At 29.5% G+C, this 60,092-nt stretch overlaps 5 protein-coding genes and 1 pseudogene across 8 annotated transcripts; 2 read left to right on the top strand and 4 right to left on the bottom strand.

The window, feature by feature from the left end:
- Positions 1–962: 962 nt before the first annotated feature.
- LOC145186040 (C-1-tetrahydrofolate synthase, cytoplasmic-like) lies at positions 963–7,699 on the bottom strand. Its single transcript, XM_090098506.1, has 10 exons — positions 7,119–7,699; positions 6,882–6,966; positions 5,321–5,380; positions 4,068–4,258; positions 3,653–3,806; positions 2,125–2,208; positions 1,851–1,962; positions 1,619–1,711; positions 1,237–1,316; positions 963–1,161 (listed from the first exon to the last, which is right to left on the bottom strand). The coding sequence occupies exons 1-9, from the start codon at positions 7,181–7,183 to the stop codon at positions 1,246–1,248; spliced, it is 915 nt and encodes a 304-aa protein (XP_089954632.1). The 5' UTR covers positions 7,184–7,699; the 3' UTR covers positions 963–1,161; positions 1,237–1,245.
- Positions 7,700–11,971: 4,272 nt separating this feature from the next.
- On the top strand, positions 11,972–15,031 carry LOC149884110 (uncharacterized). Its single transcript, XM_090098692.1, has 3 exons — positions 11,972–12,594; positions 13,046–13,581; positions 13,653–15,031. Exons 1-3 carry the CDS (start codon positions 11,972–11,974, stop codon positions 15,029–15,031), a joined length of 2,538 nt encoding a protein of 845 aa, XP_089954818.1.
- Positions 15,032–17,018: 1,987 nt separating this feature from the next.
- On the bottom strand, positions 17,019–20,457 carry LOC149884109 (uncharacterized; annotated as a pseudogene).
- Positions 20,458–22,003: 1,546 nt separating this feature from the next.
- On the bottom strand, positions 22,004–34,826 carry LOC145185734 (rho GTPase-activating protein 11A-like). 3 transcript variants are annotated; one of them, XM_090098478.1, is made up of 11 exons: positions 33,949–34,826; positions 33,535–33,632; positions 33,167–33,263; positions 32,052–32,622; positions 31,565–31,708; positions 29,188–29,281; positions 24,343–24,464; positions 23,564–23,864; positions 23,064–23,118; positions 22,417–22,721; positions 22,004–22,148 (listed from the first exon to the last, which is right to left on the bottom strand). In XM_090098478.1, the coding sequence occupies exons 1-10, from the start codon at positions 34,063–34,065 to the stop codon at positions 22,434–22,436; spliced, it is 1,887 nt and encodes a 628-aa protein (XP_089954604.1). In that variant the 5' UTR covers positions 34,066–34,826; the 3' UTR covers positions 22,004–22,148; positions 22,417–22,433. The 3 variants fall into 3 exon arrangements, with proteins under 3 accessions (XP_089954604.1, XP_089954603.1, XP_089954605.1); XM_090098477.1 differs by lacking the exon at positions 22,004–22,148 and having other exon boundaries at positions 22,316–22,721; XM_090098479.1 differs by lacking the exon at positions 22,004–22,148 and having other exon boundaries at positions 22,408–22,721; positions 23,683–23,864.
- Positions 34,827–35,783: 957 nt separating this feature from the next.
- LOC149884108 (uncharacterized) lies at positions 35,784–38,353 on the bottom strand. The gene has a single exon (XM_090098691.1). It carries the CDS (start codon positions 38,235–38,237, stop codon positions 35,784–35,786), a length of 2,454 nt encoding a protein of 817 aa, XP_089954817.1. The 5' UTR covers positions 38,238–38,353.
- Positions 38,354–39,999: 1,646 nt separating this feature from the next.
- Positions 40,000–55,226, top strand: LOC145185629 (striatin-interacting protein 1-like). 2 transcript variants are annotated; one of them, XM_090097567.1, is made up of 23 exons: positions 40,000–40,430; positions 40,935–41,007; positions 43,136–43,219; positions 43,433–43,564; positions 43,650–43,693; positions 43,841–43,917; positions 44,033–44,101; positions 44,280–44,383; positions 44,582–44,715; positions 45,125–45,402; positions 45,594–45,659; positions 50,834–50,897; positions 51,013–51,084; positions 51,190–51,264; positions 51,378–51,475; positions 51,813–51,864; positions 51,947–52,021; positions 52,246–52,346; positions 52,722–52,788; positions 53,177–53,284; positions 53,430–53,513; positions 53,609–53,729; positions 54,911–55,226. In XM_090097567.1, the coding sequence occupies exons 1-23, from the start codon at positions 40,281–40,283 to the stop codon at positions 55,171–55,173; spliced, it is 2,391 nt and encodes a 796-aa protein (XP_089953693.1). In that variant the 5' UTR covers positions 40,000–40,280; the 3' UTR covers positions 55,174–55,226. The 2 variants fall into 2 exon arrangements, with proteins under 2 accessions (XP_089953693.1, XP_089953694.1); XM_090097568.1 differs by lacking the exon at positions 54,911–55,226 and adding an exon at positions 53,830–53,987 and having other exon boundaries at positions 40,166–40,430.
- The last annotated feature ends 4,866 nt before the right edge of the window (positions 55,227–60,092 follow it).

Below are 60,092 nucleotides of genomic sequence, written 5' to 3'. Positions count from 1 at the left end.
ATTTCGATACATTTTTCAAACTCCAGTCATGTTGGTTGCTGAAAAGTTTAAGATTTCGATATTTAACCAAAAAAAAAGCGTTACAATAAGTTAATAAAATAATTAATTTAAAGGTTAAAAAGTCCCCTAACATCCCTATCATCTACAAAACATTCGTTACCATGAACGAAATGCAGATTGATAATTTTAATTGACACTGAGATCAACTTAATGTGATAGTATCTAAAACTGGTAACAGGTATATGAACTAAAACTGCTACAGCAAGTGAGCTTCTTATTTAAACTTTTGTTTCGTTGTTACAAACAAAAACGCTAGAAATAATACATAAAGTACTTGAATGAAACGTAACACTAAATCAACGCAAACAATTTTTTTGATAATATTATAGAAAAATATGATTAGGAGAAAGTTTAACAGAAATTTATGCAATTGTATTTCCCTTTTTTTTTTACCAGTTAATTAAGGAGGTCTCGGCTCTAAATGGTAATCTCAAAGCTTCCTCTTTGTCTTAACAACAGAATATTTATTTAACAATAATAATTCAAAAAAAAATAAATTTTTCAAAAAAGCAAATGATGGCTTATAAGCTGCATTATAAGTTTTTATGAGTTTGTATAAGAATTGCATTCAAAAAATAGGAAATTAAAAGAAATTACGCGAATGAGGAAATATTTTGTTTAGTATTTGACATCGAGACGTGAAAAGGTCGTAAGAAAAAGTTTTTTTGAAACAATAGAGACGTGAACGCTCGAGAGAATTTCACGCAAACACCGACGAATTCGCCATTGAAACATTTTAAACTTTTCTTTATATCAAGGATAGTGAGACAAATCACAAAATTCTATTTATCATTGACGACAGCGTAAATTCTTGAGTCATAATCAAGTCATAACAAGATAATCAAGTCATAACCAGATAGGAAAAAAGCAGGGGTAAAAAAAAAAAAAAAAAAACGACGGAATAAAGTAAACGCATAAGTATCTGTATAAGATTTTTTTATAATTACGTTAGTCAGCAGAAAAATAAAATGCAAACATAATATGATATTAAAATTTTCAATTAATAAACATCAGCAAAGAGAATAAATTAAAATCCTGAAAAAAAGTTTCCACAAGCACGTGATGCAAGGATTATTTTCGCTATAACTTTCGTTTTAACATCTATGATACAAATTTTTATTAATTTATAACAACTTGAGGGTATTAATCTGAATATAAATAAAGCTAAAAACGCACCGCATTTATTTAACAAAGATGACTTTTGGCACTTTCCAATGTGTTTTTCATTAACATTGCTACAGTCATTGGACCAACACCTAACCAAACATCAAATTATAAACTTTATTAAGGTAGCAGATTCATATTCAAATACGTTTACAAAAAAAGCCTTCTGATCTAACAAAAGTTAAAAAGTAATTTCATAGCAATAAGAAGTTGTGAACCATTAAACGTTTCATGTTTTTTATTTTTATAATTTTTTTTTGTTTACTCAAAAAACAGTCATTTATAAAAAACATTTATTTTAAAATCACTAAGTAACTTCAGTTTACTCATATTAAAATAGTACTAAAAACATATTTTAAAAAAGATAATCATATTTAATAACGAAAAACTTTACCTCCTGGCACAGGCGTTATCCATGCTGCTCTTTTCTTAGCTTCAGAAAATTCTACATCGCCCAGTAAACGATAACCTGATTTCTTTGTAGTATCTGTAATATGAAAACTGTATATAAATTTTTTGTTTAAAAATTAATATATAAGCATTAAAAAAATTTTTTTAGCTGATGATTTTGGTTAAGAAGTCATTAATACTTAATTAAAATTTTGAGTAAGAAACATGAATAATACCTGGTATTACATTGATTCCACAGTCAATAACAATGGCACCAGGTTTAATCCACTTTCCTTTAATCATTTCTGCTTGGCCACATGCAGCAACAACAATATCTCCAAGTAATATCTAAAAATTATGTAAACAAAGTAGAAAAAAATATTGAGCTTCATGCCTTATTACATTTCTTAATTATGTGCATCAAATAAAAATAATACAAACATGTATTGTATTTAATTAACTACATATTCATATATACATTAAATTCAAGAACTTTGTTACATTACTAACCACTTCATTTAGATTCTTTGTTCGAGAATGGCAAATTGTGACTGTAGCATTTGCCCATGTTAACAAATTTGCCATAGGTGAGCCCTAAATAAGGAAAAAAATAATTATTAAATGTTAAACACTTAAAGCGGAAAAACTAACATTTTAACGCAGCAGATTACTGTTAGACACTTTTTGTCATCTATAATTGGATATTTAAACTTTCAGAATTTATCAAAAACTGACATCGCGCTCTTTAAGTTTTCTCAGGTTTATATTGATTACCAATAAAACCTAAAAATCATTTTAAGTGGTTACAGACCTCCTATTGGTAGCCTGTTTAGATCACCCATTACATATAAAGGGTGTTTCAAATTCTGCATTTATTTTCAAGAAGAAATAAAATATAGATTGCGCACTGAATTCATCTGGGTAATTTTACATTTTGCGCACTGAATTCATCTGGGTAATTTTAAGAAGTGTAATGTATGACATTTACAAAAATGGCTTTATACAAGATACAACAATGTGTTCAAGTATAAGAACTAATCCCATTAGGTCATTGAAAATGTTGTTCATTTGTCATTTTCATCAATGAACAATAAGCTGATTTTTCTCACAGAACCATGTTTTCCAATGAAGCCTTTTTTTGAACTTGGTGGCTATGTAACTAAACAAAATTACAGTATCTGGGGTGAAGAAAATCCAAAAAAATATTTATAAGAAACCTATGCATCCTAAATGATTCACTGTTTGGTGTGCGTTAAGTGGTGTAATTAGACTTCTTTGAAAATGCTGCTGGTGAAGCTGTAACTGTTAATGATGATCAATATTGTCAGATGATAGCTGAATTTTTGTACCCTGAAGTAATAAATATGGAGGACATTTGATTTCAACAGGATGGCACCTCCTTTTTTCGAATGAAAAAATCACTTAAATGCTTTCTAAATTTCCTGTACATGTTATCAGCAGAAATGGTGATGTTAATTGGTCACCAAGATCATATTATTTATCACTGTTGGACTACTTTCTTTAAGGTTATGTGAAAAGCCAGGTTATAAGAGTAACCCACAGTCAATTCATGAACTTAAGGATGAAAATATTTGTGTCATTGGTGAGATAGAACCTTTATTATGTCAAAATGTCTTTGAAAATTTTAACAATAGTGGATGCTGTAAGAGGAGGACATTTGGCAGATATTATTTTACATATGTAGTTGTTATAACTGATACTTCAATTACCAATAAAAAGTTTTTGAAAATAGATAGAAGTTATATGTATGTATATATTTACATACATGTATATATCTATATATATAAACATGTATATATATATATATATATATATATATATATATATATATATATATATATATATATATATATATATATATATATATATATATATATATATATAAAAAACAAAATTGCAACTTTCTGAGAACCTCATTTGTAAGTAAAAGATTCTTTTTATAAATCATCATCCCAGTTAAAACTTACAAATAAATCCCTTTTTTCTAGGTAACATTCAACTAAAAACAACAAATTACCAAAAGTTTACTTCTTCCCACAACAACTGCATGCTTTCCTTCAATTTCAATGCCAGTATTTTGAAGAAGCTCCATACAACCAAGAGGTGTGCACGGATGAAAACAAGTTTTTAATTCTCCCCGTGACAGACGACCAGCATTTACCTCATTAAGTCTTCAGAAATAAATAGCTGTCAATAAGTTGTTAACCACTTTCCTACTTAGGCATAAGACAATTAGAATTGGTTTTAACAAGGTAGTCAATTACTATCAAAGTTATGTATATAATCATTATTTATACTTATCAAATTTAATTTTATATATATATTAAAGTTATAGTTATGCACAACAAAATATTTTTATGCACTTTAATAACTTTGTTTTAAAAATATGGGAAACAAAAAATTTTAACCAAATATTTTCAATAATTACAAACCCATCCACATCTTTACTTGGTAGAACAGCATTTGTACACTTAGCAGAATCAATTTTTTCTATAGAATCTAATGGAAGCTGTACAATTATACCATGAACAGAAGGATTTTTGTTCAAATCCTCTATACTTTTCAAAACTTCTATCTCTGTGACAGTACTTTCAAACTTTATGTGATTTACACAAAATCCAAGCTGAAATCAAAGAGCGTATGTCACCATACTATTATTTTTAACTACACTGCTGTGCAAAAGTTTCCTGACACTTCAAAGCACATTTTCAAATTTAAAAACTATTTTTAAAACTTAAAGGGTATTAAAAAATGATTTGAAAAATGACTGAATAACAACATAAGACTTTGAATGTGCATTAGATTATTAACAGTATAATGATATCTAGATAACTTCAACAAACTTAAATTATCTTTAATGGTTAGAAAGCACCATCATTATAGTTTGGGAGACATTTTACTTTAATTAGCATTTTTAAAATGTAAAAAAGTTGGCTTTTAGTTAAAGAAAATGCCATTAAATTTTCATTAATCAAGTTGTTCCTACCAGAACAAAACTGATTGATCCAGGTATCATGATGATATCAAGAAAAATGATCAAAAACACTCATCCAAACTTTGAAATAGCAATCAGACTTCTCTAGAGCAATTTGAAGGTAAAAAAAAGTACTTAATAAAAGAAGTTGTGTTAAAAAGTTCCTGGGAGCAGGATGAACCTATTGCGCTTAAACAGGATACAAAAAAAGACATAACTTTAAAAAGAAAAGTTGGATTCTCTAATGAAATGAAGTTTGATCACTTCTACCATATATCATATTATCTTGAAATCTTGAACTATATATATATATATATATATATATATATATATATATATATATATATATATATATATATATATATATATATATATATATATATATATATATATATATATATATATATATATATATATATATAAACATAATAGATATCAATTCTTATAGAAAAAAGGTTCTGGGTAATGTGACTTTTGTAACTATTAATTTCCAAAATAATAGTTACAATGGTTAATTTTACAAAAAAGTGTATGGAAACTTTTGCAATCAGTGTACCAACCAATATGTTATATGGTATATGATATATATGTTATATGATATATGATATATGTAACCTAAAAACAATATTTTAAATTGTTATGCAAAAAATAAAAGAAAGTAACAATCAAGCAATCAAAAACTTAATTGTTAATTTTTAATAAAAATCTTACACTGGTTCCAGTTTTTACTTTCATGCCAACATAAACAGTTGAATCTTCACGATTACCAACCTGAAACATTCATAAACATTTTGAAAACTGCTAAATATTTAGAGTTCTTATAAAATTGCAATAACTAAATTTATGTAATATAAATAAACTTAAGCAACAAATTTTTCATAATGAAATTTTTTTATTTTAATGTTTTGAGTACTGAGGTGATAAAACATCCCTTGCTTTTACAAAACTCTTTGTTTACTAACAACATTTATTTAAGGAAAATATTTTTTAACAACTGTAAAACTAGAGACTGGCCAATTTTAAGCTGGAATGAAGACACTATTTCATTCACTAAGATATATTATTGTAGTGACCTAAGGAAGTGGATAAGTTAATGTAGGGGCTTGTGTCAGTTGCAAAGAGTTTTGGGACACAAGCAATTTGGTTAAATGTAAATCTAGTACTTCTATACATATACACCAAAAAGGTTTTGAAGAAAATAAATATTGATCCAATATCTGTAAACGGTGAACAGAAAGAGGAATAATAGAGATTTTTTTCATATATGTAAAAAAGTATTAGCATGATTTTTTTGATGGTTTGGTGAAGAGGTTATTCAGTTTTAAACAGATATTAATGTATCTTTTACAGCAATTAAATTATTTTGAAAGAGAAAGTCTTAATAATGGATAAAAAAAACAAAAAACTAATGGATAAAAAAAAAAAAAAAAAAAAGGCACAATAGTGCATTTTGCAATCAAATTTTGATTGGCCTTAAGAGTCAGTATGCAAATTTTTTTTTTAAACAGCATTAACTAAAATTATTTAGCAAAGGTATAAAAACAATTTATTACCTATCTTTAAAAAGTAAAACAAGCAAATAATATTTTTTCATTAACTAAAGTAAACATAAATTATTGATTTGGAAGTAAATATTCTTTTCGAGGAATTTCAATGACTTAAAAAAGAAAAGTGATCAATTGGAAATATCTTTTTTTTCTACACAAATGAAGACAGCAAACATGTAAGCCCAATACTTCAAATGACACAGACAGTAAAGGGCGCTCTTGTAAAAAATGAAAATGACATTAGAATCAGAATTTAATCTTTCAGGGAAATTTTTATTTAGGTTTTTCAAATTGAAATGTGGAATATGGTCTACAACAATGAACAGAAATATCCCAGAAACAAATAGGCAGACATCTTGAATTAGAAGATAGCAGTTGTGGTTTTAAAGTAAAAATGATATGCCAACAAAAATGATAAAATTTATTCCCAAAAACAACAATAATGGGATATCTCAGAAGGCCCTAACTGAAAATATTTTCCTAGAATGATTGCCTTTTAATATCAAAAGCTGTTAACTTTTTTTAAAACTCTTCAAAGACTGTTGATGATCTTCAAAGACTGTTGTCCTCAACATATTCTACAAAACTTGTTCAAAGTTTTGATAAAAAGTGACTAAAACAATACAAACTATAAATATATTTGAAAACTGCTTTTTAAAAAAATTTTAATCATATGTAAAAAACAAAGTAAAATAATTATACTTAAAAGAATTCTAAAAAAAAACCTGCAATATCGCCAGTCCTGGTGTAAATGAAGGGTGCTTTTCCTTAATTAATGTAATTTCCGCACTTGCATTTTTCAAAATTTCACTAAAAAAAACAACCTGAAATCTCTCAATTACAGAGTCAAAACTTAAAGTATTTTTTGCTTCATCTCTCCATCTTCACTCCATCTTCACTTCATCTCACATGTAAACTGACTAGCTATATATAAGCTATATGCAAAATAATTAACTACTCACTCTGAAATTTTTTTGCCATTTAGAATTTGAGCTTCATGTTCATGATCTATATGTTCATCAACCATTTTTTTACTCAAGATAAATTAAAATTATATCCAGATATTACATATAATTAGTATTGAAAACTCATATTATTAACCTATATATACCCAACAAAGAAATGCTGTTATTTTTTGAGTACATTATTTTGAAACATCTATTTTACAAATTTAACCGAAGGTTTTAAGCTAAAAGTTTAAAAATTGCGATATCAGACGTGATGCAGCTCTTTTCAAATATAACATCTGAATTGATAATAAATTTTGCATAAATACATAAAATGCATGTATATATTTTTCTTATCTATAAAAGCTGCAAAGGTAAGGCTTTTTTTTTTTTCTTTCACGTGTGCAGAAAAAGCTCGATGGGGAATCAATTAAAAGAATTCAGCCTATAAATGTTACAGTTACAAAGAAAAAAAATTTGCTGTTTAATTAAATAATTACGCATTTTTTTTGGCAATTTAAAAACTTGGAACGCTTTATGTTAAAAAACTTAAGTACGGAATAAAAAATGCATTAACAAAAAATCGGTGTTGTAATAAGAAAGTCAAGTACAACATTTAACACAACGTAAGTTGTCCAATAAAATTCTTAGATACTATTATAGTTGTTTTTTTTATATAAAAAGTAAATACATAAATATATAAATAAGAAAACAATAATCATAACTTTCAAATTATAATAGCTAAATATAATTTAGATTATAGAAGAGGATTAAATCAGCAAATTATACTAAAAACTCAAAAATTATCATCACAAGACTCCTTTTCAAATCTCACAATCAGACGAATCGGAGTACTAAGTAATCTTCATTGCCACACAGAAAATCACTTATTACTGAATTTATTAGTCTGCTTTTAACACCAACACATCAGATTGGTATTAAAAGCGAACAATAAAATTTTCGGCTGTTTTGCAACCGAAACCCTTTGACTAAAGCTGCATAATGAATACAGTTTAAGTTAAAGGGTTTTGGTTGCAGAACAAAGTTTTTCAAATTTGATTAAATGTATAAGGCAAGTTTCACGGTAATTTAAGATTCGCCAACTCTTAAAAGTGTTGTTCCGCCTTCAATCGCTTTAGCAGACATTTTCACATCAGTTTATGGGTAACTAGTACATTTAGAGTACGTAATAAGGCTAACGACTCATCAATGTTCAAAAACCTGCCACTATAAACAATATGATCAGAAGACAAGCAAGCACAGGGATAATGTATACATATTTTAAATTCTATATCTGCGCCATCTAACCATCTTTTGTTTTGATTTAAAAAACGGTCCATCATCATAATGGTTGCAGACCATTTTGCCAATTTTAACAAAAAACATTTTATCTGCAAGGAATATTACCCCCTTAACTTAACATAAAAAAATATAAATAATAGATGATAAAAATAATATTTCAAATTGCTTTCTTTATCTACTACATCAATTTTTTTTAACATCATTATTCATGCCAATATTATTGAGTTGACCCCGTGTTGATCCAAAAAGTCCAGTTTTCTAAAACAATACTTTATTCTGCATCGTAACTCATTGAGCTTTTTGTAAACCAATTATGCTCTTATATCTCTCCTTTTAGTATACTCTAAAAATCTTTAATTGGGCGTATTTCTGGCAAGTTTGCCGGATTATCGCTTTTCTTCACGAAATTAGCATTCTTGTCGTCTATATCTGCTCGGGCAGAATGTGAAGTGGCGAGGTCAGTCTAAATTATTTTACGTCACTTTAACCGCCAATGATTCATCGCTTTGAAATGTTTGCCAGAATTATCATCTCAAATTGTAACCTATTAGGAATTGTCATGAGATTATCAAATGAATGATTCTTTGAAATGACTTTTATCCACCTAGCTTGTATTAGGTGATTCACTGATTGGCACCACAAAATTGTTTGTGTGGCAGCTAAAATCACAACTTTTGTTTTAAACTAAGGAAAAAGCTTAAAATGCTGCCATTCGGTAAACTAACTGTAAACTAACTAAGAAATACTAAAAACTGTTGTTTAAAATAAAAAAAAGTTTATTAAACTAAAGGTCATGAAAAATAATGAGTTTGAGCAGGTATCTGGTTAACCTTTATTAAACTTACTCATAAAATGCAGGAGGTTGCTCCAGTTTTTAATAGAATTTAATGGAAAAAGTTTAATAGAAAAGTTACTAAAAAATTTATTAGAAATAACTACAAGCTCTGGCTTAGAATAACTTATGCATGGGGAGCGAGGAGAGGAAAGGTTTGAAGGAAATTCACTGGTTTAGAAAGTGCAGCATGCATTTATAAGAAAAACTCAGGTTTTAAGAGATACAGCAGGATTAAAAAAAAAATGTCTTTTTTTAGTAAGTAACATCTGTTGGAGCAAAAAGATGCCACCAACTGAGCAGCTCCCGTGCGAGGTAAATCTCCGCAAAAAACGAGAATATGTAACTTTAATTTTCGCCTCCTATGATTCCTCCGATTAAAACCCTAACAGTGACTTCACTGCTTGAGAAACATAGATACGTGTTTTAAAAGCTCATAACAAATAGAGAGAATTATTTACTAATCAAATCACAGTGTTATAAAATGGGTTCTAACCTTGACTTTCTGACCCGAGAAAACCCTTTTGTGGAATGATAGCCCACACTATGGGGATCACTTGGATATAAGTATTAAAATCAGATTACAACGTCCTGGCAAGTTATTGATGTTTAAATTTTCTGAATTTATTGATTACACACACATTCGAAATGACAGCTTGTTTTGCATTTTTACAGTAAGATATAATTTTAAATTCAAGTAAACAAACATACTGTAGCATAAAGAGCATTATGTTTTATGAAAACATAAAAAAAAGTTGAAAAATTAAAAGATATCAAGAAGATAAGCTTCCTTTATTACCAAACAAATATAATATTTTTTTATTCTTCTGTTTTTCTGTTTAACTTTTCATAAAAATTATTTTTAACTGTGAAAATAAGACAGTTTTTGAATTTCGGGAAAATTTCGGGAAAATAAAAATTTCGGGAAAAGGCATGATTTATTTACTTTATTCACGAGAGCAAAACTGCGCACATCTAATTTTACAAAGAAATGCCGAATACCGCAAAAAACCACCAAGACTGCAGGAAAACTGTCTGTTTTCTTTGCTTCACTGTTGTAAAAAATGACCAAAAACTACTTTGAGCTGACCCGAGAAAACCGCTTTGACAGGGTGAAACTACAATGTTTCCTGACTCCAAAAATGTAAAATTTGAAATCTAACTATTTCGTCCAAGAAAATAATTTTGATTTTTAGTTTTTATTACTTTGCACAATAGGGCAAAATGACAGCTTTTCAAATTTTGCATTTTTACAGCATTCAAAAACTCTCCAAAATTAGCATTTATTACTCTAAAACATAACAGTCTATATAGCAAGTATAATTTGTATTTATTTTAACTCAGAAGATAAAATTTTACCTACAATTTCATGGTTGAACTATATTATAAACATTTTGTTGCATCAAAATTGTAAATAAGCTAAAAATTCCGGGAATAGGCAGTGAACATGTTTGTTTTAAGTTTTGCATCAAAATTGTAAACAAGCTAAAAATTCCGGGAATTGGCAGTGAACATGTTTATTTAAAGTGTTTCACTTATCAGTTGTGTGAGAAAAATTTCAAAATGCCAAATTTTTCAAAAAATCATGAAGATTGTCGGAAATCTGTCTGTGTCTTGTGTCTGAAGAAGTGCTCTCGAGAGTTGACACAGTTCCTTGTTGAAAAGATCCTCAAGCATTACCATACAAGTCTTGATTTGACTGATACCAGAATCATGTCGAACAATTCTTCGGAGAAAAGATGAAGAAAAAGATGTTAACCTGCCACCTTTGTTTCCTTTCTCATCTATAAAAGTTAGACCACCAACAAGAGATCAAGGTTGCAACTGTCTTATTTGTCAAGTTGGACATTTGAAGTTGAATGAGAAGAGCCCAGTGGACTGTTCTAAACCTGTGGAAGATTGTACCCCTCAAAGATTTGGTGATTGTTTGAGTCTAGTTGGAAGAGGTCTGCCACATCAGTGCACTCCATTCACTTTTAGAGAGAATCTCAAGCAGCTAGCTACAGCTGATCCACTCGCTGCAGAGCAAATAGCTACTCAAGTCATCTCTACTAAACCTTCCACACCTGGTGGTACTGCCAAAATATCGCATCCTAAAGGCGGCCCACCACTTAGAGTTAAAACAGGTGATACCAGTTTTGATGCTGGGTTCAGGAAAAAGTGCAAGAGCTCTTTTTCCTGAACCCAGCATCAAAACTGAAGATCTTGTACAAGTTCAGCTAAACACAGGACTGTCCAACCTTGGCATGAAGAAATTGGCATCAACCATCAACAGAGTCAGTGACACCAAGATTGTGGAGACTAGTTTTCTAGCTAAGTTTGAAGCCATTGGCAAAGTTTCTCTTGGCATCATGGAGTTGGATTCTCACTGTGATTCAAGGTCACCACCACGGAAAAAACTTTTAACTCAGAGGACTGCCAAAGACAGTAGTGTAAAGCGTCAAATGCTTGTGGCTTTATCAGAAGGACTGCCAGAAAACTTTGAAAATTTGAGGCAGATCTTGTCTTTAATCAAGTTAGACAAAGTCAACTTTGTTGTCTCATGCGACATGAAACTTGCCAACATCCTTTGTGGCCTTCAGAGCCATGCAAGTACTCACCCTTGCTCTTGGTGCAACACAGAATCAAAGCATCTTTCTCAATCAGGATCTTTGAGGACACTAGGCTCACTTGTTGCCTGTTATCAAGAGTTTGCTAAGTCTGGTGGTGATATCAAAAAGGCAAGATGTAGTGCATGAGCAATGTAGTGCATGAGCCTTTGCTATCTGGTTCTGAAAACAAACTCATCTTGGAGCTCATACCACCAATGGAACTCCATCTTCTCCTTGGTGTGGTCAATCACATGTACAAAGCCATGACAGAAGTTTGGCCCAATGTTGTCAAGTGGCTCTCAGCTCTCCACATTCAACAAGAACCATACCATGGTGGGCAGTTTGCAGGGAATGCCTGTCACAAGCTTCTCAGCAATCTTGACCTCCTTCAAAGAATTGCAGAGACTGAGTCTGCTTTTCAAGTCTTTGGAATCATTGATGCCCTTCGAAAGTTTAAGTCTGCGGTGACAGCATGTTTTGGTATGGTTCTGGAGGATGACTTTTCTGAAAAAATTGATCGCTTCAGAGACTCATATTTGGCAATCATGAACATCAGTGTGACTCCAAAAGTTCATGCTGTTTTCTTCCATGTGAAGCAATTCATTGAGATCAAAAGGGCTCCCTTGGGGATCTTTAGTGAGCAGGCAACAGAATCAATGCATCATAATTTCAGCTCACATTGGCAGAGATACAAAAGAGACCGCAATCATCTTGAGTATGCAAAGAGGCTTCTTTCATGTGTTGTGGACTACAACAGCAAGCATTTGTGAAGAATCAAATATTGAGAAGAATTTATTTTATGTACCATTTGCTCTTTATGTGTTTAGAATCAAGAGGTTGTTTTTGTGTTTTGGCTTAGAATAACTAAAAGAATTATTTAAGAAAGTGTTTATTATTTCCATCTTGTTAATGAAAAACTATATCAGTTGTGTCAGAATAAACTATTATTCAAGTGAATTTTAGACAGTTATGTTTTGGAGTAATAAATGCTTATTTTGAAGAGTTTTTGAATGCTGTAAAAATGCAAAATTTGAAAAGCTGTCATTTCGCCCTATTGTGCAAAGTACTAAAAACTAAAAATCGAAATTATTTTCTCGGACGAAATAGTTAGATTTCAAATTTTACATTTTTGGAGTCAGGAAACATTGTAGTTTCACCCTGTCAAAGCAGTTTTCTCGGGTCAGCTCAAAGTAGTTTTTGGTCATTTTTTACAATAGTGGCTTCAGTAAATGTCAGAGGGAACTGACACCTTTCCTAAAAGAAAAATCCCAAACAATACTCAATGAGAGGATCGATTTTAGTAATGACAAAGTTCCACTTGGAATTTGTGAAAAGTGTCGTTCTTGTTTAAGAAGAAAGGATTCTGGAGAACACATCAATCTCCCATCACTTTACAATTTTGAGACTATAAAAATTCGACCTCAAACTAGAGACACACAATGTGACTGTTTGATTTGTTCTGTTGGAAAACTGAGAAATAAGAAAACTCAGCTTTTGCAGAGCTCAGCACAAAATACTCCATCTTCAACTGTCCAAAAACGATGCTCTGACTGTTTTTCAATTATTGGAAGAGGATTACCTCATCATTGCACAAAGGGCACTTTGCGAAATAACCTTGTTGCTGTTGCAACCAAGGATCCTGTTGCATCTGAACAAGTTGCTGCTCTTGCTGTTTCAAGTAAGGATTCTTCTCCACATGGCACTGTTCGATTGAGTCAACCACAAGGTGGAAGAATGCTTCCAATAATGCCAGGTAAAAGTTTAACTTTCATGAAAAGATATTTTAGAAATTTCGAAATTAAACAATATCTGCATTTATTTTAGGTTCCTCATCAACTAGAAAACTATTTCCTCCAAACCCATCAATTAGTATAAAAGAACTTGTTCAAGTTCAGGCAAACACAGGGCTTTCAAACAATGGCATCAAGAGACTAGCTGCTACAATTAATCAGTCAACTTCACAACATATTGTTGAGAAAAACTATGCTGTAAAATTTGATGCAGTTAGTAAGCAGCTTTCTCACCATTTCACGAGTTCATTGATTAAAGATCATGCTGGATGTGGAAGGACTGTCATTCATTGCAAGGACTTCAAAGAGCTTAAAAATGAACTCATTTCTATGAGAAGCACATCAAACAATCATATTGTGAAAGTTGGAATTGACGGTGGGGGAGGATTCCTGAAAGTAAGCCTTGGAATTATTGAATTAAATCGTGAACCTAACACTCCCACAACAAAACTCAATTGCACAAACAAGTTTTTCAAGGACACTGGAGTTAAGCGGCAACTTATTATTGCTGTCTCTGAGGACCTGCAAGAAAACTACTCAAATGTGTCTCAAATTTTCGAATTGATCAATATGAGAGACCAAGATTTTGTTTTGTCCTGTGACCTAAAACTGGCAAATATAATTTGTGGTCTCCAAGCACACTCAAGTGCACACCCCTGCACCTGGTGTGAGTCAAGTGCAACGGACCTTTTAAATCAAGGAAAATTAAGAACTTTCCAATCTCTTGATCAGAATGTCGCACTTTTCAGTGCAGCAGGATCAAACATCAAAAGAGCTCGTGATTACATGAATGTTGTTCATTCTCCTGTATTTGATCTTGCTGGTGGCACATTAGTTTTGGACTTCATACCGCCAATGGAGTTGCATCTCCTTATTGGTGTTTTCAATCACCTCTTTGCTGCCCTACTAAAAGTTTTCCCTCAAGGAACTCTTTGGACTGATTCACTGCACATTAAACAACAGCCTTATCATGGAGGGCATTTTGCAGGAAATGAGTGCAGGAAGCTGCTAAAAAATATTGATCTTCTTCAATCTATTGTCGAGAAACACTCATGCTATGCTGCAATACCATTAGTTGATGTATTTCGAAAATTCAATGCAGTAGTGTCTGCCTGTTTTGGATGCGTTCTTGATCCAAGTTATGTACAAAAAATTGAAGCTTTCAGAGTGGCTTATGTGGCACTGCAAAATGTTTCTGTGACACCCAAGGTTCATGCTGTATTTTTTCATGTGAAAGATTTCATTGACAAACACGCCCAAGCTCTCGGACTTTACTCAGAACAAGCAACAGAGGCAATGCATCACAACTTTCAAGTGCATTGGCAAAGGTACAAACGACCTAACCATCATCCTGAATACAGTAAAAAATTGCAATGCTGCCTTGTGGACTTTAATAGTAAACATTGCTTGTGAAAAGAGCCATTTTAGAATGATTTTTTCTTGTATTAGAATATTTATTTTAAAGCATAATTTTCATTTTAGATATACGATAAACTCTCAGAATGTCTTTTTGTTTCCCTAGTTCATATTTATTGGAATAACCTATATTTTGTACTATATTCTGTCGGTTTTTGACGGAAAACTCGAAAATTATGGTTTATGTCGGTTAAAACTGAAATTTGGGTTCTAAAAAAAAAAAAAAAAATCTTGTCGGTAAAATTTGTTTTTTTCATTTTCACCCCACCCCCCACCCCCACGTCTTTGTCGTTCGGTACGGCCCTGTCAATAACTTGCCAGGACGTTTTAATCTGATTTTAATACTTATATCCAAGTGATCCCCATAGTGTGGGCTATTATTCCACAAAAGGGTTTTCTCGGGTCAGAAAGTCAAGGTTAGAACCCGTTTTATAACACTGTGAAATATATAAGAATTGTATCTGAGGTATCTTTACCCTGAGCAGACTAGCTTCAGGATAGTTCTTAGCTTGATGATGATATCGACCTCTACTCTAGTTACGTTAGAAAACAGATCTGTTTTTTATTCCTTCTAGAATTACTACTAGAACATAAAAAGTATTTGAGAAAAAACATTAACATTAAGCAATAAGGGAACGAGTTGTGAGCAGAACATGAAAAAAGTAAGTAAAAACTGCAGAATTTAACTCCACATTCTTTACGAGTTTTAGCCCTATTCAGTGCTAAAGAAGCATTTGAATACAACAGCAAAAAAAAGCATTTGACTACAACAGCAAAACTGAGAGAAAGAAAACAAAACTGATAGAAAGGTATTCAAGACTCCAAGGTATTCAAAGGTATTCAAAGATGAAATATGAAGATGATTCCAAGATGAAATAGGCAAAGTGTTTTTCAGGTAAAGCAAACACAGACCCAGAGTTGTTACTCTTTAAAAATATGAAAAATGTAAAAGAAACAGAAACTAAAATTACAAAAAAGAAAGATAGAATTGGTTAAAGAGAGGAAATTGATGTTAAGAAAATTTGATTAAGGTGGTACTAAAGCTATTATTAAAATGTTAAATACTGTATTAAAAAATTGCAAATAAGAAGTTTTATATATAAAAAACTAAAATATACAAATTTTGAAATAATTTGTAACAAAAATTTTTTTTTGCCTCGCTTACCCAAATCTAAAAACACATAAAAAGAAAAATACGCAGAATGCTATATCTCAAGATAGGGTCGTTTATTTGCTCCAAAACTTTACAATAACATTGGTCCCATATTGATGTAGGAGTTGTACTAGAATTATCTACTGTATCCATATAGTTTAGGAGTAAAGGCAATTTTACCATATTGAACCAGCCGCGGGTGCCAGGTGGGGGACATATCAGACATTATTTCATGAACTACTTTGTATTAGAACCTAATTCTAGTACAACTCCTGCATATGAATATAATGAATATATCCTGAAAATTTCATTGTAATTTCACCTTTAGATCTTGAGATATTTAATTCTGCGTAGATCTTGAGATATTTAATTCAAAATATGAGAAGTTTTAATCAAACCGTTTTTGAAATATCTTTGCCACAGTCAGGCAAAGTTAGGAAAATGTGGAAATCTTAGAAAAAAAGGTTTAAAAAAAAAAATTATGTTAACTCTATTGTTAATAATAATTATATTTATCTAGAGCCTTTTTATCTATTAAGTATTGTACTGTAGACTATATTCAAACAATAGATGTACTTTATTTATCAAAAGTCTTATATAATAACCCTTTTCTACTTGCGAATGAATAAAAAGCTAAAATGGTAAAAAATATTTACTTTTCCCTGTTAAATGCCATGTTCATATAAACTGCAAGTATTACAAAACAAGTATGATAAAACTAATTTGATATAAACATTAAAAACTTCCTGCTCCATCCCTGCTAGCACACAACGTTGAAAAAACGTTGAAATAACGTTGATCGACGTTGATCAACGTTGTTACAACGTTGTTTCAACGTTGTTTCAACGTTATGTGCTTGCTGGGATATGACAAACCCTCATTATTTTTATTTTCACTTCCCTTACTCTTTTTCGCTCCACGCAGAAACTTGCGACGCATCCTATACTTCTCACCATTTTTTTAGACTTGCATTTTTTAATCGTGAACGATTTCTGTCTTTGCAACCAAGCTCAGTATAGCTGCCTCTCTCCATCTGCATTTTATCATATATTTTTAATGTGGCTAAATTTCCAATATTAAAATGAGCAACTGCATCATAAGCAGCAATTTCCAACTGTACTAGTTTTACAAATGTATCTTTTGGAACACGATTCCATATTGTTGGATTGAAAGACTCATTTTGATTCTGAGTTTTGCCATGGAGGCATTTGCTGAGTAAATTTTCATCTTGTAAAACTGTAAAGATTGGTTTAACAAACTTTATAACACTCATGGGTAGTCCTGGTCCTGGTTTATAATTTTGGGTAGTATTCAACTTGTCAAGATGATATTGACACCATGTACCTGGCTCCTTTGGACAAAATGTGTGATAATTATGTTCTTTTGATGATGCCACATGAAAAAGTGCAGCCATCACAGCAATCTGCATTCCTTTTAGATTTCCTATATTTGAACGTATTGCAATACCATAATAGTTTTGCAGCTTATCAATAACAGCATCAGTTAACTTTCCTTTCCCTCCTAGTCCCTTCTCTCTCTTTTTTAATTCACGTAATCGTGTTCCAACGCGCTTCTGGACATGGCCAATGCATTCTTGTTTAACCACTTTTGTGCCATCATAAACATTTTCAATAGACAAAAAACTTTTTGAATCCCCATCCCCATAAAACTCAGTGTATCGCATTTTATTTAATTCTATAGATCGATTAAAAATTTTTTCTGTGCCAACCAATTCCATTGATGGTGCAGATCCATGATGATTGTTTGTACAAGTATGGTCTGCTATAAAACTTGCATATTTCGTTTCCAAATTCTGGCATTAATACAAGCCTGGCAATATTTACTCATTACCTCAATATCTAGTACTCGACCTGTGTCAATAGAAATTGCTGCAACAATACCGTTATTTGAACTAAATCCACGCCGCTGCCAAGTACCATCAACAGATATACCTGCATCACATAATATATCTGCTTGACTATCTAAATGAGGCAAAATAGATTGCTGCTGTCTGACGATTGGATCTAGTTTTTTCAATGTTCGTATTTCTTTAACAGCTTGATGCATTATATTTTTGGCAACTTTTTTGATTACAACTTGATAATTAGAAGCAATATTATTGTAACTTTTTTCTGTCATAGGGGGAGGATGATTTAGTATCTGTACAAACAAAAAGCCAAAATCAACTTTGAAAAAGGGCTTAAAAAGATGAAAAACAACATTTAAAAACGGTTGCTATGCGCGTTGCTAGGGTAATTTAAATAATGAACATCTAAATAAATGAAATTTTGACCAATATCAGCATAGATAGCAAAAATTTAAAAATCAGCAATAGTTTCTACGATAAATTTGAGTTAAAATAAGTGTATTTTTGAAAAAATAATTTTTTCAATAATTTACACTTTTTTAATAGGGTTGTGCCCCCTTAAGAAAATTTGACTAAATTAAAAAAATTTGATTAAATGAAGAAAATTTGACTAAATGAAGAAAATTTGACTAAATGAAGAAAATTTGACTAAATGAAGAAAATTTGACTAAATTAAGAAAATTTGATTAAATTAAGAAAATTTGCTTGAATTAAGAAAATTTGTAAGCGAAGGTTTTTTTCTCCCAGGTTTTTAATCATTTTTTGATTGTGTAATTTTTTTTTTAAGTTTCTAATTTAATTTTTTTTAAACTTTAAATTTCATTTTCTTACCAAATCTTTATGTTTAATGTGATGCAAATTTAACTTAGCACATTTTAAAGTTTTTGATAACTTAAATTTATTTTATGCTGTAAATTATTTTGTATTCTTATTCACTTTCATTGTGATTTCTCTTATTTTAGACTGGCTTTTTTTTTTTTTTTTTTTTTTTTTTTTTCATTTTTATGCAAGTTTCATTTCGTAAAGAAATTTAAATTATAAAGAAAAGGTTTTTTTTTTATTGGTAAGTATGCATTAATTCACAAATTTCTCTACTGCATTTTCATGTTCCAAAAGAATCAAATCATCTTTTATTCTTAAAATGTGTAAAAAAAGTTTTACATACCAATTCTGGTATGTAGATTGTATAAAATAAACATAACCCATTTTAATTACTCATTTTGATACGTAACTTTAAATTTTGTACTTTAAATTTTCACAGCAATTTTCCATTGCATAGCGACATTAAGGAAATTGTAAATTTGCGTGAAAAACATGAGAATCGTGAAAATGTGAGAAGAGCAGCGAAAGAAAAACAATTGTGGAGTTAGAAGAGAAACAAAACATTTTGACTATTTCTTTCATCTTTGCATATAGCTTGCAATTTAAAAAAAAAACTATTTTTACAACCAAAGTTTTCAAACATAAGTAACATAACACAAATTTAGTTAACTAAAACATACTTCAATTTAGAAAACATACCTCAATTGAAATATACTGTATATATAGGAACTCGGATCGTTATTTGATTTAAATATTCTAATATGGGTCCCATCAGTTACATCAATAAATTCTGAATAGCCTTTTCTCATAAATGCTATTTCATCATTTCGCCTTCTTCCTCATGAGATGGCCAGGTAAAATTTTGATTGACTCAATTTCTGGCGAAATGGCTTCCTTTTCAAAACGTATTGGAAATAATCAATGCCTCGGAATCTCGTTAATATAACTATAAAAAACTTGAAGCCACTCATCAGATTTATTGTATTTTAAACAAATGATTTGTCAAAAAACAAGTTTCTTTTTATTAATTAATTTGAAGGATTTTCCTCAGAACGAAAAGTTCTGGGTTTTTGCTACATGCCGAACCCTAAATGCAAAAAATTTTTGCTGAACATCGAACGGTTTAGCCGCTGAACCTTTGCAATTTCAAAATAGAATTTTGAATACTTATTTTAAAACTTTTTAAAAAGTTAAAGCAATATATATAAGACGTTTAAAAATTTTCTGTTTGGAAATATTTTGAAGTTTCAAAGAAAGGCATTCATTTTTCTACTTGCCTGCTATGCAAAATATTTGTTTCCAGAGGTAAGAATCGTCCAAAAACATTCATACTAATGCAATTATAATTTTTTAAAAAAAAACACTCAGTAGAACATATAGAAAGAAAGGTATGAGAAATAAATTTGATTTAAGCTAGTAATGAATTTTCCCAACAAAGAGCTGTGCTCAGAGTTATGTAATTTCCAAAAAGTCATACAAAACAAAACGGTATTTGCATAAAATTACAAACGACAAAAGTATAAGTGAGTAAGCATCAGAGTCTCGGTACGGAAAGTATCGTATAGTTACTGGATTGGTCATTTTTTTACGATACCCATCCTACGATATCGAATTGGCATCGGCCTCGGTAGGAAGGATTTTTGATTACCAACTTCTTAGTATTGTCGATGGTTGTATCATACATACGAGACTTCCGAGACTCTGATGCTTATTAGTGAGTATTTATATAAGATCACACGTGACAAAACATTTTTATTTTCATTAAAGTTTAGTAAATTTTGAAATTCCAAGCAGAAAAAAATGATATTATTTTACGAGATAACGCAGCCAATATAGTAGTTGTTGTTAGAGACAGTGGTTTTAAGTCAAAATCATGCTTTATACCATTAATTTATGTTTACATAACTCAATTTTTTTCAAAAAAATCTGTAAAGTATATCTTAGCTTGTTGCAGAGCTCAAGCAACTTATTTCAAACATTTTTTAACAGCAGCAGCAAAATTAGAAGTAATCCAGGAGCAAATTATTTCAACCATTCATCAACAGCAGCAGCAATATTAGAAATAATCAAAAAACTTACTAATAGGAATTGATTAATACAAGATATTGCTACAAGATGGAATAGTTCTTGCAATATGATTAAAAAGGTGATTGTTCAAAGAGTACTTTTGACAACTTACGCAGCTGATCCTGCTACCCAATCAATATTAGGTTTATTCTAATGAGATTTTTAAGTTTATTTTAATGACAGAAAAAATCATTCATAAATTGGTAACATTTAAAACTAAAACCTTAAATTTCTGCAAACGCTAAGCATATTTGTTACATGTTATTTCTTCGATTATGACACTGAAAGAATTTTAAAATTAAGCATTCGAGGCTATAATTAATACTATTCGTCTCATTAAACAAGTGAGTGGTAGACAAAAAGAGATTTTTACATGATGAATATTTTTATCTCTACTTTATACTCTACTTTTGTTAAAATGTAAATTAACATATCAGAAAGACAAGGATAAAATAAAAAATTAAATGTCCGAATGCAAGAAATGCAAAAACGTAATGAAGTACCTAAATCCTCCTATTTCAAAAGATAAAAGCATTTGAAAAGCTAGTTTATCTAAACTTTAAAGAATGTGAACATCTGTAAATGAATATGATTCCAGTTTTGTAATTGTTGAAGAAAGCAAAAGGTCTAAAAGATCAAACTGACCCACAAACCCTGGCGCCCTAAAATATTTATTCCAATTTAATCCTATGTAATTTTATGTACAGCTAAGACGCGTTTGCCGTACTACGGTACTTAAGGTGTAAAAAAGTCCTTTAAATATTTTAAAGCAAAAAGTATGATGGTTTTAAAACTGCAATCTTTAACCAAGCATAAATTTTAAATTGCTGATTACTGTATCTTTCAAAACCATTGACATTGTCGATCAATCTTAAATTAGAGAAAATATTTTGGTTTATCAATGGAATCAATTTCTTTTCGCACATCTTTTAAAATGTCACTTGCATTATTGCTATGTTACTTAAATAGCCGAACACATAACATTCATAAAGGATCCTAAGGTTGAAGGTGCAGGCTCAGTAGAGTCGTAAAGGATAAATGACTTGATGATCAAACAAACTTTAAAGCAAACATTTATTTCAAAATTCATGAATAACATATACAACTTCTTTCTTTTTAAGTGGGGTTGTTAAGGTGATCACTACATAAACATCAGTTTTTATAACAAAACAGCAATATTTGTAATTAATATTTTTTTTTTGAAACTTTAAAACGATTTTTTGTTAAATAAAAAAATAAATAAAAAAGGATTAATTTTACACATCAGATTTTAAAAGTATTGAGGGGGTTAATTATTTAAAAGTATTGAGGAGGTTAATTAGTTAAAAGTATTAAGGGGGTTAATAATTTAGACGGTAAGAACATCCTAAAGTGATAAAATTCACATTTAATTGCTCTTCTCGCACCGTTCTCATACAACTGTGCAAATAAATTAGTTTTCGAGAAAGAAAATCTATAAAAACATTTTGATACTGTATGTTATGAATAAGTTAAATAAAGTCTAAGACTGGTCTTCTAACTCTCACTTGAGGTGTTATTGAATATGGAGTAGCAGGTTTCTTGTTATCTGTGGAAATTGAGCGACGCATCGTGCGAGCAACAGGCGTCAATGACCATCTGTCGTTTCGACTTTTAGAAAGATCTGTAGCTGATTTGTTCACTGGTGAAAACTTCGCTGAGAGCGATGTTGGTGAGTGTTCACTGGACAGAGAACTAGTGCCACTTAAGTCCATTATGGTCTCACTTGCCACTAAAGCTATGTTACCTCCAACCCTAGCCTGAGAATATTTGTTATTAAAAGATTTAGAAAGAGCATCATCAAAATAAAAAAACTTTCAACTTGAAATGTCATTTCTTTTAATTTAAGTTCAGAACAGAAGCATTACAAATAATTGGGAAATACAAAGTCTAGGTAAGAAAAATAAATAAATTTAAATGATAATCAAGTAAATGAAATATAAGCATTTTAGTTAGTTGAAGATTTGTGCAAGAAAATAGATTTCACTGAAAGTTCCAAAATCACTTTTTTTTTTAAAATTTTTTTTAAATCTTCAATGCATTTAAACGAAAGCCACCTTAAGTTCTCATAAATTTCCTTCATACAAGAAAAAGGAACTTACAATAGTACTTCTTGAGCTCATATGATCTGGTGTCTTTGGTAATTGTCGGCGAGGCCTGAAATCAAAAAACCATTTGATATTTAAGGATTGAGGAATTTTGCACAAAAATATGTAAAACTACGAGAAGTTTTACTGTAAAAATCATATATTCTAATAGAAGCTGAACATCTGAATAATGTGAGTTTAAAATCAAACTATTAATTATCAACATTATTAAATAGACCTGAACATAATCAGAACTCTAATTACAGTTTTTATCAACATCAATAAAAAAACAATATTTTGTTAGTCAAAGCTAAGTAGTAAGCACTTATGCTAAAAGAAGTTTATTGTAAATCCATAGTTCATTCTTTTTTTTAATACTTTGATGTTTTTTTCCAATAATTATCTGTTATAATAATAGAAGTGTAAACATAACTTTTAAAAATTACTTATTGGTAACAATGTATGCTATACTCTGAAAAGTTATGGGCAGATGAGGCCTGTATTGCTGACCTCACCTGGCATATTTCTCACGCCTTTTTTCCAAAGACGAATTTCTCCTTGACACCCTTACATGTGGTTTTTGTGTGGAACGACTTAGCTTTGGCTGCGGTAATAATCTAGCCACATCCCTAACCTCATGATGCTGATTTGATATGACACCAGTAATGCTTGATTTGGATCGAGACAAACAAGGTTTAGCAACAGCAGGCATAGGCCTTCGAATTTCTTTTGATTTTACTTGAGAGAAATCAAACTTTGATGGGAGAGCATTAGCAATATCAGTACCTCGAACACGTTCATTCTTCGAAGAAACAGCTTAAAAGCAAATATAATTAAAGTATTATATAAAGAAAATTCCTGAGAAAATCATTTAATAGAAAAAGACATTTAAAAAATCATTTAAAAGAAAAGCTTGATGAAATAAAAAATACTTCTAATATTAACTTTTTAAAAGATTTTCTTAATCGTAAGTCCAAACACTTATAGTATCTAATTTAAAGAAGAACTTTTAAGCTAAAGCTCAATAATTCACTTTCTTTTTATGAACTAAAAAAATTTACAAATGATAAAATGGTGCAATAATTTAGAAAATAATGCTTTATTATTTTCTAAATTATCGCACCAAAATGGTGTATGGGAGGGGAAAATCTAGTAATCTAATGATAAAAGTTATGCAAGAAGACTTTTAGAAAGAAAAAAAAGAAACCAATACTTATTTTAAAGTAAACATGGTGAATTTAAACAATTATATAAGATAAGCTACAGAAATGTAAGAATATTGCTATTAACTTACTTTGTTCAACTTGGATAGGATGTAAATGACGCCTTGGTGTAACTGCTACTTGGTTGGACATTGACTTGAATGTAGGTGAAGATATTTCAATAGCACCACAGGCTTTTTTTGATAATCGCGGACTAATAAAAAAAAATTGTGATAAGTTATTAGTTTTTTTGTTTCTCACTTTGTAGCTACAAAACTGCATTTTTTCAAACATTCATCTTTTATTTCTAATAAGTCTCATTGGAATAAAAAAGAAAAATTGTTCAGGCCATACTTTTAGTATGGCTTGAGCAGTTTTTCTTTATAATGATAATAAGCTTTAGTTATCTAAGCAATAAGGTCAATCAAAACAGACCTCATTATTGCTTAGATAACTAAAACTTATTTTGATCAAAAAACTTTGATAGAACAAGATTACAAATAATGAACCTAAATCAAGCTCATTAAATTCAGGCTAAACATTTTTTGAAAAAACAATTTAAACAGTGTTGCTGATAGAAAAATAATTTAATTGCTAAATTATTAACAACATTTTTAAAAAATAGTTTTTAAAGTTTAAGTTATAAAAATATTTTCAACAAATTTTGACCCCAAATTAACTGGAAAATATTAAGTGAGCAAAATATGCTTTGTTAACAACTTTTTAATCTATTGCCAGTACAATCAGAATGTTTTCTTTATTTATGAATTGATAACACATAAGTAACAAAAAGAGAGAAAAGTACAATGAGAAAGTAAAGTGATAAAAGTATAGCCTGAACATTTTAAAATAATAGTATAAAATTTATTTCAATTATTCTAAAAACTAACTATAGGGGAGACCGGGGTTTATTTGTCACACTTTTTACATTTTAGACTGCTCAGCTTTTATTTTTCATCAAATCAATGCCAAACTTTGCACAAAAGTAGTTTAACTATTTCCGGTAACTATTAGAATATTTTTATGACATTGAGTGAAATATTTTTTGCTGTAAAATCATTTATCAAAGACCTCTTCCGTGTGACAACCAACCCCACCCACGGGGTTGGTTGTCACATATTATGGGACTGATTGTCACATTTCTTGGTATGTTTTGATTATATTTAAAACTGGTACCAATAAATTTTGTTTATATAATACCAAGAATAAATCTGAATAAACTTGATAAAAAGGCTATATACTGAAAAAAAGAAAATACTATATACTGAAAAATATTTTTTTTTTAACATAACTAACTAACTATATATATATATATATATATATATATATATATATATATATATATATATATATATATATATATATATATATATATATATATATATATATAACTCTATAAATAGATGCATAGATACTCTTCATCTTTGGATAATTTAAGACTGTAGAAGTTTTTTTTTGGCAAAATTTGACTTTACAAAATCTTTTTTACTTCCATTTATAAATGATTTACGATTCTTATTAATATTTTTTTAACTAGTTTTCTTCTTTTTATAATTAGCAAGCCTTTCTTTGACAGGTGCGATAGTAAGAATCATAGATGAACACTTTTTCCTACCTTTTTTTGACGCTAACCTTGGACCTGCTTTAGGCAGAGGTTTAATACTCTCAGGTAGTATGATTGAACTTTTTTAAAACTAATGGAGTGATTGGGTCCTGATTAGAGGTTTTATTTGATACAATTGGATCTTCTATTGCTATGTCTACTTGATTATCTGGTATCTGAATAGATTCTTTAAACCTTTTATTTGCTGGTTCTGGTTGCATTGAATAAGGTTTACAGTTTTTTTTATTTAAATCAAGCTGTGAACAAGGTGGGTCAGGGCAATCAGTTACATAATTAGGACAATAATCAATTTCAGTAAAAATATCAGGATTTAATGGGTAAATACCTGTTGAAGCAAAGCCACTTAAAATATTGTGGGGAGATACAGCCTTTGGAAATGCAGTGTTTACTATTTTTGGAATATCATATAATGTAACGGTTTTTCCAGGATTCATTACTAACCATGAAGTCATAGCAGTATTTATATAGTTTTTGAGGGGACCGTAAACTGCCCTGTCCAAGGGCTGCAACTTATGCGTGCAGTGCGGTGGAAAGGTAAGCATTACTATTACATTTTTTTTTTGCCACATATAAACCTTCAATACTAAGATGGGTTTCATGATTGTCAAGCAACAATAAACAAGGTTTTTCTTTAGTGCATTTTGTATTGTCTACAAAATGTTGTAGATATTTTACAAAGTTTTCTTTTTTTATCCAACCACTTGCATTGGCATCTCCTGCACTTCCTGTTGGTGCTCCTATTAGGAAATTAGTTTTAAAGTTTTTACAAGGAAAAATAAAAAAAGGTGGAATGCTATTTCCAATAGCATTTATTGTGCATGCTAATGTTACAAGATTTTCTCTTTCAGCTGACGTGATGGCTCCTACTTGTTTTATTCATTTTTTGGCAACAACTTTTTTAGGTCTTTGTACAGTAGTTACAGCAGTTTCGTCCATGTTCCAAATGTCATTTGGTGAGAACAAGTAGTTTTGCATACAGTGCTGCAAATTGCTAAAAAATAATGCAACATTCTGCTTATTGAAACTTGTTGCTCAACTTAAACTAGTAGCTTCAGGTTGCCTAATGGAAATATTTGGGTGGCGCTTTATAAATCCTGTAAACCTATCCTTACCAGCTTGTTCCTTTATAACCCAAGAATTGAGAACTTTAATATTATTTTTAACTGCAAGCTGGAAAGCAAGCTTTTTTACTTCGGTAGGAGTTAAACCAAAAAAAATTTCTGCTGCTTGCAACAGGTACGTGATTTTAAAATACTTTGTCTGGCATTATCTGTTGACTTTTGTATCCTATAATGTTCATGCAGGTGGAGTTTTGATTTTTGTCAATTAGATCTGTTACATAACCATGTGATGGGTTAGTAATAATAACATTTTTAACAATAACATGTTAATGCTCTGTAATTAATGCCATGGTTTTTTGCTACTGATCTAATAGAAATGTTGTCAAGCTTTACATCTTTAATAGCACACATAATGATATCTCCAGAAGTATAACCTCTATTAATTTTTCTTTTAAAATTTCGTACCATGTTTTACTAAGCAAAGAAAAATATTTGCAAATAATGTATGCACAAGACATTATATATTTGTACACACACACACACACACACACACACACACACACACACACACACACACACACACACACACACACACACACACACACACACACACACACACACACACACACACACACACACACACACACACACACACACACACACACACACACACACACACACACACACACACACACACACACACACACACACACACACACACACACACACACACACACACACACACACACACACACACACACACACACACACACACACACACACACACACACACACACACACACACACACACACACACACACACACACACACACACACACACACACACACACACACACACACACACACACACACACACACACACACACACACACACACACACACACACACACACACACACACACACACACACACACACACACACACACACACACACACACACACACACACACACACACACACACACACACACACACACACACACACACACACACACACACACACACACACACACACACACACACACACACACACACACACACACACACACACACACACACACACACACACACACACACACACACACACACACACACACACACACACACACACACACACACACACACACACACACACACACACACACACACACACACACACACACACACACACACACACACACACACACACACACACACACACACACACACACACACACACACACACACACACACACACACACACACACACACACACACACACACACACACACACACACACACACACACACACACACACACACACACACACACACACACACACACACACACACACACACACACACACACACACACACACACACACACACACACACACACACACACACACACACACACACACACACACACAAAATCTAAACAATGTACAAACAGTTGAACTTCTGTATTCCTTTTTCTATAATTATTTTAAACATTGGATCACAATTTAAAATTATACACATTGAAATAAAAATTATTTAGATTATAGATTTTTAGTTAAACAAATATAACACATTGACTTTAGATTTTTAAATAATATCTTTAACATTAAAATATTCCTCAATAATACAGACAAATAAACAAGGAATATCTAAAAGCGGCGTTTAGTTTGCTGCAGCACGGAGTCAAGGCAATTGTGACAACCATCCCCATATATTTTGTGACAAGCAACCCCTTTTATGTAAGTTGCAAGACACCTCTAATTTTACCTAAAAGCGTGTGAATTTCATGAGAATTTTTTGTGGATTAAGTTACTCAAATGAATAAAAAACTTTAAAAATGTACATTCAAAGCACAATAAAATAATTTTTGTTTGGTAAAAGAAACTTTCTAAGTGAGCAAAATTTAACTTTTTCATATCAAAAACCTATAAAAACAAATAACTTGTTTTCTACACGCTAAAAAAAGCTAAAAATTACAGTGAAAATGTCTTTTTTTATGTAATATTTTGATTGAATGATTTTAAAATTCTAAATCTTATCTACATTTCCTGTAATAAACTTTGTGACAACCAACCCCGCGTGACAACCAACCCCGCTCTCCCCTATACTTAAGAGTTTAAGAAGTTTATAACTTAATAAAAACCCACTTTTCTAACCATGTACATATTTATGCTATTTCATGTATATATTCTTGTACATATTTATGCTATTTCTTGTATATATTTTGTAAGATAAATTTTGCTAAATTATATACCTTTTTCTTACTGGACTCATGCCTTCTTTGTAACTATTTCTTCTTTTCATTGGTTTTCCATCAGACACTGTAAAACTTTGAAGATTGCTTTTGCCTTTAAAAGAAAACAATCAAAAGAAATTATTTTTTGAACACCTAGATAAGTACTCAGATCAGAATAATTCTGATTCACTTCTGTAATCTCAATTCAGCATCTTTCTTTTTAAAATCTTACTATGAAAAACTAAGTGTTGAGACTTCAAGTATTTTTTACATTCTATGCCAAGTGGACTCAAAGGGTGGTCCTCAAAAAAAATTTTATTACTTATTCTATGGTACCTTCTTGTTCAGTGACATATTAGTTATGTATAATTATGAAATTCAAGCTTGATTAATTGATATCTAGAGGTTGCTAAATAACTTTCACTTTCATAATTATACACTTACTCACTTCAAAATTGGATTTAAAAATAAAAAAGGTAAACAAAATTAAAAGAGTATTAAATCATCAAACAGAAGTATTACTTCATAAACATACACTTAAAAACAAAGTGAAAACAATTCAAAGCTAGACATTAAAGAACATAACTTTCAAAATCATAATAACCTAAGACTGAATATTAAGTAAGGTCTTTGAATGCTCTCCAAGACCCTGCAACAGCATAAATTTGGGATCTGGGAATTCATGTTTGTGTTACAGATACATCTTGAAGCAGGTACTGTTTCTGTTCCTCAATTCTAGTAATAGACATTTTAAATCTTGAACCAATGTGATGCCATGTTTAGCAATGTCATTCACAAACTATAGACTCTAAATACACTGATAGGCCTTCTGGAATCCATCATTCTATTCCCATTCAGCAGGGTCAAGTACTGTCAAGAACTTGCTAGTAAGTTGCAGTATTTGGCTGTTACAAAATCTTCCAACCTTTTGCTGTCAACATTGGTCATCTAATTGCCCTTTGGTGGTTCTAGCCATATTCTACATTAATCACATCCCTGATAGCATGTCTTATACTCTTTTCTCACTGTGTGCTTCAAAACTTTGGGTTGATTGAAGAAGTGACAACACATAGCATGATGTTGGCAGATTCATCCACTTTGCAGTAGTATCAAATAACAAAAATTTGTATTAAAATTAAGCCTGGTATTTGATTCAGTTTCATTCAGTAATTTTGCATACTTTGGGGTTTAGTAATTACTTATGACAATTATAAACAATTAATATAAATGTAAACAGGGCTTTTTTGAAATACGTTAACCACCATGCTGCATATAACATTAATTTAAAATCAAAACATGTCACTAAAAAACTTTCCATACACTAACCAAATTTTACATTGAGCAACCTCCAAACCTTACCCAATTACACTGAAACTTTTTTTCATCAAAAAGTACAGGACAAAGGGGTACTATGCTACTCTTTAGGAGTAAAAAAAAAATTTTTAAATACATTAAAGACCGCTCCACTAATGCCTTATCAATTAGATAAGCATGTCCTAAAAATTTTTACAAAATATCTTATATGGTTCTTAAAAAGTGGCTAATTAAAAAAAGAGCTATATTTTTTTACATAAAATCTACCCTTTCTAGCAAAGAACTACATTTTCAGAGTTTAATAACTTGTTATGTTTCAAAAGAATGCATTATATTTTCTTTTCTTTATGAAAATTTCCCTGACATTTGTTACCCATTTGAAAGGATTATAAGAGCCCCCACTCAATTTTTTTTTTTGCTTTTTCCAATAGTGCACACTTAGATTGATGTGTTAAAAAAAGTTTTGAGAAAAAAATTAATGCAATCACAGGTGACAATCCTTTTGACTCAGAGACAAAAAATTTTAAAATTAGTGCAGGAAACTTTTTGATGAGTCATAAATTCTGAATAAATAGCTTTAATCACCTGAATTATTCCAAAATGTCTATCTAGCATGAGTAGATCAACATCCAATTTGACCAATTTAATTTGTAGCATTTTGATATCTTCCTTTTAAGAATCAGCTCTTTAAAATGGAAAAAAGTCAAAAGTGTCAGATTTTCAATTTTTTCTGAAACTCTGAAAGTACCCATAGAGTACTTATTAGATTGGAAAAATTGTGGTATGTAAACATTTTCTTCAACAGTAATTAAAGTCTAAAAATGAAGGGAAAAAAATTTTTTTTCTAGAGAGGTAAATTATATGTAAAAAAGATATTTTGCAGAAATTTTCAGGACTTGGTCCATTTGATATTGAATGACCCCATCAAAAAGAGCATATTTTGAAAATTCGAAACTAAAACATTGGTTAAGAAAAATTCTTTTACTCTTCCTGTGCTTTTCTTCTATTCTTTCTTTTTTTTAATCATTAGTTCACTACAGCCTCTTTTTCATTAAGAAATAAAAAATACAGCAGTACTCACTATTTAATGATATATCATCTGCTGAATTTCTTTTCTTCAAAGATTCTTTTCTTATAGGCCCAATGGGTGATGCTTTTTGACTATGAGAACGCAGATGTTTTGAAGGAGAGTTTTCATTCTGCTTAAAATTACGCCGAATAAAACCTGTAACAAAAAATAAAATGTCATTAAAAAAATGAAATTGCAAAATAAAAATTTTGTATTTTAGTTAAGTAATAGTTCTTTAAACTTTCCCAAGATTAAATTTCTTGATTTTTAAATGACAGAGAGCAATCCAATATTTACAATTTGCCAAAAACTGTCACTATAAATTAAAATAAATAATATTTTGCACATTCTAATATAAAAATATTGTACAAAAATATTATTAGTATTAAAATTGTATTGATATTTTACTAAAAAAAATCATTTCTCTAAAAACTTTCTAATATTTGCAAAAAGAGAAAGAATTATAAAAACAAATTTAAGTGTATCATGTAAAAAAAACCTTTAATTGATCTGCTTCTCTCTCTCTTTTTGTTAGACTTGCATAGTGTTCTTCCACGAACATCGTAATTGTTTTCCTCAAGCTCATCAGCTGAAGAACTACAAAAGCCACCTTCATTACTAATTGTTATTGCTTTGTTAAATAATGCATCTGGAACCATTCCAATAAGATGACTATTTTTAAACAACAAATCAACTACTTGTGTTATGTCTTTCATTGATTTTTCACTATTTTTATCGGTAATCAAAGTTAAATTTGGAGCAAATACTATTGCAAGGTTTGTAAGAGTCATTTTAGATTCAAGTGAATGATTAGCAACTTCAGTGATAAACTGAGTAAAGTATTTTAACACACGTAAATGTTCATCTGGTAATAACAAACAGCAAAGAGTTGCTGCTGATATTGAATCACTTATATTGCTTAATGCAACACATTTTATAAAAGATGGAGTTAAGCGGTTAGTGAGCAAAGGATCTGGTAATTCACGAAAAAAAGATTTTATGAGAGCAGCAATATCATGCACTTGAACAAAATCACATGAGCAGCATGTGCCTTCCTTCTCTAAGATCTCCTGAATAAAATAAAAAATAAATGCCTTAAACATTAGTAAATTAACATTTAATTATATACAGCTTTTTTTTTTTTTAGATAACATAGTTAATAAGAAGAATTTTAAAATTAATTTATGAAAGCCAAATCAGTGAGTCAGAACAAATCTGATTTTTGTTCTTTTGCCCTTCTATATTAAAAAACCTGACGTCAGTTTTCATAATTGAACTTAGTTTACCATCTAATATATTTTAGTGCAATTCTTGAAGAAGCTTTTCTTACATGAGAAAAATAAAATCTTCAGCCAGGACCTCATTAGGTAAAGCACACATGGAAAATTTGATAATAGTATATGCCAGGCTAATCATCATTTCTGGGCTTCTTCAAAAGTTTGCCAAACAAATCCTACATTCAAATTTATCCAATACCTGTTACTTGCCTAGGAATTAATGTTAATGCAATGATTTTTATATTTAATTTGAAGAACCTGTAAAAGCACTATAAACTACATACATATAGAATAAAACAAAACTTCTTTTAATAAAGAAAATAAAACATTAACATACCCTCAAGATTTTTTGCCTTCCAACAGAGCCAGACTTTCTAAATAATCCTTCAACCTTTAAGTGTTTGCTCAAGTATTGAAAGCCCTCTATTAGAAATCTAGATTTTAAAGCACAATAAAATAGAAATAAATAAAATCTAAGCATTTTATTTACTAAAATTAAAGTTACACACAAGAAAAAATATTTATGATAATCCAGCAAGATATTTTATAACTTTATCAGTAGATACACAAATAACTTAATAACAAAGTCAAGGAACCTGTCTGTTTTTAGTTAATTTGATTATAAATGTAATAAAACAGTTTTGAAAAAAAGAAAATACTGCTGGTTATTTTTCCAAATGACAAAATAAATTAACAAATACTTACAATGGAACAGAAAAGGGAACATCATCCTTAATATTTCTAGATGGAACATGAGAAAGGGCATTTCCAAAGATGCCAGAAGACTTAACAAGATCCAATTCCTGAAAGTTTAAATTATTTGTGAATATGTTATCAATAATTTAAAATGATATTTGAATAGATTTAAAAAATAGTCATTTATTTTGTTATCTTGAAAAATGCTATTCTTTTAACTGAAAATAGTCTAAGAAAATTAAATTTTTTCTAACAAAAAATGACAAACGAAATACAAAAAAGTTAAACATTCTCAGAAAAAAAACTAACCTCTTAACATGACAATCTTGTCATTATTAAAAAGCAAGTAGTTTTGCTTTTAGAACTCTATAAGTTGTATTGTTAAAGACATTTTCTTATGGATAAGAAAAAACTAAAACTTACATTGCGAAGTTTACTAGGTTTGTCTTTAGTTATTTTAATAGAAAATTTCTCTTTCAGTTCCTGACGTACTATTTTTCGTATTGAATCTCTGAAATCCACACTAAAAATATCTTTCATTTTTTGAAACTAAAAAACAATAATTTGTACATACTTTACCAACTGGACATAAATATGAAAGAATCTTTAAAAAAGAATGTCAGTTTGCTATTATGAATTAAGATTCTTTATATAGATACAAACTAACAGCTTTTTTTAAAGCTAATTTATAATTGTGCAGGTAAACTTTTTTTTTTTATTCATTCAATGAGGTTTTAAACTACTTTTATGTTTTTCATTGACCTTACACAAGTCTATAGCTATGGCACACTAGCCATCAAAGAAGAATTATCATGAAGAGATTCTTTGTGATTGGAAAAAAAGAAAAAGCTAAACTTTTTCATTTCCAATTAAAAAAAATAAAACAAAAAAACAAAAGGACTATATAGCAGACTGCTATTTTTGTCTTTTAATTACTAATGGATAAGACGAAAAAAAAAAAAAAAAGCAAAAGATAATGTAACTAGACAAATTATAAATTCTAAAGAGAACCCATTCCAATTTTTAAAGCTTTTTCTCCTCATAAACTCAACAAACCTAATATAGAGACTGAAGACATTATAATGGATTATGAAGATTCCTTAGATAAAAATTCAAGAGTTTAAAAGATGACCAGTGTTTTAGTCAAATGAATTTAATACTTTTCAAAAAAGACAACAGAGCTATTACCACTTTGTTAAACAAAAAGTACTTCTTGACAATTCTAAAAAACTTCAGAACAAGAGTGCATTTCCACATATAATTCATGCCAAATTTTTGATGCTGTACAAGTTAGTCATTCTATGCATTTACAAGAAACTCATATTAATTAAAAATCCAAAATAACTAATAGAAATATTGTGAATGCAATTAGTATTTGTGACTATACCTTGATAAACATTAGAGAAATATCTAAATTTTGTAGAAACCTAAGGAACGTGAAAGAGCAAAAAATATGACTGCAGAATACTTGAGTTAACCTAATTGGGGTGTGCTTTATTCTAATAAAGCACACCCCAATTAGGCTAACTCAATTAGGTTAAAGGAACCATACCCATGATAGACTCAAATATATTTAACTAAATTCCATATAAACAGAGATATTATGAAAACTGCACACAAAGCTATTAAAGCTACTGTTGAGAAAATAACGTAAATTGACATTTAAACGAAACTTGACATGTAAACGAAAATTAAAATATGGCTCCGAAAAAAATACGACACGCGATTGGTTAGATTCTGCTGTTTTAAAAAATATGGATAATAGACATGGCTTACTATATAACAGGCCTTGCCAACGCGCGGCTTGCGTAAAAAACTGGAGGCAAGATTAAAAATATTACTTCGCAATAATTTACATTCTCAGTTAGGTGATTTTTGCATGAATATAATATTTGTATGATATATCTACTAAAAGTAACTTATAAAAAGTGAAAAGATGAATTTATTACTATTATTTTTTTAATTTTGTTTATAACTAACATTGTAATATAACTAACAAATAACATTTATAACAATTTTAAATTAACTTAAATGTATCTAAAGCTAATTATGTTTAAACAATTTAGTTAGTATATATAGATTTATATTTTGCTGTAATTTAATGTTAGCATTTACCACAAAATTTATTAATGGGTTTTTTAAGTATTAAAAATAAATTTTTGAGAAAAAAGAGATAAAATCTTTAGAGAATAAAAAGTAAATACAAGCTTTTTAGATATTTTACTAAACACTATTTTACAGTTTTTGTTAAAAGCATTTTACGGCTCCTTGTGTGAACGAGGTGAATAGAGTCGACAATAATTATTAAATAAAATATTTGTCATTGTTAATCCATGATGTCTTTGCATACCTAATGAATAAAATTCTAATAGCATCATAAGGAGGTTACACAGTGATGACCGACAAGTGTCATTATATACTTCATAAAAAAGAATGTAACAGTAAGTTGCCCATTGACAAACTTTGTCACCAGGAATTGTTAAACCTCCTCGATTTAAGTCCTTTACAAAGTTTCCATACGCTTCATAGAAATAAAAGGTGTCATCTGGATTTTCATCTTCACGAATAATGTACCCTGCAATATAAACTAATGACATTTTAATATCGACGGTCAATGAGTCACACAGAGCAGGTAAATTGTCAATAACGTTGCAAATACCCTCGCTTGGTAAAAATTTACATTTTGGACAAGAGTGATCTGAACCTAGATTGGCTAACACATCTGAACTTTTCTCAAACTTTAATAGCAACTTTGTACGGTATATAGTTACTTTTTCAAGAACTTGTTGAACGGAAATAAAATAAGTTCCTCCTGAGCCTTGTCTTAATTTTCCAAAAAGCTTTTCTAATGGATCTGTTGTAAAGTTGCCTAATAACACATACTGATGAGTTGTATCTAAAAGATATTTTGACAACTGAACCAAACCATAACAGGTCTGAGCTAAACAACTAGCAGTGTCTCTTGTTAGTAATTTGACTCTTTTTCCTTTTTCTGTATTTTTTATTTGTATAGCAAAATCACCCATTGCAGAAAGTTTGCTTAAATTGTCATCATTAGCAGAAGCAATAGCAGCTCGATTAGAATCTTTCAAACAAATGTCTGCATACGGACTGTGAACATTACAAATTTTCCAAAATTCAATGACTTTAGAGATGAAAATAATCGTCCCTTCATTATCATGCAGGTCTGGATGACTTTTTAATGCTGACAATGTTTCATCGCAAAACACTTGCAGACAAGTGATAACTTTTTGTCTTTCAATCGGCTTTGGATAAACAGAAACTTCCGTTAATTTAGACATTTTAACAATGTTTTTCGTTTCAAGCTTGTACAAATTAATAATATCAACCCACCGTGCTATTTTTTTTTCACCATCAATATAAAATTCAAGTTCTTGAGTTTTTTCTGTAATCCAGTTATTACGTATACTTTTTAATAAATGAACATAATCAAATAAAAGAAAAATATTGTCTTTAGTGCACCATGCTTCTTTTTTTTCAAAAAAGTTATAAAATTTCTGATTGACTCTGTTACCATCACAGACAATAGCAACAACATTGCCCCCATTATTTTTAATTGCATCAAGAATCAGGGTTGTCTGTTCAAAAAGAAACTCAGCATCAAGTTCTCTGACTGGTAACATTTTGTAAAGAAATTTTGGTCCATTAAACAATGTTACAACCAAAAAGCTCAGTACTGTGTTTGCTAATAGATGAGGTTTGTTAACAGATTTACCAAATACTATGCCACCATGATACTGCAACATTGGTTTAACATAAACCTCATCAAGAAGTAAAATGCATGTTTTTTGTCTATCATCTCTGAGATTAGAGAAAATATGTCTGATATAAGTGGTATCATCTAAAGATTTACATTTAGATGTAATTCTTCCTAAAGTGCGTAAACTTGGAAGTTCAAAATCTTCTCTGATACGATTGTAGGCTGATCGTGAAAGAGAAAAATACTCAAATGCTCGCACAATTGTTTCAACTGGATACTTTTTTTCCCCAATACATGTTTTATTCATTGACAAAATTTGTTGATATACAACTTCTTTTTTAGGTGTTATTTCACAACAATTTAAAAATCTTAATGCTTCTTGGATATGAGAAAATTTGTTCATAATATAAACTCGGTTAGATGATAAAGTCATAACACTAATTTTAACTCCACAATGAAATGCTTCAAAAATGAGATCTTTATTTATGCAAAGAAGAAATCTAGGAATAGCACTTTCCTTTAAAAAGTCTGAAGACTGAATATGTAATATATCATTGCATAAATAATTAATAATAGCAAAATTAAATTGATTAGTTTTTAACTTTTCACATAAAACATTAATACTTTCTATTTTTTCTTGTGAATTAAATATTGCTAACTCATCCTCTTCTTGCCAGCGAGCACTATTAAGACTTTTTGATGTTTTTCTAAGTGGCATGGGTACAGTAGGAACTAAGCTTGGCTTTATGCAATCAAATACTGACGGAGCATCACGAGGTCTCAGCTTCCCATAAACAGTAACAGTTGAATAATTTTTTGGCCAATGTCTTTCACATACTACGGTGTTATCAGTATCAGGAACATTATCTCTTGGTATTATAGCAATCCAACGTTTTCGTTCTTCAATGTTTCTTGGAAGTCTAAATGTTTTAACTCTATTCTGAGGATTATAATTGCCATTGCAATTTGTTACACAACATCGACGAACCATTTTCTAAATACTAAATTAAATCCTTTGCTTAATCCTTCACCTCTCAACTAACTTTTTTTTTTAATTTGGAAGTTAGTTAAAATAATGACGGGTGTTTGGTTATTGTTAATTTTATGCAAATATTAAATTTATGCATATATATATATATATATATATATATATATATATATATATATATATATATATATTCAACTTTAATTAACTTTATCAAAAAAATTTTAAATGAAAATTATTTTGTTAATTTTATAATAATTATTTAATGTTATATAATTATTATTGTTACAAAAAAAACACCCCCGTATTTATTTTGTAAAACGGCTTTCTAGTTTTTCAAACATAAAACTATCTTGCCTCCAGTTTTTTACGCAAGCCGCTCGTTGGCAAGGCCTGTTATATAGTAAGCCATGAAAATAGACAAAAAAAACAAGTCAAGGCAGTTAAAAACATTTTGTAACCGAACTTTCAAAAGGAAGCTACTTTTACTGCAGTTATCAAAATTCTAAGAAGAAAGATATACTAGAAGATAATTTACCTTGGTTAAAAAAAAAAAAAGGTAGCTTAATCAAAATCATTGAATGAAGTTGAAATATATATCAGCATGTGTTTCATTATTGTTTGTTCCGAATCGCCGGTTCGGAAGAAACAAATATTTTTTAACCCATATTATTAGGAAATAATCTTGATTCTGGCTTCGAATTCTATCTTGATTCTGGCTTCGAATTCTCTTACTATTGAAAAAAACATAATCCTTAAATGTAAGCATCGGCCTTTGGTTTTTCGGTTTTTAACAAATAGTAACGAATAAAGCACAAATTTCTGTATAAGTCAATTGAAACAGGTCGGCTTGAGACATACAAAGCCATAAGTTTCCAGAAAGAAGATTGCATACCTTATGTTATTTTGTTTCAACCTCCAAGGACATTGCGCAGAACCGTTATTCGGTTAAAAACCGTTAAACTATTTTTATAACAAGTTTTCAATAATAAATTTATGTTTGAAAATATTTTTTAAAAGAACAAAAGATTTGCTGCTTTAAATGCATAAAGAGTTCTATTTATTATACGTTAAAAGTCGAAAATCCAAACGCCTATGCTTACTTCAATAGTAGTTTTTTTTATGAGAGTGTATGTGCAAGTGATGAGCATGCACAACTTTGTTAGGAGAATTTTGTTTGCAAGATGTATTTAAGAAATCTTTTAAAAAATTGTAGATGGCTTAAAGAGTTGTAGATGGTTGTGAACTTTGTCAGAAGTTCGTCTTTAAATAACAAGCAAACCAAAGTTACACACTGATATATCACAATCTGGAAATTAACTACATCTGGAAATTAATTACGTACAACTTTCTAGGAGCGGGACACTTTTCAGCCTATATTACCACCCATCGGTGCAATAATTGTAGCAGTTATTGAATTTTTCAAGTTTAGTAAGCTGTTCTTAAAGAACAATAAATTTTTTTTTATCTTATATTTAAATGGATTAGCTGTACACTCATGCAGAAAAAATTAAAGTATACCATTCTCTCTACTCTCTGTTTTGGTTTGTTTTTGTTTTGTTTTTTGTTTTTTTTGTTTTTTTTTTAGTGTAAATTTTAATAAACCATTTATTTTTCATAAGAAGATCAATCGGATAGTTTTTTTAAAAAAAACTTCCTATTAAATTACCTAACGCATCAAGAACAAAAAAGCGATAATTAAAACATTAAAATGTTTTTCAAAAAAAGTCAGTTGTGTTTTTTATTTATTTTACTATATTTTTAGGTTGATTGTTGAAGAGCTGACCTTTTTAATCAGTCTGAAAAAAACAGAATCAAAATAACATTTTTTAAAGACTAAGAGTATATTTAAGCTTCATTTTAGTTTTTAATGTGCTCTTTTAACAATGCAATTAAATTTAAGTTATGGTGATTAAAGTTTCTTAAAAATTTGTAAGAAGAAAAAGTTTGTAGCTCCCGGAGATTTCAAAAACTTTTTAAATCAGCGAAGAAGAGTGCTTGGAAAAATAACGGTAAACAGTTGCTGTAAACTTGTGAGGAGAAACAAGAATGATGGCTGATGTGACTAAAATTAATTTTCTAAATGGATTTGAATTAGGCCTTGGAAATGACCAAGAAAAATATCTTACTCAAGAAGAAAGTAAGAGAGGTGTTCCAAGGCTCAGAGAAATTATGCGAAGACAAAGGCGAGACTCGGAGGTAAGTTCGTAACCAAATGGTGCTGTAAAGCCCATTTACCGGATGATAATATTGAAAGTGGAAAATATAGGCTTTCTGGAGCATATGCTGCGATAAATATAACAATTTTTCAACGTCTTAACATCAATCAACATTTGCTTCCCTAACCAATTGAAAGCTAGAGCAATTTTCTTTAACATACCTCCAGTAATCACTATATTGTTGTACAATTTAAAAAGAATAATCAGCATTTTTTTTTTCCCTAATGTTTCTGATTGTAGAATTTCCATAAAATACTTTATAGTTTTTTTGAGAAAATATTTAATGATTAATAATTGTGTTGCATGCACACATGAGTGTGATGTAAAGAGTGGTTGTTTATATTTCGCTAAATTATAATTTTGACTATTACCTGTTAAAAATATAATTTTTGTTATTAACTTAAAGAAAATATGTCCGAAGCTAGATTGATAAACCTTGTGCCTGCATATTACATATAATTTCTGAATTACTGTTTTTTTTTAGTCAAATCAAAATGATTCACCAATACTAGATTTCCATTACAATGATACAGATACACTTGAAAATGAGTTAGCAGGTGAAGTTTTAAGTTATTTGGCTTGTCATTTATAATTTTTATAATTTTAATTATAAAGTTTTGTTGAATTGGATAGCTTAAGTTAATTTCTGACTTATTTAATTTAATATCTTTCTGAATACAAGAGTATTTATTCTAAAAGTTGTTTTGAAACTAATATTTTTTTTATTATTGGTCTCCTTAAACATTAAAAATTTTGTGTCCAAAAGTTTTATAGTTATTCTGAAAATGGTCTAGATTATTATTGTTAATTTTATTTAGGATCTAGAACTACAATTTTTGTTTTACTGTAAAATAGTTCTGACAATCAACTTTTATAAAATTATATATAATAAAAGATTTAATATCCAAACTAAGCATAGGCCTTACCACAGCATGTTTATGAAAGCGTAATTAAAAAGTAACAGTAAAGTTATACATGTTTGTACAATTTTACCAATATATTTGGATAATTTTAAACTTCATTATACATTCTGCTACAAAAAAGCAAAAATAAAAATTCCTTACTGCAGATCTGTGTAAACTTTTGTAAAAGTAAAAATACACATTACACATTTTTACCACAATTTTTAAAACTATCAGTGTGGTAATGCTGGTGCTTTATTTTAGTCATACTGCTAACTTCTTAAATCAGTATTTGAGAATACTTGTTGCCACCTCTTCAAACTAAAATAACTTCATATACAAATAATTTATATGATAATAGTGTTCCAGGTAAAACACTTTATTATTTTCTGCTCTGGTAATACATTTAGTTTTTCTGTATTGCTCAGCATTGTATTACAATATATTGCATTCACTCAATCTACTAGTTCACAATTGTTTAGTATATTTACAACAGATAAAGCTTGAGCCTCCCCTATGCTTGCAGGTATATTTGGGACACCTGGAAGTTGATTTTGAAATTATTCAGATTGTGTCTTATGACTTATAACTGTACTTTGAATATTTATATGAACTTCTTTTAAGAGTCAGCCATGTTTATGAAGTTTTTCAAGTTTTGTTATAACATTTTGTTCTTGATGAATCAATATTCTATCCATAATCCAAAACATGTCTGTCTCTCTGATGAGATCTCTGATGGTGGTTGAAGAAAATACTTAGCATTTGTCTATTGGAAGGTAATTTACTTCCATGCTTTTCATGGTGCTCTGACCCTATTAACCTATTAATCAAATTTTTATTTTTGCTCCTAAATTCTCTAACAGTCAAACAGGGTGTTCTACTTTATTTTGCCTATACTGAAATAATAAATTGATAAAAAAATCAAAAGATGATCAACAATATATGTTATTTTATATAAATAAATCATATACTTGTATATCAATATTTTTTCAATAGTTTTGTATAATTAAGTCAACCATACCACCTGTCAGCTCCCAGGTTTTTACTGTTTTTTGCACGCAAAATTCAGAATCACTCACATGTTTGCCTATTTCAATATTGCTATGGTTCTTAGATTTGACCAGCCCAATAATTTGCCATTATATTCTCTCTGACACCACTTTTTGACTCATTTGCACACAAATTGATATTTGAAATATTGCAAGTTAATACTAGACAGTTTTTAGCAATTAAAATACTGTTTTTTAATGTTAAAATTATTTTTTAGTTAATCATCACAAATAGTTAGTAATTTTATTAATTAAAGCGGCAATTATATAAAAGAATATTTTGTGATCAAGTGTCAAAAATGTGTTATTGTTAAACTCAAATAAGCTTTTATCTCAATGGTGAAGTGGATTGTCTAACTTTCAATTAGTTTGGCAGTATTTTATCAGTACATAATAGCAAAAAATAAAAAAAAAACAACTAGATTTTTGTTAATTTTGATAAAAGAATATTTTGTTATGAAAAACTCTTAGGCATAGCTGTATAAGTATGTGTGTGTGTGTGTGTGTGTGTGTGTGTGTGTGTGTGTGTGTGTGTGTGTGTGTGTGTGTGTGTGTGTGTGTGTGTGTGTATATATATATATTTATATATATTTATATATAAAATCAATTACAAAACCTCCTTGTACATTAGTATTTTTAAAAGTACTGAAAATCTTTTTTTATGACGTGTAATTGTGCATACCAGGTATTTATTATTGAGAAACTTGTTCATTTCACTTATTGGTTAAATTTAGAATTATACAGTTATTCTGAAGAATCTGACTTTGAACTAAATGCATTTGCATTTCAAACCTTGCTCGAAAGCTACACAAAAGATGGTAACTACAATAGCTTTATACTATTAAAAAATAAAAGTCTTTCATTACCTTATCAAGATATTAGTTTGTGTTCTGTAGTAGCTAATCTTAATCAGTGTAGTTGTTTTTCTAAAAATGTATTAGCTAGTTAACTTATACATTATTTGAATTAATCAAATGCTAATAAAATAATAAAGATCCAACTATTGTAATAAATGAATATTTTTGATGAAGATTCTACCTCATGGGTTTCAATGTCAAAATCCCAAAGAACAAATTTTGTTTGCTACGTACTGGAGTTATTGGAGGTAGTTGATGTTGTAGAAAGAAGAAAAGCATCACGTTGTCTTCTATATATTTGTCAAGGTAATGATTTTTTTTTTGCCTTTTGTCTGTAAAATCTTTTTTATTTTGATAGAAATACAGTCATTTTTGTTGTTGTTGTATCTAGGAGTATTCAAAGAGCATGAGCATTACAATGATTATATTAAAATGGTAAGGCTTATTAGATTAATTAGGATATATTTTTTCCCAAATTTTTTATGAAATCTTTCTCTTTTTTAATCAAAGGAAGAAAGCTATGTTACTAAAATTAATTAGAAAATATCTTCTCAATAATTTTGCTAAAATATTTTTTTCTAGATGAAAGACAATGTCCTTTTTCTTTTTAACTGTGGCACTTTTTCAGTGGTGCAGGAACTCCTTATTATGGAGGCTGAGTAAGTTCAGTTTTTCTAATGTTTCAATTTGTGATAATTATTGCTATTGTTTATATTTTTTTGTACCTTTTAATCTAAATTAAGCTCAACATTTCTTGAATAAATGCTTTTTTAGGAACACTGAAAGAGCTCAAGCTGCTTTACGCAAGCCATCAATCACAATAGCTGATAGTATTGATTTGAGGTTTTTATAAATTATTGTCTTTTTAAGCTGGGAAAAGCAATTTCTTCTTTAATGCACTCTAAATAATTAAATCATACACAACAAAATATACAATATTTTATTGTGTGTAAATTTTAAATCAACAAAACACACATAACAAAATATATGATACTTTATTGTGTGTGATTTGTTGATTTAGAGTGCATTTGAATATACTTTATACAATATTGGGAGTTGTGCAGCATTTCTCAAAGTATGATGAAAAGATGCACGAAGCAGCTTTAACATTAAAAGAAGATCTGGGTCAGTATTTTCTCTATTTTCATTTATGTAGTAAAAAATCAATTTATGTTGATGATTATATCACCATGTATTTATCTAATAAGCTACTAATCTGTTAAAGTTCTTAAAAAATGAAAGAAAATTAACAGTAACTTAAAATACTGTGTGTAAAATATATTATTTAATATATTCTTACATAATTTTTGTTTTGTATTTCAGCTGGCTCACTTGAAAATCCTAATGACCCTCCATTTGCTTGTATATTGTTTGATTTGGTTTTAAAGTTCTGTGCAGGATCAAGCTCACATTATCCAATCAAAAAAATATTGCTCCTGTTATGGAAGGTTATCTTAGTAAGTTCTTGAATTAAAAACAGGTTTTTATCAAAGCAAACCTGTTTTTGTATCAATTGCAACAAATAAAGAATGCAAAGTCTGCATCTCGATGCAGCAATTTTTTCAATTTTTAAAAATTGAGATAAAACTTTTTAAAAATGTCTGCAGTTTTATATGAAGAAAAGAAAAATTGCTTCCTTTCAATAAAGTATAAACATGACTGACATTTTTTTAAAAAAGCTCTTAATTTGTCTCAGTGCTTTGATTTTAAGAAAAACACTAAAAACGAAATGCAAGAAAAAAGAGCAAATAGCTATACTAAAATTAAATATTTTTTTCACTCATCGTTATAAAAAATGTTTTGTAATAATTTCAGTTGTGTAGAATAACAAAACAATTGCTATTAATTGTTTGTGCCTCTTAACAGTTTACACTTGGAGGTTTCAAAGACTTGAAATCTTTAATGAAAGAATCACGTAAAAAAGTTGGACTAAAAGCAACCTTTGGCAAATATAATGTAAATACAATTGAGTTAGAAAAGCAGCATCAGCTGAGGCCATCTTCCCCTTCAGATGAAAGTAGAGATGAAATAAAGCCTCGTAAAACTGTTGATTTGGATGATGATGATATTGATTTTGTACCTGCACTTGTAACACAATCTCATCACTACATTGAATCAGCTCTTTTGCTCAGACCAAAAGTAAGGTATTGAGAATTTCTTTCAACACTGCATTTGAAGAAGCCAATCAGGCTTAAAAAAACTTACTTTTGTAAAAATAAAAATTATGAATAAAATTTTTTTGTGTGTAAAAGTTTAATAAAAATTTTTTGTAAAATTAACATAAGTATTTTGATTTTAATCAGTATTATATGAGGTTGTTACTTTTATTATTTAGAGAAAAAGATGTTACAACATTTCTTGAAGCATGTAGAATGAAGTATATTGGCTTTCAGCTGCCAAAGTACATGAGTATTTTTGTATAAAAACTGATGTTTATGTTATTTCTCATTTCTCATTAAAAGGACTTTTTTTCGTTGTAAAAAATGCAGTATATATAACTCAACTATTAGATTTAATTGCGCAATCTGTTCACTATATATGAGCTAAATGGATTTTATTTATTCAAACTAAATGGATCTATGTTAGGATGTCCTAAAAAAACATTTCTTTAAGGAAGATCACTAAAAATCACTTATGGAATATTTAGAAGTTCCCTAGTTTGTTTACATGTATTATATTAAAGTTAATATTCATCTGAAAAGAGAATATTTGGTACAAGTTGTTTAAGACTGCTAAATCTCAAGTAAAAAATGTTGCATGACCTTTCTTGATTCAGAAGTTTAATCGATAATAAAAGGAATAAGAACCAGAAATAGTTATGATTGCAATATGTAGAGAAACATCCCAAAGACTTTGCAAACTGCAACTATCTACAGTTAAAGGAGGCATAGTGTACTTTAAAAACACCAGCACAATCATGTTGCTGTTTTCATCAACTGTGTTGCTGGTATTGCTAATGCTCAGCTCAAATGCTAGTTGGATCTTTTCTTTCTTGAATCTTTCACTAAATGCTTCTTAACATTTTTCCTCCTTCAAGCAAAACTAACCATTTTACCTCCTCCATAAAAATTTAACTGTTAAACAATTGTTCAGGAGAGTACTTTTAAATTTGATTTTTTTTTTTTTTTAATATTTGATATTATAAGTTTGGTTTTAATGGCTCAAATATGATAATGCATTTTCTTTTAAATATATCAGTTAGGTTTATTCTATTGGAATGATAATTAAAATTTTAAAACTTTGGAGTGCTTAAGCCATTTTGATAAAAATCTCAGGCATTAAGACTTTATTAAAAATGGCTTTCTGCATTAAGAAGACAATTTTATCTGCATTTTTACAGCAATCAAGCAATAAATTAGTATTAGATCATTGAAACAGTAAACACTTACAGACTAAAAAATTGTATGTGCGTTATATTTTTTGTTCACCAAAAAGAAAAGACACTAATCAATAAATGGTAGGTAAATTAACAGGCAATATTTTGAAGGAATTATATTATTCTGAAACATACATTATATTGCCATTAAGTTGTTATTTTGAATTAAGATAAATAGATACCTTTAGTTAACACAAATAGTTTTTACTCTTAACACAATTAGTTATTACTCTTGTTTTGCACAATTTTTTTTTTACCCTTAATAACCCCAAACAGTTTAAAGTATCCTCATTTAGTGCAAATTAACTCTTAACCCGACACCGCATACATTTTTTTCTTAATGGTTTAAAAAAAAAATTGAAATTGATAATAAAGACATTTCTTAGGAACAAAAAAACAATTGATGTGTTTTAAACCGCGGGTTTATTAGTATATTTTACGGTATAACTAAACATATGCATATTAATTTAAATAAACACTATAAAATTAAGTCAAATTCTGTTTGTTTCTTTAAATATACAATATGCGGTGTCGGGTTAATAACACAATTAGTAGAAAATTAACAGAAAGTGAAAACATGAAACATCTATACAAGTTTAATCAGTAAATATGTTTCATGTTTAAGCAAAGAGTGTGAAAGTTGTTAAAGATAACTTAAGTGAAGATAATGTTTACAAGGCTTTCAAAGGCTAATATAATGGTAGAACTGGTTTGTGGAAGCAAATAAGTCAAAGAGAACTGCTATATTTTAACAAATGTGACAAAATTAGAACAGCTCTATTTAAGGTTTTGTCAGAAAAGCCAGACAAACAATCCAGATTTGCTCTTATGGTATAAACATTGTTTTGTATCAGAGTGTATAAAAAACAGATAGTAATGATCAATTACAGCTTGATTCTCTGGTTCAAGAAGAAGTTTAGGAATTGTTCTTGAGGTTTCAAAACTAAGAAATCTATCCAATTCTCGTAATAAGAAAATCCTAGTATCTGAAAACCTGACATTGCCTTCTTCTCTGTGTAATAACACCTTGAACTTTTTCATTTGGTCTGTCTCACTGTGGGCCAGTGACTGGACAAAAGAAAAAAATGAAAAATTGCAGAAAGTGAAAACATGACTGGACAAAAGTAAAAAATCTGAAGTCTGGTTTTTCACATTAAAGTTGTTTTAAATCATTATTAATACAGTAAACTCCCAGTTATTCGAGTTGGCACTTATTTGAATTTCCTGCTTATTCGAAGCAATTTTCTTTCCCTGTGAACTTTTCTTAACAAACTCACGCAAATATACAAACCTGCAGTTATTCAAAATTTTGGTTATTCGAAGTAAGTTCCTATTCCCTTAGGAGGTTCGAATAACTGGGAGTTTACTGTATATTAAATATCAAATATTTTATAGTTTACATACAGTTAGAATATGAATGAGTAGATAAATATGATGATTAAAGTGCAGCAATATTGAAATTTTAGTAATGAAAAAACAAGTGCAAAATTTTTGTCCACAAAATCTATAGTAATAATTTAACATTACATTAAATATTGCGTATTAAAAGCTATTTTATTGTTGAACTATCTGTTTTTTTGTATTTTAAGAGTTGTTAGATTAAAATAGGTAAGCAAACAAATAAGTTAATAATTATAATCTTAACTCTTATAATATATTAAGTCTTCTAACATCCTGTTAAATTATATACATATTTTGATTTTTTGATTATATATATATATATTTTTATATTGATTTGCAAAAATATTGTACATCAATGGGTTGCAAGTGGACAATACAATGATAAATTTATAGATAAAAACTTAGCCTGGCTTTGCATAGTCTTTATTATTTCCAAACAAACTTTTTCTTTATGCAATACAGAAACTACACCTAAATCATCTCTTGACAGGCCTGGTAAATCCTTTGAGTAATCATCTGATATATCTAAGAAGCAGAAAGTGGCAGAAATTGAATCATTGGCAAGTTCTTCAAATGAGCTGTTGTTTGCTAGCAGTTGCAAACTTTGGGAACAAGGAAGAAAAAAAGATGCTAGGGTAGTTAGAAATTTATCAAAAATTCAATCTTATGAACATGCTCAAAATACTCCCAATGAAGTCTTAGCACTCATCTTAGATAGTTACATGAGCCAGTCTGATTATCAGCGCCTAAGGAACTATGCTGTAAGAAAAGGCTGTAATTTATATTCACATGTATAATAAGCTTTTAACAATGTACACAAAAGAACTTCTTCCAGAATATAACTTACGGACTGTCACTGACTATGCTGCAGAAGTTAACATGGTCATTGGTCAATCACACATTGTTCATGCATTGGTCAATCACACAGCACTATGTTAGATAGAATGCCAGGCAGTAGTTATTAACTCCTTAGAAGATCTTCAAAGAATGACACTAAGGTCATAAGTTGGCTTTGATGGATCAACTGGCCAAAGTCTTTATACTCAAACAACAAAAGTAAAAGAAAAAAGAAATATTAAAGATGAAGCCAGCTTATTCCTCACTTTCTTTGTGCATTTGCAGTTATCTAGATATAGTAATGGTGAAAAGAGAAAATTATTTGTTCCAACCCTCATCCATCATCCACTTTATTTTGCAGACCAGTAATATTCTCCTATAAAAAGAAATAGATGTATTAAAAGAAGAACAATTCCAAACTCACTTGTAAAATTATTTACTACAAATTATGAAAAATTTACAGTTCTACACAAAATTTAAATTTCAATGGTGGATGGGAAAGTTGCCACAGCACTGTCCATGGCAACAAAATCATCACAATGCTGCTCAGTTTGTGGTTGCAATCCAACAAAAAATGAATGATATAAATACTGCAAAAAATCTCCCAATTACTAAAACTGGACTCAATTATGGGCTTTCAACTCTCCATGTATGGATCAGAACTATAGAATGCCTTCTCAAAATAATCTACAAAGTAACTAAAGAAGTGGACTACACAAGAACCATCAGGAAAAAAAATAATTCAAGATAAAAAGGTATCAATTCAAAAGAAATTTCACAATGAAGTTGGGCTTTGAATTGATTTTCCTAGGTCTTGTGGTTCAGGATCTTCAAACAATAGCAATACTTCTTGACGGTTCTTTCAAAATGCAGAGAAGACTGCTGAAGTTCTCTAACTAGATGTCAGTGTCATTAAGGTATTGCATGTTGTTTTGTGCACATTATCAGTAGGATATGTTATTGATTCATCTTGATTTAGAGACTTCTGCATCCAAACATCTGAATAATATGTGAACCAGTATCCATGGTACCATATGCCACAGAGTTTGCACCAAATTCTTATTCATAAATGGCAAGTTGTGGATTGGATGGGTTTGCTAATCGGCATGCTCAGTAAGGAGGTACAATAAGCTTGTAACAATGACTTCAAGAAGTTCCAGGAGTCCTTTTCAAGAAAGTGGTCCCAATCTAAAACAAATGAAGACTTGTGAAGGATACTGATGTGATCCTATCATAAGAAGGAAGACTTTCCAGATGGTGTGCTGGAGTTACTAAAAGAAGTACCATTTTAAGATTTTGTTGAAATATATTGTTATGTTTTTACTGATGGTACTTGAATTGTGTTTCTGTTTCCATTTTTCTGCTTTCCTGTTCTGTATATGTCTCTTGCTACAAATATTATTCTTCATTGTTCATATATCATAAATTTGGATCTATTATATTATTGTTTAATTAAGTTTTATTTACTTTAAAATATTAAAATTTCCCTTAAGTAACTAAGGCAAATGTGTAGTTGTTGTGCAATATGGCTTTCCAGAGCAATCATATATAAAAATAAAAGTTACCAATCGACTTGTAATCATTAAATTAGTTTATACAACAATAATGGTCCACTAACCAGCATTTTATAAAAATATATTACTTTTGTTCAATTAATGTGAATTCTGGCCTCCCACTATACATCATAGAAATAAAGAAAAGCTGATCCAAGTTTAAACATGACCTGTTGTAATAAACTTTTGAAATAGTCCCTGGCTATCTTCAAACTGTCAATAAAACCTAGGGAGTTTATGTTGAAAAGTAATTTAACCAAAGGTGTTGTAAAAAATTCTTGTACTGAATACAAACTTTTTCCTTTTTTTATCTTTACTACTTTTTAGAAGGAAAGTTTATGTTGTTTTTAACTTATGGGCAGCCCTGTATTTGAATTTTAGTAAATCTGCATTTTTATTTATCCTCAGTGACAGTGTTTCTACATCTGGGTTGCCTCCATCCATAATTGAAGGCTTAGATGTTCTTAAAAGTGTAAGTCTATTCCTTGATTTGTGTGGTTGCTAGTAAATAGGATGTTCCTATTTGTTTTTACATGGTGAGTTCTGGATTTTTTTTTAAGATTATAATATGCAATTGTTTTTCTTAGCATGTTTATAAACCTCTGTCAGAGATGCAAATAAAAATTGAGGAAGAACATATTGAGCGTCCTTTCAGTATGGTAAAAAATTTTTAATGAATCTTAGTATGGTCAGAAATTTTTTTTGTTGTAATTTTATGGCTAAAATCTTTTTTTACACATCTTTTTTATTTTTTTAAATTTTAGGGGGCACATCAACTTCCTGTGACAAATGCTGAGATTCTTTACAAATCTTTGCTACCCAATCTTCCTCAATATATGGTAATAGCTATGTACTCTTACAATTTTACTTTTAATGAAAATTTTTTTTTTTAGGGTTAAAAGTTTAGACAAAAAAAGCAGAATAAAATTATTTAATTAAAAATAAATCTTAGATTGCGCTCTTAAAAATTCTCCTTGCCTCAGCTCCAACTGCTAAAGCCAAAACTGAATCAATAAATATTCTTACTGATATTCTACCTCCAGAAATGCCGTATGTATTATGATTTGCAATTTGATTAATGATTTGTTACTAATATAATTTTTTTATAATAGTTTATTGATATTTGAATTGGTGTTATTATCATTATGGTTGTTGTTGTTGTTGTTGTTGTTGTTGTTGTTGTTGTTGTTGTTGTTGTTGTTGTTGTTGTTATTATTATTATTATTATTTTGTTATTATTATTAATATTATTTTTATTATTATTGTTGTTGTTGTTGTTGTTGTTGTTATTATTATTATTATTATCATTATTATTATTATTATTGTTATTATTATTATCATTATTATTATTATTGTATTTGATTATTGTGATCTTAAACTCTTTTAGGACTACAGTTTTACAATCAATGCAACTAGGAATCGATGTTAACAGACACAAGGTTTGAAGTGCACATTTTTTAATTTTAAAAATTCTGTTGATAAATTGTTTGCGATGCAAAAATATTTGCTATATTTTTAAAGGAAATCATGGTAAAATCGATATCTGTGACCATCTTATTGTTACTGAAGCATCTGAAGTTAAACCACATATATCAGGTAAAAATTATGTTTTTATAAACTTAAATTACTCATATTTTCAAGTTAATGTTTAGAAGTTTTTGAAAGAAAATGATATTCTAATTTTAAATAAATGTACTTGATTAAAATTTAAACATGGTAAAAGTCATTATTTTCTTCCAATTTCTTTTTAGATCATGATTTTTTTACATTAAATTTTTTTTTTTTTTTTAAAAAAAAAATATTTTGTCTTTTTCCCTTAGTTTGAGTTTGTCAGTCAACATTTGGTATTTGCCAACTGTATTCCGTTGGTTTTAAAGTTTTTTAATCAAAATATTTCAGCCTATGTGTCTGCAAAAAACAGGCAAGCTTCTATTTTGTGTTTTTCTTACTATAGTATTTGGAACATATAAAATATTTTTACACAGAAACCTGTTTTATTATTCTGAAAGCTTTTTCCCAATCATATATCTGTAATTAAAGCTGTTTTTTTAATTGCTTTTTTTAAAATTTGCAATAAAAATCAAAGATTGAAAAGTTGCTGCAAATGAAATTAAAAAAACTCCTTTTGGCTAATGATCTTTTATTTCAAACTCAGTATTTTTATTCTTTAAGATGATTTTTCTTGAAATTATGAAGTATTATTAATTGTCCTTTATGACCATAAAAGACAGTGTTGCTTGCTGAACAGATATATTCTTCTGAAATTAAGTGAATGTTATTGAATTTCATGTCATAGTATTCCACAGTTGGATTTTCCTACGTGTGTACTTTTCGAAAAAAGTGAAATTACAGCTGAGAGTTTGGTGAGTTTTTCTTCTTTGAATGCTTTTTATTTATTTATTTATTTATTCTTTTTTATAACTTTATATGAATATTTTTTATCATTTTATATGAATACATGTTTTTGTTATCTTTTGATTACTCACAAAGGTCATCTAAATATTTTTGAAATTCCAATATGCAAATGTCTCTAAGTAATATTGAGTTATCTTTTTATGGTGAATATTCTTTCTAACTACAATTGAAACTCTTTTCTTGTGATATGATTTAAAAGAATTTTTTTTTTAAAAATTTCTGATAACTCATTAATTAACGGTTATTGTAAATTTTTTTTTTTTTTTATCAATATTTTACTTCAGACTCAAGTTATATAGTTAAATCATAAAGCAGCTCTTTTTGTTATTTACACAGGAGCAAACAATTGAGGGAAGTGACTTTTGCTGGCGCAACTTATTCTCCTGCATCAATTTGTTGCGGATTCTTCAAAAGCTAACAAAATGGAAGTATTCAAGAACTATGGTACTTGCTTGATTTTCAACCTTTGAATGTGTATGAGCTTTTGTTAATGAAATGTAGTTTGAAAATAACTTCTTTGGCAAAAAAAAGAAAGTAACTTTTGTTGTTATTTTCTTATTTTTCTCTATTCCTGTTATTATCATTACAGATGCTTGTTGTATTTAAATCAGCACCAATTTTGAAACGTGCTTTAAAGATACGTGAGGAAAATCTGCAGTTATACGTTTTGAAGGTGAGTTTTACTTTAACATTTACTTTAATAATTCATTTTTTTAAACTCCTGCGTTTAGCTGCAAGTTTTTTAAAGTAATTTTTTAAAAAATTTAGCTGTTGAAAACACAGATCAAATATTTGGGACGTAACTGGCGTAAAAGTAATATGCGGATAGTATCTCTTATTTATCACAAAATACGTCACAGACTAAATGATGATTGGGCATTTGGAAATGGTATGTTTTTTGAAAAGATACATGTATGTATGTAATGTATGTATGTATGTATGTATGTATGTATGTATGTATGTATGTATGTATGTATGTATGTATGTAGGGGAGAACCTTAATGAATGGGACGATTATTGAATGGGACAAACTCAGATTCTTATACAAGCATCGATGTAAGGATATTCAAATTCCTGTAACAAAGAATGATAGAAACAAGAAATCAACTGACCGACTCATCCATCCTATTGCTCTATGACCGTAATGACAATGGATGTTATTGTGTTTTTGAATGTAAAAAGTAATTTTTAAAAATGTTTTTTTTTTTCTGATTTTGCAGCAATTTTTGAAGTTATGGAAAATAAAATTCCATTCTTAAATAGATAGCAGTCTCTAGTACTACAGTGAGTAAAACAATCAAGCTTAATTAATGGTGTTTTTGGTGTGGCTAATCATTTTTGGATAAAGTGATGCGCATATTGAATGGGACAAAGTACTACCTATTGAATGAATTTAATAAAGTATTATTTAAAGCTCAGCAGAAGGATGCTGCAGTCTCTTACTTTTATCCCCATGGGTAATGAGTATTATTTACACACTTTTATACTGCAATATTTTACTTAAAATAAAAATAACTAAATATAATATTCTAAAATGAGAAAGTTCTACTTTGATTGAAATTTAATTAGAGTTAAAATGTTTAAAGTTAAAAATATTTTTTGTGTGGTCTTTATGTATGTATCTATATATTTAACTACATTTACAATTAATAAACTAATTTGAAAAATGATTGAATTAAATACGTTTGTTTTTAATTCTTTTATGTTTGTCCCATTCAATGAGACATACTTAATGAATGGGACAAATGTCATGCTCCAATAAAACTCTCTTTTTTCCAATAGCTAAATGCAAATCCAATTTTTTTGTTTTACTATATCATTGAGCAAGAGTCGGTGGTTATCAAACATATTTAAATATATATATTAAACAATTTTATCTACGTTTAAAAAGCATTTTGCAAAAACTGTCCCATTCATTGAGGTTTTCCCCTATGTTTTTATGTATGTATGTATGCATGTATGTATAAATATTAGTCTGTTATACTAAAGTATGCTAAATGTATATTTTTAAAGTTACTAACAATAAGAAGTAAATGGATCTCATTCTGATTGCTTTTTTTATTACTTAAGATGTGGATGCTCGACCATGGGATTTCCAAACTGAAGAATGCGCAATTCGGCATAATGTTGACCTATTTAACTATCGCCATTATGAATCAAATAGTGCGCATTATCCCGCAGATCTTCAGCCAGTTGATAATGACTTGCAAAGTGCTTTAAACATGCAAGTAGTTTTCAGCAGCAAGTTTAAGAAAGACTGTTCTAAATGGTTGCATCGCGAAGTTTATAGTACGAAAGTAGACTGGGACGAATTGATCAATAATAATATTTAATTTTTTTTTTTTTAGATATTTTTTATTAAATGTTAAATAATTATTGCATTTGATTTATTGTTTTTTTGTTTTTCTACTCGTTGATGTCGTTGTAATTATTATTTATTTTTACAACTTATTTATTTTTACAACAACTATTTTACTTATTAGCTAATATGAAAATTCTCAGAAACTTCTATCCAGGGATCTGGGCGAAAATTTTTTTTTTGTTTTTTTGTTTTTTTGTTGTTAAATTTTAACAACAAAAAAGTGGTAGATATCTCTTAAGGTTTGTCAAAAAAGGTCATTTTTTAAGATAGATGAAAAGAAGGCTCATGTGGTGCATTTCTTTTGCTTAAATTTTTAATTTTTGACAATTCTTATTCCTCCCTTTTTTTTTAAGGTCAAAATGGTCATAAATTTAAAAAAGTTCTAACCGCATGAACCTCCTCTCGTCTTTATAAAAATACTTTTTTTTTTTAAAAATGTAATATCTATAAGCTGATTTGGCTTTTTTATTCAGCATGTTTGAAAATTGCAACAATTTACTTATCATGCAGACCTATTGCAACTTCTAATTCTGAGAATCAGAAAATCTTTATGCGCCTAACTGCAAAATTGCAAACCAATTATCTTCGAAATGAAAACAAGTTAACACAAATAGTTTATAAATTTACACAATTTTTGCTTGCGGGGCTTTTAAAAATTATAAATGCTATTCAAATCAAGAAACCGCTTAAAGGAAATTAATAACTAGATACTTGTAAAAATACTGATTTAGGTGGTGTGTATGAACATTGGCTTTTATTAAATGACATACGTGAAAAATATGAAATTATGTCTGTATAATGTAGATTAAAACAACCACGATGTACGTATAAAACCAGTGCTAATTGAAACTGCGACTTCCGGGCCATTATCAGGGGATAATCACGACTTTTCTGAGATAAAACGGTCTGCCACATATCCACAGGCTTGACAGAATCTGGAGGACATTTTAAATATGTGTATAGGGGAGACTGGGGCTACTTGGCTACAGGGCAAATTGACACACTGCGTTTAAGTTTGCAATTTTCCTTTAGAAATTTCCACAATTCACATGGAACCTTCCCACTTAACTAATTCGTCTTTCAGTGTAGTATCAGGGCTATATGCCCATGCGCTTAGAAGTTACAGCGATCTTTGTGTTTTTTTTTACTAATTCTGTAACTTTTGTAACTATATTACTTTTTCAATTTTAAAAAGCGAAAGCATTAGCTACAAGTAAACTCGAATAGGTGTAAGTGTTGTATGGTTCACTCTAACCAGTCACATTTTGTGTTTTTCAATATTTCGCTTTTTTACGGATTTACAAGCCATTTTGTGAGCAAAAAGCTATTGGGGTTAGTTGGCACAATGATCGCGGGGCTAGTTGGCAAAATGTGCCAACTTACAACTTTTCGCATTAGCCGTAAATTCACTTAAGTTACATAATACTACAGATCTACAGGCACGAGAAATTGTAAAAAAAAATGTTACAAAAAAATGCTGTTGATGCTATTTTTATAGAAGAAAAGTCTATTCGATCGACTTAAGAGCAATAAAAGTTAATGTCAAAAAATATTGCTGGATAAAAGATATTTTTATATGGGGTGCCAACTTACCCCGGGGTGGGGTAAATTGGCACATTTTTTTCTTTTTTGGAGGCCATTTTTGGGCCACCAAATATGTTAGACACTTGAACATGCTTACCAAGTTCATATTCTTTTGAACTGCAATTTGATATCCTCAAAAAAGTTCACTCAGAAATGCAAAGAGCTTAAAAACTAAAACTGTAGCCAACTAAACAAAAAATTAGGGTAATTGGAGCTAAATCAACCCCGCTCCGACCCCTAACTGCCCCCTTCCTAGAATTACGTCTTCTTTAATCGCAAAAACTTTTTTTTTGTTCTTCCATAAACAACAGTGTCCGACAAAAAAAAAGCATAATTAAATTATAATTTAAAAATAAACATTAAACAAAAAAAAAAAGTTCTTAAAAAAAATCCAAAAAATATATTATATATATAAACATTGAATAAAAATCATAATCATATAATAAAGACGACAAATGAAGTACTAAAAAAAAATAATTTAGCACCCAATCGTTAGAAATAAACATATAATAAAGACATAATAAAGCAACATATTATTGAATTCATCGACATGAAAGGTGGTGTCTTCGGATAAATAATTTATAATCTTAGTAACTAAATACTCTATTTCAACTGAATCGTAAAGTTTGCATTAAGTATTTATTAAATAAATTTGCATTTCTTTTGTACTTCTTGTATTCTATAGGCTTAGGCTTCTGGACCGAACAAGCTCTTAAATCCATTCATCAGGATTTCAATCAATTTTGGCGAATGAGAAAGTTTGGAGAGCACAGCCCAAACTATATAGAGGCGCTAAAAAACGCAGTTGTTGCTTACAACTACAAGCACTTTTAAAGTAGCTTTCTATTTGCAGGAATGTAGTTTGTAAAAAGTAAAATACTAAACCTCCTATGAACAATCGTTTAGTATGATTTTAAAATGTAAAATATCAACCATAATCTAACCATAAAGACCAGAATTTTTTTTTTACTGTATTAAATAGTTGTAGCAAACCCTACTCGACCCCTTAAAGCCCTCCCTTAGGGTATGGTTCCTAAAAAACCTTTTCAACTTTTTGCTTGTTTCATATTAAACTAGATCAAAATTCTTCGACAGATTTCAAATTACATCAAAAAAGAATTTTTTTGTTTAAAGATTAAGACCATTTAAAGTTATTTCAGGGGGTAATTTTAAGCTTTGCATGGTTACAAAACTTAAACGAAAAGAGGTTTTTTGATGAAATTTGAAATCTGTCGATGAATTTTGATCTAGTTTATGATAAAACAAAAAAAGAATTTTTATGATTAAAGGAGAAGTAATTCTAGGAAGGGGGCTGTTAGGGGTCAGGGCGGGGTTGGTTTAGATCCAATTTCCCTGATTTTTTGCAAGTCATCCTCATTCGACACCAGTATCAACATACTAAAAATTTGAGTATGCTCATGTCTCTTAGTTACCTATCTTGAACAACAAAATTTTTGGGCACTCCCCTAAAATATGTGATTTCTCCCCAGGCCCCCACTAAAAAAAGTTGTCGTTTACATTTTTTGAATGAGGAAATGTTTTCTAATGATAATCAAAAAAAAAACTTCTGGGGATGTGTTGCAAGGTCTTAGAGCATGTTCCTGTGCACCGTGTGTGTTTAACTAGACGGTAGTTGTGATTGAGTTCGTTAAATATCAAAGTTAATGCAGTTATTGTTAATAAAAATTTATTAACGAAAATTAATATATTTGTTAATACCTTTAAATAATGATTAAAATAAGCTTTTTGTCTTGAATTTATATTTTTTGTATTTTTCTGTATGCGTTTACTTATTAAATACACTTATATACTTATTACAATAATTTTCTATTATAAATTCTGCAGCCAGTGCTATATTCCTGACATAAATGGCTCAAATAATTATTACGGAACGAAAAACAAAAACTTATAATATCCGAAGGTCATCATCAGCACCTACTAATTAATATGATAAGTTATATCGATTTACTAATGATCATGTTTCTTGTATAGCAGATCATTTTTTAGGTAAAAGTACTGAAACTCGTGGAGGATCAAAAAACCAGAGAATGGAATTAAGATTACGATATCTTGCAAACCCAGGTTTCTAAACTGGAATTACAAAGGAAACAGGGATTCACCGTGGTACCGTTTTGAAGACAACTTCGTCTACGCAAAAGAAAATCTTTACCAAGACTTCTAAGTGGATAGTTTTTCCATATACTAGAGAACAAATGTTGAGAAAAATTTGCTTGGGCAAACGAAAAGGGGTTTTCCCTGTACAATAGATGCAATAGACTATACCCATGTAAGGATTAAGAAATTTTATGGAGATTTTCCAGATAAATATATCAACAGAAAATGGGTTTCCTTCAATCAATGTGCAAGTGAAGCTAAAAATTGAATTTTGATTAAAAACATTTTAAAAACTCTAATTAAAAGTACCAAAGCTTCTTTTATAAATATATTCTTTTTACATGCAGGCAACTGTTAATGAAATAGCTGTATTCACCAGTGTAAATGTCAGTTGGCCTGAACCAGTGAATGATTCTAGAGTATTTAAAAACTCAAACATCTATCCATTGTTACAAAGTCTTGAAAATCAAGGTTTTCTATTAGGATGAAGGTTATGGAATCGCCCCTTTTATGATGACACCGTTTGAAAATCCTCAAACAGATCATGAAAAAAATTTTTAACAAAAAGCTAAAAACAGAGTTGTTGTAGAACATACTTTTGGCCAGTTGAAAAGATGCTTCCCTATTCTCAGATATGGTATAAGTAGTCAAACTCTAGCAAACTTAATTTAAGATAGTTGAATACTGTAAATTGTTTTACCTCATAAAAACAATCGCAATGAATTCTTATATAATTGTAATAATATTATAGATGAGAATCAAGTTAGAGATGATTGCTACATGTATCACTGCATGCTTTATCCTTCACAATATTGCAAAACATTTAAATGAATCAGATTTTGAGGACAATCAAGATGATATAGTTCATGAAGAAGAGTTTTTTCCTGTAACTGACACAGAAAATGAACCACAACTCCGCCTGCTTGGTCAGCAGCGCAGAAATCAAATTGCTTTAGCTGTAATGTGATGTAAGTAATATAATCCTTAGTTAACAATTAAAAAAATAAACTAGCCACTAAATTAACTTCTATTTGCTTCAAGATTCTTCATCTAACATTTGGTAGACAGTAGTGTTCAAAGTCTGCTCATAGTAAGAACGTTTTAATCAATAATAGTGTGACTGTTCCAACATCACTACACGTTGCAGTTCAGCAATACTCCAATTCTTTGTTTCTTCTGTTTTTCCTGGTA

This window comes from Hydra viridissima, unplaced genomic scaffold (genome assembly GCF_058129835.1).
Source record: "Hydra viridissima isolate aposymbiotic clone 2 unplaced genomic scaffold, HvirCarnegie_v1 scaffold_9, whole genome shotgun sequence".
Classification (NCBI taxonomy): Eukaryota; Metazoa; Cnidaria; class Hydrozoa; order Anthoathecata; family Hydridae; genus Hydra; species Hydra viridissima.
Note: the sequence above shows the minus strand (reverse complement) of the source record. Positions and strands in the feature narration are given on the sequence as shown.

Bases quoted from the DNA above. Each gene is read 5' to 3' on its own strand.
- LOC145186040 (XM_090098506.1), bottom strand. From the start codon at position 7,183: ATGGTTGATGAACATATAGATCATGAACATGAAGCTCAAATTCTAAAT. The intron at 2,209-3,652 runs GTAATTTGTTGT...TTCCTTATTTAG, and splicing joins TGGGAAGAAGTAAACTTTTG to GGCTCACCTATGGCAAATTT. The intron at 1,963-2,124 runs GTTAGTAATGTA...CATAATTTTTAG, and splicing joins CAAAGAATCTAAATGAAGTG to ATATTACTTGGAGATATTGT.
- LOC149884110 (XM_090098692.1), top strand. From the start codon at position 11,972: ATGAGCAATGTAGTGCATGAGCCTTTGCTATCTGGTTCTGAAAACAAA. The intron at 12,595-13,045 runs GTGAAGAATCAA...TTTTTACAATAG, and splicing joins GACTACAACAGCAAGCATTT to TGGCTTCAGTAAATGTCAGA. The intron at 13,582-13,652 runs GTAAAAGTTTAA...CATTTATTTTAG, and splicing joins AATGCTTCCAATAATGCCAG to GTTCCTCATCAACTAGAAAA.
- LOC145185734 (XM_090098478.1), bottom strand. From the start codon at position 34,065: ATGAAAGATATTTTTAGTGTGGATTTCAGAGATTCAATACGAAAAATA. The intron at 33,264-33,534 runs GTAAGTATTTGT...TTTAAAATCTAG, and splicing joins GTTCCCTTTTCTGTTCCATT to ATTTCTAATAGAGGGCTTTC. The intron at 31,709-32,051 runs GTTTTTTTTACA...TTTTTGTTACAG, and splicing joins GAGAAGCAGATCAATTAAAG to GTTTTATTCGGCGTAATTTT.
- LOC149884108 (XM_090098691.1), bottom strand. From the start codon at position 38,237: ATGGTTCGTCGATGTTGTGTAACAAATTGCAATGGCAATTATAATCCT.
- LOC145185629 (XM_090097567.1), top strand. From the start codon at position 40,281: ATGATGGCTGATGTGACTAAAATTAATTTTCTAAATGGATTTGAATTA. The intron at 43,565-43,649 runs GTAATGATTTTT...TGTTGTATCTAG, and splicing joins TCTTCTATATATTTGTCAAG to GAGTATTCAAAGAGCATGAG. The intron at 53,285-53,429 runs GTACTTGCTTGA...TTATCATTACAG, and splicing joins GGAAGTATTCAAGAACTATG to ATGCTTGTTGTATTTAAATC.